This window comes from Condylura cristata, unplaced genomic scaffold (genome assembly GCF_000260355.1).
Source record: "Condylura cristata isolate star-nosed mole 26May11 unplaced genomic scaffold, ConCri1.0 scaffold00020, whole genome shotgun sequence".
NCBI lineage: Eukaryota > Metazoa > Chordata > Mammalia > Eulipotyphla > Talpidae > Condylura > Condylura cristata.
Genome location: NW_004567121.1, coordinates 2,686,970 through 2,758,413, shown reverse-complemented (window position 1 = coordinate 2,758,413; position 71,444 = coordinate 2,686,970). Strand labels below are relative to the sequence as shown.

Genomic DNA, 71,444 nt, shown 5'->3' with positions numbered 1-71,444 from the left:
AAGTGGCTTTAGCTTCTCAGTGCTGTGCTTTAGCCCGCTGCGCCACCAGGGAGGGCCGGGTGAGACACTTTTAATGTTATTTTTCTTTTATTCATTTAGTAAATTTTGTTTGAATTAATTTATTTTAGGCACTTTTTAAATTCCATTTAAGACAGAGTCACAGAGAAGTTCACAACTTCCCAGGAGGCCACACTCAGCCAGTCTCCTGGAACAGGGACCTCCCAGACTCTGGAGACAGGCAGGCTGCTTTCTAATCCCTGGGCCTGCCCTTGGGCCCGTTATTATCTCTAACCCCTGATTTTCCCTCAGGTAAAAGGCGCTTCCCAGTACCTACCTTACAAGATGACTGTGAGGGATGGAAGAAACATTGGCCTTCAACAAACGGCAGTTTTGTTGCTGGTGGAGTAATGTGATAGCAGCCACCTAGAAAGCAGATTCTGTATGCTTCGAAGGCTATGGAAGACACGAGGATTAAGTAAATTAAATAAAGCTCTCAGCCAACTCGTAGCACAACTGACTTCCACACTGCTGGCCACTCTGCAAGCTTTGTCTTCTGTCCACCCCAGGCGAGGCCCCCAGAATCTACTTTGGTGACCTGAGGTAGGTCCTGAGACTCCCTACTCTGTCAAGCTGTCCAGGTTTTCAGCAGTAACTTCAAGGTTCTGTGGTCCCTGGTGGAGCTTTAGGTTCTGGCAGGGATACTGGGGTGTCACGAGTAATTGTGGGTGAGGTGATTTCATCACCAACCTAAGTTGATTCCCTTATACCTTTAGGACTAGGAGTTGAATTTTCTTGCAGGAGGAGGGACTGTTCTAATTCCTGTTCCCCAAGTGAGTTAATGGGACTCTAAAGATATCAAAACTAAAGCTTACAGGCTTGGAGTTCTTGGAGGCCCATGTCTGCAAGAACTCAAGCTCCCTTAGAAGTTTTATATTTTCCCTGCACCTCAGCCCACACCCAATGCCATATCTAGAAGCCAGGTCTCTGCTCTCTTCACCTTGGTATTATTCACCTTGCCATTGCAGCAGGTGGGCCTGCTCTCTTTCCTGATATGCCACAATGTTTGAAATGGCACTTGGCAGGGAGAATCCAAGGAAAACTCAGGTCTAATAGTCCTGACTACAACCCTAACTGCTGGCAACAGAGAATGTGAGTTTTCCCCACACCCACTGTACCGATGTCTGTTCCTGCATACCATGAGTATGTGTGTAAACCTGTGGACACACACTTGTGTAAACTTGCACATGCAGCCATAGCTCATGATCGGAACACAGCCACATACCTGTGCACTCTACAGTCGTGGAGAGCCCAGAAGCTCCTGCGGTTTTCTTCTCCAACCTGGAGCACTACCTTACCTACCTTGGGTACACCGAAGGGGACTGACAGTGGTCCCTCTCGCCTGGTATCCCCCTCCCATCTGGGCCATGGAGCTGATTTAAGGGCTTTGCTCAGTGACAACTACCTTCTCTCCCTCTCTTGGCCTCAGCAGGTGCTTTCAGACCTGCCATAGCTGAAGGCAGACAGCTGTAGGCAAACAACTTTTCTGGGTGTGGGACTTAGGGTAAGGATAGCCTCGGGCATGGTGGTAGCTTAGTGTCCACCTCTCCCTGGCAAATCCAGCATTACAGCCACACTGGGAGGACTGTCTTCCAAATGCCCCATGTTCTGTGCTGCTTTCTGTTCTGTTGAGCTTTTGCAGGTATGGTTCCCTTTGTGCTTGACTGCCCTTCCCCAGCCTGGTAGCTACTGCCACATCATCTTCCTAGGAACTTCTACTCATCCTTCAAGATGCCACCAAATGTGGCATCCACATCCCCAGTACACCCCCAGCATATACCTTGCCTAGAACATGTGCCACTTTGGTACTGGCCGTGTCCATGCAACCTCTCTGGCCTAGTAGGAATGTTCCTTCCTGCTACTGATGGAGCCACAGCACCCAGACCATTGATTGTCCAGAAATTGAGGTTCAGAGACAGCGGGGACTTGTCCAAGGTACCACAGCAGGTCCAGGAGGTCCTAGAGTTGGCAAATGAAGGAACTGAGGAAGGAGGGAGGAAGTGAGAGGCATCAAAGGGTGGTTCATCATAGCAGGTGCTCAGTGACGGTCCATAGACAGAGGAAGCAGGACAGCTAGGAGAGCAAAAGGAAGACAGGGCAGGACATCATTTCCATGTCGCCGCATAGCCTCCCCCATTACCACATGCCATTTAGCCCTCCCAGGGCAGCATGCCATAGCCCTATTATTTTTTTAATGAATAATATAATAGTTTATTTTTACATCATTTTGTGCAATTTTCCATCTCAGTTGTGATGATCCATTTGTGATGGATCATTTTGTGATCCCCCTGGGTTTCCCATCACCGAATCACCCATGTGCCATCACCATAGTCCAGTGCATTTCCCTTCCCCCACTTTTTTTGATCCCATTCCCCATTCCACCCCCATAAAATGTCTCTGGTATATCGTTGTTCATTATTATTTTCTCGCCTGGTTCCGTTATACTCCTGCTATGAGTGAAACCATCTGGTATTTTTCCTTTTCTTTTTGGCTTATTTCACTAAGCATGATCTTTTCCAGCTCCATCCACGTTGCTGCAAAAAGCATGTGTTTATTTTTTTGGTTGCTGAGTAATATTCCATTGTGTATATGGACCACATCTTGTTAATGCAGTCATCCACTTTTGAGCATGCCCTAGTTTTTAAGGGCTGGATATGCTACCACCTTTTGGTCTTGAGGCCACATATGCCACTTCTTCCTGGATTCCCAGGAGTAAGTAACTCTGCAAGTGTGGGGATCACACTATTCCTCTGGCCCCATGCTGGTGGAGGAATATCCCCTCCACTGGATATTCCTGCTGCTGCTGAACCCGAGGTCAGGTGAGCGGCAGGACCTGAGGCCTTGGTCTTCCTTCAGAGCAGTGTATTCTTTTTTTTTTTTTTTTTTTATTACAAAAGTTTATTTTTACATCATTTTGCACATTTTTTTTCCCATCTCGATTGTAATCCCCGCGGGTTTCCCATCAAAGAGCAGTGTATTCTTAATCCCCGTGTGGATTCAGAGTCTCCAGCTCCTGTCGTTCAGCAAGCTGAAGGTTCCAGGCAGCCAGTAGCCTCACTCCAGTGAGACTGAGGCCTGTTTGTAACAGAGCAGGATCTGCAACAGATTAACTACTTCTTTTCTTTTTTTTAAGATTTATTTATTTATACATGCAGAACTGGGGTACAGGCCTGAAGTATGGGGAGACAAAGTGGGGAGCAAAACAGGGAGATAGACTGAAATACACTGCTGAGGGGAGCAGCGGGTGGGTCAGGAGAGGTCTGCTGGGCCATGTGGGTCACCTCCGGGGGAGGGGAGATCAAACTCATGCTGCAGTGGCAATGATAGTTTCACAGTGCTACAGTGCTGTGCTTTAACCCATTGCACCACCAGGGAGGGCCCTTAACTACTTATTAAGAGATTCAAACTGTGCCAGGCAGAAGGAGGCTCACCACAAATATTAGCTCTTATCCACAGACCTGGGCAAAGCAGAAGACTCGCAGAGAGCCAGAGCTCAAGGGGAAGACAGGAAACTGGGTACAGGTCCAGTCCCAACACTGCAGAAAAGCCTTTTTGCTTCTGGAAGACCCCTGCCCCCGCCCCCATCTCTCCTGTTAGTATGTGTCATATATTATTGCCTTTTGGGTTTTTATTCTTTAATAAACAAGGGTTGCATGAAACCCCTAATATTCTGGTTAAGTTTTGAAACAGCTCAGAAATCCCCTCCACCCTTTGTGAGTCAGTGGCAGGAGCAATACCAGAACTGCTAGAGAAATTCTGCAAAATAACAGCTGGGCAGCTGTATGGCCCCAGGGATTTGAAACGGGGCCTTGAAAATACTAGGGTGTGCTACAGAGGCACTGAGGGTCTAGGGGAGGGGGGGTAGAGGGAGAGGAGGGACACTAAATCCTGAAAAAAGATCACGATGCCCACACCCCTCGGTAATCTTAAAAACAACTTTTAACAGTTAAATTGGAGTAAGGAAGTCCCACAAGACTTTGACATTTCCCGGAACGGCAATTTCGATGCTTGTTTGGAAACAGTGAATTCTTTCCAAGCATTTTCTTTTTCTATTTTTGTGCCTTAAGCACGTGCTTTGCCCGCCAAGCTCCCGCCCTGTCCTCCAGGACCTGGGGGCGCGCCGCGGGGGAGCGCCGGGTCCAGCCGCCTGCTCCTAGCGAGCGCTGCTCGGGCCCCAGGGCGCTGCTGCCCGGCCGCGCGGGCTTCTGCGGGCGCAGTGGGAGCCGCCCCTGGCGGACGGGGAGTCCTGAACTCCCGGAGGGCTGGGGAGAGCGCGACTCCGAGCGGCTCCAGCCGGCGCGGGCGCTGCACCCCCAACCCTGTGCCTCTGCCTTTCGCTACTAGGCGAGGACGGGGCGGGGCTTTCGGAAAGCGCTTTCTTTGCTGGGCCGGATCTGAGTCAAAAAGGGGAGCTGGTTCAAAACGAAAGAATAATTCGGTTAGCCAAGGCCGCCAATATTTCTCTAGGGCCTAAATTACTGCCTGGCAAGGCGCTCCTGGACCGGAGCATCGCTGGCCCCTCGGGCTTCGTTGAAACCCCCGCGCCCCCACATAGTTCCTCTTTTCCCCCGCCCCCGGAAAGTGGGGCCAGGAAGGGCTCAGGGCAGAAAGGGCTGAGTGAGGGGGAGAACGCCTCGTTAGGCCCCCACCGGCTTTTCTGGAGCCTATGGTCTCCCTGGCCTTCCTGGTGGCTCAGGTGACTGAGCCTGTCTGGTATAGGTGGCAGAGGCCTTCGGCCACCTCCAGCAGTTCCGCCTGTCCCCACCTTTGTGGTCCCTCTGGCCTCTGTGCATTTTTTTGTTTTCTGTTCCTCCTCCACCAACTTGCAAATTCCTAGGCACCCTCCTGGGGCTAAAGGTGCGAAGCTGTTCAGACTCTTGTGGAAGTCATATTAATACTCCTGGGCTCTCTGCCTGTTCTCAGAACAGGCCTGGCTTCCCATGATAGAGGCTAGCTGAAACCAACTTGAGAAAGAGCCACTTAAAACATCCTTTTGCCTCATCACTTCCAGGCCCCTCAGACTGGCAGGGCTTTGCCCTCTGGCCAACATCCCAGTGGACATAGTGACGCCCAACATAGCAGGTTTATTTGAATTGACACTTAACCCAGGGAAGAAACCTGCTCTCTAGGTAGTAGTTAATCATATCTTTCAGGTTGGACTGCCAGGAGGGAGTGGGTCAGGGTTTACAGGGCAGTCCCCTCACCAGCTTGTTCAGGCTGACACCTGTGTAGATTTTGACCCCTGGGGGCCCCAACTCAGCAGAAGGCTGTCCCTCTGTCTTTCTCAGTCACAAAACCTCTCTGGCTCTGGGGACCTTTCTGGACTCAAGTTTGTTCTGACCTCAGAACAGGTGTGGCAAAGAGATGCTGATGGTTCATCTTCCTGGGCCATGAGAACACCTGGCCTGGCCTACAGCACTGCCGCCTTGGTCCAGCTTGTAGACTCAGCACTGAATTTGCCCGGTAAGCAGGGACATTGTGAGCTCCCAGGCAGGATCCGGGACACAGCTGCTTTCATGCAGAAGAGTCCTAAAGACAGTGAGATGGCAGTGGCATAGAGGTTCTGATTGATGCATGTGCATACAAGGACAAGCATACAACAGAGGCCAAGGTCAGGTGCATGGAGGATCATCTGCACATGTGGGGAGGAGACACACACACACACACACACACACACACACACACACACACCCTTCATTGACAGTGCTGTTGAGTGTGGCTGGCAGGGCTAGGTCAGCATGGCTGCTGACTATCAGATGCTTTGGGATATCCTCCTGGGCTCTCCATGTTGTGCCCAAGTCTGGGTGGGGGGAAGGCATTAAGGTGGCCAGGTAGTGGGGGCCACTCTAGGAGCTTGAGGTGGTGGGAGTAGCTAATCCTGACGTTGAGGTATTTCAGTATTATAAGTGGTTAAGAAGAGGGGCAGTGACTGCTAATCTTGAGGGGTGAAGGGAGTCCCTGGATTTTGGGACAAAGCTGGGAGCATCTCCTTTTTCAGGAACCAGACAAGAACTTGGAGTTAGAATGGGGAGCAGAGGTTGTTCTGTCTTATTCTGTTACATTCTGGAATATTCTCTGGTCTGGTTTCCAAACATGACTGTCATTGATGAAGGGGGTGGGGGTACAGGGCAGGGGCTGCCTGGCCCTGGCTCTGGGTGGTCCACAGGGGTCCCAGCTGTTCCCCTCTCAAATGTCAATGGTTCAGCAAGAGACATACTTTTCTCCTACTTGTCAAGCCACACGCATTCCCTCATGAGCTACCTGGGCTCATCTCCTTGCTGAAGAAGGAGCAAGCACCTTTCCTCTCTGTTTGGCATTTTCCCTGTTGTGGAGATGCTGATGGAGAGAAGATGGAAGGGAAGTGGAGAGACCAGTGGCAGCTGACGATACCGGGCTGTTTGCCCATTTGCTGGGGCTGGGGCTGCCCAGCCCCCAGCCCAGGGAACCTGATGGAAGGCAGAGAGTCCTCCTGGATTGTGCCCCAGGGAGGCTCCCACTTAGGGCTCCAGGGGCCATGTAGGGTCCCCTGGGGGAGGAGTTTCTTAAAGGGGGATCACCACCTAACTCTGAGGGACCTCCCTTCTATCTGGAGGATTGGGTAGATCAGACTGCTCAGCAGATATGGCCCCTTGCAGTTTTCTCTTCAAGCCTCCAACAGTTCAGTTTTGTTTTGAAATAGTCTGATTGTCAACATTAAAAAATGGGAAGTAGGCCTCCCTGATGGAGCCAGGGGTTGTCTCAGCACTGTGAAGCTACCCACAGCTGCTGCAGCATGAGCTCAATCCCTAGCTAGGGAGCTGACCCACACGGTGCAGCAGACCTCTCCGGTCTCACCCGCTGCTCCCCTCAGTAGCATATTTCAATCCATCTGTCTGTTCAGCTCTCTATTCTGTCTGTGGTGAATCCTCTCACTCCACTCCTGTATGTTTGGCCTCCACCCCAGCTCTTAAATGCATAACTTTTTTTTTTTTTAAAGATTTATTTATGCATACAGAACTGGGGTACAGGCCAGAGGCTCAGGGGCGGTGAGAGGCTTCACCAGAGACAGAGTGGGGAGTAGAACAGGCAGATCTATGAAATACACTGCTGAGGGGAGCAGCGGGCGGGTCAGGAGAGGTCTGGCTCGCCATGTGGTCTCCTCCGGGGCAGGCAGCAGGCGGGAATCGAACTCATGCGGAAGTGGCTTCAGATTCTCAGTGCTGTGCTTTAACCCGCTGCGCCACCAGGGAGGGCCCTAAATGCATAACTTTTAAAAAATCTTAATAAAACAGGGAAGTGCTGCATAACATTCTAGATTTCTAACCTCTCTCCTCCATACCTCACCTGATGCACATACCCCAGAAGGAGCTGAGCAGCAGATGTCCCTTCACTGGGCAGGTGGATCCTGGCAGCTCCCACAGCCCCCAGGTTGTCTCCCTACGTGGGAGGGTTCTGTCATTGGTCTCTGCTCAGTGTTCATACCTGCCAGGCCCCAAGGGATGTGAGTTCGATCACGCCCTGGACTTGTCCATCATCTCACAGAGAACTTAACTTGTTTTGTTTCTAAAAAGTGATTGACTGATATCTGGCAGGAGAGATGCCATGATCACGAAGGTGGTTTTGCCAGGGTGAGGCTCACCCATTGCACTCGGGATGTGCTGACCCATGTGATGTCCCTGTATGTGGGAAACTCGACTGCGTGATTTGTGGTAGTGGGGGACTGTGTTCACGCTCTCCCCTGTTTAAAAAAAAAGTGATTGATTGAGGGAGGGGGACACTCTAATCCTGACAGGTGATGGGAATCCTTGCTCACAAAGAAGGCTGGCAGCATCTCTATTTTTCTCCTGAAGTTTTTATTGAAATAACATTGGCTTTTAACATTAAATAATTTTCAGGAATACAACATTTTGAATCAACTTCTATATACAGCATCTCCATTTGAAGAAGCTCAAAGAGAATTTGAAAGTAGGATGTGGAGCAGCGGTGGGTCTTATTCTGGAACATTCTTGAAAGTCTATCAGTCCTGGTGCCATCATTATAGGGCTTTATATTTAAGGACTGTAAAAACAAAACAAAACAAAGAATATGTAACGGAGATCTTAAACTTAAAACTTTTGACTCATAACCCTTTCCAGAAAGAAGTCATTGATTCCTGACCAAACAGTGGGAAAATTAAGCTCCAGAGAAGGAAAGAAAATAAAGGCCTCGTGACAGTTTGGTGGACCTCATATCTGGTGCAGACCAATCTCTTGCTTCCCCAAACCCCCACTGCAGAAAATAGATGGAGGTGGCCTGTCAACACTGGGTTACCGGTTGGGACAGAAGGGATGAGGGAGGGAAGCCAGGTGGATGTCTGGGTCCCTTCTGGTGCTGGCTGCCTCAGACCCTGGGCTGCCACTCGCTCTGCAGGAGGTAGTTTTGCCACTTTTTACCTGGGGATCTCCAAGTACACAGTGGAATTCAGAGAATATAGTTGCTGGTTTCTGTACATCTCCCCCCCACCCCCCGCCACAGTGATCTGGCCTGTTTGTCAAGAGCTCTGCTAATCTGAAGATTTATGGGCAAATATGCACATTTGCACATGTGTGTAGGGCATTCTGGGGAAGTGACTTTTCCGGGTAATTGAGGGTTAACTGGAAACCTGTGTTCATGCCTTATTGAGAATTTCTCTACAAATGATGAGCATTTCTCCAGCTTAGTATTTTGAAAAGTTCCACTTTCTAAATATGTGACCTTGGTCAAGTTACTTAACCTCAGTAACCTCAGTTTCCTTATCTGTAGCATGCACAAAGCGATACCTCTCTGGGTTGTGAAAGGCACTAGAAAGAGGAGCTGTATGCTCTAGACGTGGAGCCACCACCACCGTTATGTTCTTAATCATGTCAGAGGAACTGATCATTGTCTGAGGCTCTTTGCAGGGATTTAGGATTTAAGGTTTGGCCACTGTGGCATGCCCCTTCCACATTGCTATGGAGAGAGGCAGACCTGACATCAACTTGGAGTTTCTGTTCCAATGTAGTCTTCCCAAGGAGATAGTTTTCTTATGATTTGCTGCTTTCTCATAAAAGCCATGCAGGTGGGGCTGCATACAACCAACTGAGGACTCTTTACTTAAGTCCACCATCTCTTTATTTTTGTTTGTCACACCTCTTCTGGAAAAAGGCAGGGCTTGGGTTCTTCCTTGCTATCACTCCATGTACCTCCACCCTGTCCCATCCTCCCTATCTATAACCCCTGCTCCATCGCCATGCTAGAGTTAGGGTAGGGGTCCTCTGCAGGCCACTGAGAAGGCAGGCAGGACTGAGGGTGGAGGGCACCCTCGTCCAGGGGGAAACCTAGGCGGGCTCTGCATTCCCAGCAAGTGTAGGGAGACTGAGGAAGACAAGAGGGCTTGACATGGGCTTGGCCTAGTGCATCATGGGAAACTTTCTTTGCCCTCCAGATTGAGGAATAGAGGAATCTGCCCTGAAGTAGGACACTGAGCTCCATGGAATGGAGCCTGCTGACTGTGAAGGGGGTGGAGGCAGCCCTGGACCAAGAGCTTGGCAACCAGGCACCACACTGCAGCTCCCTCCACCCTCAGGCCTGATGCCCACTGCTGCTTGAGCTGCCCGCCCACTCAGAATGGGGCTGAGGACCTGCTGTTGTCTGAGTCCATCCTCAGAGTACCCATCCTCAGAAAGGGAACAGACTCAGAGATCAACTCCCAGTCTTGCCCTGTGTTGGGCAGGCCAGTTCTCCTCTGGGCCTCATTCTCCTTAGCTGTACGGGACATGCACCTCGAGGTGTTCTGTGAAGACAGCGAGATTTATGTGTGACAAATCCACCTGGTGTGTGTCACCAGGCTTACACCTTACATCTTGCCCTCTTCTCAGAGCCAACCAGAGTTACAGAGGACCCAGGGTGGGCAGGATCTTACAGACCAGGGAAGAGCACTATAAACTTTGATTTCTGAGCTCAGAAGCAAAAATTTTCTCACCTGGGTCAGTCCCCCTTACTTCCCTCTGTCTCTCCCCCTCCCCATAGCCCAGCCTAGGGCCCCCCTTTTATATAGAGCCCTCTAGACAAAGATGATAGGAACGTCAGAAAGTACCGGGGACACCTTAGACTGACTTTTCTCCAAATGGAAAGGGCATCCCCAGGCTCAGAGAATGAGGCCCAGACGCACAGGGGCTGAGAGGATTCACCAGAGACAGAGTAGAGAGCAGAACAGGCAGATCTACTGAGATACACTGCTGAGGGGAGCAGCAGGAGAGGCCTGCTGCGCCATGTGGGTTAACAACCCAGCCAGGGGTTGAACTCATGCAGCAGAGATTGATGATAGCTTGATAGTGCTGACACTTTAACCCCTGTGCCATCAGGGAGGTCCAATCTAGGACTTCTTGTTCTTCCAACAAAATTAATTCCTTTGTGGCCAACCCACTGTGCCAGGTTTCTGTTATAGGAAGCTCAACCCAGTTCCAAATGGAATCAGAGGACAGGTTCTAGCGCTCACAGTCGCTGCACTACCTCCCAGGCTCTGAGAAAACTCTCGCTGGGTCTGTTTCTTCTATGTGAGCCAGACTTTGGATGAGATAATGTTTCTGTTTTTTTAAGCACTCTCCTTTGCTAATTTAAAATTACAGAACAGGGAAGAGCACTATACACACACACACACACACACACATCCAATACACATCCAAGTGCTTGTGACTGTGTTTGGGAGTATGATTTAGTTTACAAAACTTAGATCATTGCAATGCAGTGTCTTAAGAAACAGGCCTTTCCTCATTGTGTAGTAGATGGTCCTGTAGGTGTAAAGAAAATTTATTCAGGCCAGACTGAGGCTCATGCATTTGTGACAGAACAGAAAATGACTATTTTTTTTAACTCTCCCACCCCGACAATGGCTATTTTAAGAAAAACACCTGAGTATGTACATTTCTATTGTCAAATATGTGCAGTTACTCACTGATTGTGATGAGAAATTTCTGGACTGCTTCCTCCCTCCGTTTACAAATAGTGAAGGGTGAAGAAAGTAAATCTAGATTGGATCATGTGAAAGGAAACATTTCTGTTGATGGTGAGGGAAGTCTGGAGTCCACAGTGTTTTGTATAAAATCGCATACTAACATTATGACTTTGCCACAATCCCTAATGATGTGTAAGCCAATAAATACTTGCTGTATATATTTTGAAGTTATTAGGGGTGCTCAGGTTCCAGATCATTTTATCCTTTTGGTGAGTTACTCCATTAATCCTTATGTGGTTGCTTCTTTGAACATCATTTCTTTATATTGATGGAAAAGAAAAACAATGTCAGTCGACAAAGAACTTGAACATTCAAGGGCCAGCTGTCCCATGTATTTGCTTAAAGTCGCTGTTTCTAAGACCCTATTAAAGACTTTAAGTGAGGCCTTATGTGATGACTTTCACTTTCATATCTATTTTGCCTGACATAAATATTGCTACACCATCCTTTTTTTAGTATTTGCTTAGTAGAGAATTCTTTCCAGTATTTGTGTTATTGTACTTAATTATCTTTCTTACAGGTAGAACATAGCTATAGAGTTTTGAAAATGTAATCTGAGCATCTCAGTTATTTAAATGACAAGTGGACCCTCAAAGCGACTGGGGAGCTTATGGTCAGGAAGGAAGTGGGTAGGAAGGAGATGGAGTACCCAGAGACAAAGGTGTGTGGGCAGCAGGTCTAGGGTGCTGGGAGCCTTTGTGGTCCTATTTCCGTCCCGGTTATTAGGTCCACAGCAGTTCTATTTTTCACCACCTGGCGGCAGTGTTAGCTAAATCCATTGTTGGGCAGGGCAGGATTTTCTGGTTTGTTCATAAGCTCCCTCAGAATCCGTTTTAGGGCTGAGACACTTCCTAATATGTAGCAAGGTACCACTGACATGATCTGAGGGTCCAGATGAAGAAGTATACACACACACCCCCGATAGTTAGAGGACTGTATCCCTTGATTACCTTCTCTGTCATGAGCTCCCAGAGGTGAGCTCCATCCTGACTTCTCTCACCACAGATGAATTTAGACTGCTCTGAAGTCCTCTAAACGGAAGCACGTGGTCCGTGGCATTTGAATCTTCTCTTACATCCACAAGCTTCTCCACCGGGTTGTGGATAGCAGGAAGTTCTTTTTTTAAAACCATCATGAGCATTTCATGGTATGATGCAAGGCAGTTTTTCCATTCTCTTGTTGATGGGTGTGGGAGGTTGGGTTCCCGGGAGTAACCTCAGAGACAGATTAGTGATAGGGTTTATTAGGGAATGTTCTCAGGATCGATGCCTGTAGAAACAGGAGTGGACAAAAGAGGAGCAGACTGCAGAGAAGCTGCCACAAAAGCCTCAGCTGACCCCATAACGACAGCATTCCCACTTCCTGGGGCAAGTCCTTTACTGTGAAGCAAGATCTGAGCAGCCATCAGCATCAGGCAGGGTGGATAATTGTCTCTTGTCTGGGTTGTCATGAATAATGCTGCTCTGTGAACAGCTGCAGCTGAGTGGATACTCAGAGGAGTGGGGTCCTGGCTCACAAGTTAGGCAGATGGGCAGCTTTTAGAGATGTCTCCTTATTGCACTATCTGGCACTGAGAACTCCTTGGAAATGGCCTACTGTGTTCATGGTCCTGATTACTCTGGGTGCTGCTTTCCAGGCACCTCAGCCCCCGTTTCCCAGGGAGCTGAGGACAGGCAGGACTAATACAGGAGGAGTCTCAGGGCCACCTGGCAGGAGACACAGGTTGGGCTGGGTATCCTCTGAGTTCCCTCTGCAGGCTGGTTTGAACCCTGGGTAAGCCCTCAGCTCCCTCATCTGTAAGGAGATTGTTCCATGGTTTCTAGCAGTGCTGGAGGCATTTTAGGAGATGACTCTATGTAAGCCTCTGTAAAGACGGGGCCCCTTCAAAGTGAGGGTCGATCTCCAGTTAGGGGGCCCTAAGGAGGAAGGACTGTGGCAGGGTGGGGTGGGGCTAGAGAGAGATGCACAGGCCTCTAAAGCCTCAGCTCCCTCTCCCCTGAGAGCTGCCCCTCACCTGGTGCCTTGAGGATGCCCAGCTTCAGAGCATCCTGCAGTACCAAGTACAGCCAGCAGGAGCCACCTCATTCACTGGGCCAGGCTGGGTTCCTTTCAAAGGCAGTCAGTTCTCTCTTGGAACAAACATTTACCACAATCTTGAGTGTGGTCTTGAGGGGAGAGAAGGACACAGCTTCCATCATGGGGCAGCCTCCACCTCACACGCTGGTGATTGGCCATTAAAGATCCATAAAGCTCCTCCTATGGGTTACCACATGTCTTCAAATGGGAAGACATGAATAACAGCTAAATGGTGTTATTCAGAATGGTGTAAAGTGGTCTTGTTAGCACTGAGACCGAAGAGCGCTCTGGGACCCATGAACTTGCACACTCTATGGGTTCTGACCCCTGCTGCATAAAGGTAAAGCACATTCTTGGTGTATAAGACCTTTGATAGAAAAGAACCTTAATAGAATTAGTGTGCCTGGCATAGAGAGAAAGTAAAGAAAGGATATAGTTTCCCAACAAAACACTCAAAGTTACCCACCCCCTCATGTGGGTAAATGTCAAACTAGGTTGGCCCAAAGTGGGGTCTCTGAGGTTGAAAACCTGCTCATGTCTAAGGCACCTTTTGGTGAGGACCCATAGAGGAAAGGGCAGAAGGAGCCAAACAAGTCTGAAAGGAAAAGAACAAAATCAAAATACAAGTCCAGATAGTCTGCCATTGTCAGCCTCCCATGTCCCAGGTCCCTGGTGCAAGTCCGCGGCCGAGAAGCAAGCCTTCACATGTCTTCACCTGTCTGTCTACTGCACATGCTCCATATCTTCTTTCCCAAGTCCTTTTTAGCTTCTCCTCGCCTGAGGTCCTACAGATGGGGACAAACCAGCTCAGCCTGCAGGCACAGGGCAGCCTTGTGTCTACAGTGCCAGTAATTTTCCAGACAAGCTGACAATCAAGACTTTATTTCCCTGATATGATTTCATGCTTATCTCTTAGCAGTATGTGATTAATCAACAAGGTGCCCTTGACTCCAGGCCCTGGGTACCACCAAGGCAGCAGCACTACAGATAGAGAGAGGGCTGGGCAGGAAGGAGAAGGAGAGACCTCTGGACCCCAGTACTGCCCTGGGCTTTCCCTGAACTTGGATCTCTCAGTCAAGGCAAGCTGATCCATACCTTGGGAACTTTGTCACAGGCTGGTCCAGCTGGAACCATGAACCTTGAAGTCATGGTCATTCTTGTTGAGTAGTGACAGTCACCAGCTTGTTTGTGGTCTCTAGAAGTGTACTTATAAAGGAGAAAACATGGACACAGTGTGGCAAGGTCCAGGGTGGCAGCAGCATCTTCAGAAATCATTCAGGGTCAGGTAGCTATAACCTCCCTGTCCAGGTAAAAGCTGCCATCCTGGCTTCTGGTTTTGCACACGGGGTCACCCAACCCCTCATCCTTCCACCAGCCAACCTCCCCAGCCCAGTCAACAACCACTAATCACAGCCCCCCTCAGGCCATACACAGAAAATGTCCACCCAGTTAGCTGGGTCCAGAGTGGTCACTGATCATGACCTTGATCATGGGCCTTGGGAAGGGCTTAGGCCGGATGTAGAAGACCAGAGTACCCACAGGTCTCCAAACTAACACAGGCTATCACTACCTAAAGTGTGACCCGCAGGACTATCCTGTTAGAAAGGCAGAATCCCAGACACACTCCTAAAACTCCTGAATCAATCTACTTTTGAATAAGATCCCAGAGACTCATGTGCAAATTGCACAGAGAAGCACTAGCGTAAACCTGTTTCCTGTCACCAGGCTCAGTTTCCCTAACAGAAATGGAGGGGCCAGAAGATGTCTGACTTCTTAGCCACATCTAAAACACTAGGATCTCCTGCAGGGCTATTTATGTGTTGTGGTGGAATCTGAGGGTACAGTCAACACCTCCCTCAATCTGTGCTTAGTACTTTTGTCCATAGGAGACCCAGAGCTGGGGAAAATTCACAGTTCTGGGGTGCAGGTCATTTAATTCAGTCAGCAACATTGATTATGCATCTTCTCTGTGCCAGGATCTGTAAATCTCTACCCTGCCTCTGTATTAGAATCTTCTGGGGGTGATTTTAAAAAGTACAGATGCCACATGCCACCAGGATTACTGGAACTGTGGTCTGTAGGGGCAGGTCCGGGGGTAGGTACTCATTAACCTTTGCTTTGAGGTTGAGAAAACTCATCAGAAGTAAGAGAAAAGTCGACCCTAAATCCCACTCAGGCCCTCACTCCAGTTCCTGCTTCCCTTAGGCTAGCTCACTGTGGGAAGGCTGCTGCAAGCCAGGATATAGCATGGGGAAATTCCCATTAGCATAATTAATCATCAACCCAGTAACTTGACCCCAGCTCTTGAGCAGAGGATCTGCTGAGTCTTGGGAGACCTGTCCACTAGACTTCCTCAGACAATTCCTTCTGGACTCAGGGACCTGTGCTTGAGGATTCAGACTGATGGGAGCCAAGCTCTGCTCCCCAGCTGGTAAGTGGGTGCCTAGCCTTGGTCACTGGGCTGGTGCCAGGAGCAGAGGGGGGTCTGTCGTTGCTGGGGTAGATGTTCTAGGAGGCAGAGGGGTGGTTGGTGTAAACACTGCTCAGAATTAGCTGCCTCTGCGGGCCAGGCTGCCCTAGCTAATGAGCTCCAGCAGGGAGCTTCTCTGTTCCTGTACAAATCCAGCACGGAAAGACTCAGGCCCTGCCCTGCCTCCCTGCAGCGATGCAATGACCTACCTGCGCTCAGCTCCTGTTGTGCAGAGGGAAGACTGCCTGGGGTGGGGAACAGTGTAGAGTTAGGGGACTTGGTGAGACACAAAGGAGCTCAGCTCTGCCAAGTTGAGTTGTAGGGACTTGGGCAAGTCATTTGTCCCAAGGCCTCAGTTTCCTCATCTGCAGGCCAGAGCCAATTCAACCCAATCTGTTGGCTGACAGCTCACACAAACCAAAAATTTTGCCAGGCGGGAAAGTTTTCTATAGGGCCTCAGCCGAGGCTACAGTGTTCCCTACATGGGCGGGATGGGAGATTGAAGGGCTTGAGTTTTTAATCCAGATGGGCATTTAATCCAGTGGGGGATGTCTCCTCCGTTCCGGACAGTCTTGAGTCTTTGCTCTTAGCCCGGAGGCTCACACACCTGCAGCAGGCAGCACCCAGAGTCTGGGCCATGTCGTGCTGAGGCCTCACTATGTTTGGAGTCCAGGCCATGGCAATGCCATGGAGACAGCACTGGCAGCGTGGTGAGCGCTGGGGTTTTCCCACTTTGGGCTGTAAGACCTCTCCAAGTTCAGTTCCCTCTGGAAGCTTCCCTCGGCTTGTGGGGAGGGATAAAACAGGCTGGAAAGTACATGTGGGCCAAGGGCAAAGGCTTGAGACTGTCTGGAAAGGAGGAGACATCCCCACACACCCATCTGAATTAAAAACTCAAGCTCTTCATCTCCCATCCTGGCACCCAGAGAGGCTTGAGGGCCAAAGGGGTGGGGATGACGATGACGAAGAGTCCTGGGAGTCCTCCCTGACCCGGGGGCTGACCATCAGTCCCTTAGATTCTGAGAACGTCATTGAGAAGATTGTCTAGAATTCTCTAGAGTCCACCTGTTGGGGGCGGAGGGGAGAGACATCCAAAAGGCCATGGCTTGTAGTCCCTGAAGCGAGTAGGGCTTTGTTGTCAAGCCCAGCACGCAGGCTGGCTGCTGCAGCTGAGCGTGAGAGGGGGCAGGCGGAATGATTGTGGCCGAGGCCCTTTGTGGGAGTCACTCTGCTTATCTAGCCTTGGGGTCCTGCCTGAAAATGGGGTTAATACTAGGAACAGGCTGCTCAGAGAGCCACACAGGGCTCTGTTCCTGGTTTGCAAAACGGGAATGAAGAGGCAGCCTTTGGGGCTGATGGAGGGTTGAGTGGGTGAAGGTTTAGCCCTTCAGCTAGAGGCAGTGAAGTAGTGAGTGGGCGTGTGGGAGAAGGGTGCTCAAGTCCACCGGCCGCCGGGTGACACAGACAGAGCTCCCGAGGCAGGAATATGGTGAGCTTTCCAGACTGTCGAATTCCTGCTCTGCCGGAACCCCAGGATCCTGCTGCCCGCGAGGCACTCATGCACCCACATCCCCAGGTCTTCTTCCTCCCCCCATACTGTGGGCAGTCCCCTCGCTCCTCTGCCTCTCCTCAGTCCCCGCTCTCATGGAGCCAGTCCTACCTGAGTTGGGCTCTGCCAGGGCTGCTGCTCAGGGCATGGGAGCAAACCCCACACAGGATCCTTTCCCAAGGGAGAGCAAGAGGTGCCCGGTCAGAATGGGCTCGACTCTGCAGGTTACTGTCCAGGCCCAAGAGCGTGCTGGGTCTCCCATTCTCCTGAACCAAGGGTGGGCCCTGTCCCCACAGGGGCTGCCGTGGGTGAAGCGGAGGCAGGGTAAAGCCAGTTTGAACCCCAGCTCTGCCCCTTCTTGTTGTGGGCACACGCTGCTCGCCCACTGTCGGGGGCGGGGTTATCTCTCCTTCCCAGTGGTGGCAGATGGGCCCTGCTGGTGTGTGGAGGACAATGTGCTGACCCTACCCTCACCAAGCCCCCTCCTATGCCCGTGCCAGGGATGGGCGGTGCCCAGTCAAGTGAGGGGAAGTGTTCTACCTCCTTGGGGTGTTCTTGGCTGGTTACCCTGGGAAGCTCCAATCCCCACCCCTGGTGCCCCAGACCCAAAGCCTGCCTAGGTGGGCCGTTAACCCCTCGAGTTAAGGACCTTGTTTTTAAAAAGATTTATTTATTTATGCATACATGAACTGAGGTGTAGGCCAGAGGCGTGGTGGGTGAAGGATTCACCAGAAACAGAGTGGGGAGCCGAACAGGCAGATGTACTGAAATACACTGCTGAGGGGAGCAGCAGGCAGGTCAGGAGAGGTGTCTGTTGTGCCATGGGTGGCCAGAGATAGAACTCACGCTGCAGTGGCTCTCCATAGCCTGATAATGCTGAGACTTTAGCCCTTATGCCACCAGGGAGGCCTATTGTTAAGGACCTAACTAAGACAGGTACCTAGTGAAGCCAGGCACTGGCTGGCCAGTTCTAGCATTCCATTGTGGGTAAGGAGGCCTATGCCTAGAGGTGCAGGGCCTGCCTCACTGCCCTCGGCAGAAGAGCTGAGACTAGACTTGGGGTGTTGTATATGGCTGCCCTTTATGAGCCCCTGGGTGCCAGTCAGCAATGTCCATCCAGCGTCAGGCTCATGGATTCAGTTCCTGGTTGCCATTTCTCCCACCTTGGGGCCTCACTCTTGCTTGAGGCATGACATCTAGGAGCAGGGAATCCTGGTTTGACCCTTTAGGAAAGGAAGGAGGAGGGATGGCAGTTTAGGTGGGAACATGGGTGAGGGCCGATGAGCTTGGATAGCAGGACTCTGCGAGGACAGGCGCAAAGGTCCTCAGGCCAGGTCAGCCCTCATGTCGTGGCATGGGCTACATACCTCTCACTCATGAGGTCAGGGGTAGAGTCTCTGTGACTTAGTGACTCGGGGTGTCACTAGTGCCGGACCAGATTGAAAGTCCCCTCTAGGGCCTGCTGGAATCTTGCAGGCATGCACATAGTCAGAGAAGGGGTCCAGGAGAACCTGAAGGGGGCGGGAGAGAAGGAGCCAGAGCCTGGCTCTGACTGAATTCACTCCTTTTTAGATTCAACAGTCAACTCATCTCTACCCAGAAAGAGGAGAAGGAGCAAGGGGGAGAGGCTTGACACAAGGCCTGGGGAGTTGGCTAAGAGCAGTTCAGGGGTAGGAAGCTCTCCCAACTTGTCCCAGGTCTCAGGGCTGAGAGAAAGGGCTGATGGAGAAAGGGCTGCCATGTGGAGTCACGTCAGGCAGTCCCCTGATTGCCAAGCCCACCTCAGGCCTTTGCTGGGCCAAGTCCTTGATTCTGAGAGGTTCTCTCCAACCCGTGTCCCCCAACCCACGGGGAGCTACTGGACCCCTAGCTCTCCCAAAATTAGGAAGTCAGACTCACTGGGACCCTGGCCTTCACAGGCAATATAGGTTCTCTGAGGCAGACAAGCAAGGAGGAAAACACAGTGCTAATGCCGGGCCCATCTGCCAAGGCCCACAACAGCTGGCAGGTCCAGCCCCTTCAGGTTTAGATACAACAGGTTGTTTCAGGTTGTTTAGACCCGTGTGTGTGAATACAGGTACATGTACCTCTCTCTCTCTCTCTCTGTGTGTGTATAACATATATGTGCATGTGTGTAATAAGCATGTTGAACACACCGAGGATCATGTTATAGCCACTGTTCTACAACCAGCTGCTTCTATGTAAAGGCAATCATAGCCATTGCAGGTGTGGAGAGTGCTGGTATCAGGTCCTTGAACTTGTATACCCTCCCTTCTGGAGGAGAACTGAGGCTTAGGGAGGTTCATTGTGGAAACTCACACCTGAGCAGTCCGAGCGCGTTCCCCACCTTTCGATGAGCACACCTTCCACCTTTGGTGCGCACACTCAGGGGAGGGGGGAGAGCAGTGCCCCCAGGGCCACGGTGAGAGTGGCCCCAAGTGCTGATAGCTGAGTGTCCGGGAAAAGCCCGTGGGCCTGGGGCTTGTACTGATGCCCTCCCATGCTCCCTACAGATGACCAGGCACCCCAAGGGAGACTTCTTTTCCACGCTGATGCCAAGGGCACACAAGTGTGTCTGGAGAAGGGGCAGAGCACTGCCCGCCGGAAAGCTACGTTCCACGATGGCATCGTGTTCAGCTCACGGCCGGTGCAGCCTTGCGAGCGGGTGGTGCTGCGCATCCTGTGTCACGAGAGCCACTGGCACGGTGGGCTCCGCGTGGGCTTCACTCGCCTGGACCCCACGCGCGTGTGGGGGCCCTGCCTGCCGCCCTTCCTGTGCCCAGACCTGGAGCAGCAGAGCCCAACGTGGGCGGCGGTGCTGCCCAACCACTGCGTGCTTCCCGGGAACGTGGTGTGCTTCTGGGTGAACTCCCGCGGCCGGCTCTTCCTTCAGGTCAACTCCAACTGCCCCATCCGCTTGCGAAAAAATGTGCCGCTGGGCCACCCACTGTGGGCTGTGATGGACGTGTACGGGACCACCAAGGCCATCGAACTACTGGGTGAGGCAATGAGTGGGCGCCTCTGGGGGCAGTGGGAGCTGCGGTGGAACCCCGCATTCATTCATAGTCAGTTTTTCCATCAGCTCAGGATGGGGTTTGAAAAACCTCTCATAGGGAGGGCAGTCTTATCCCTAGAGAATGATAAGACGGTATGCCCAGCACCCTAGACACCAGTTAAATAGCTGGCCACCTGTCACAAGGGCCAGACTTTGCAGTCTAAGTAGGCGTTCACTGGGGGCAGCAGTAACTGGGGGTCAGAGGTGAGCGAGAAGACCGCTGGTGGGACGAAGTCCAGACATTCACTCAGTGACAGGGCAACGAGAGCCATCCAGCTGCCTGAAAGGAGGGGGGATGTCAGTGACTCAAGTAGATAAAGGGGCAGCCACAAAGTATTGGCACTGCTGTGCTGGTGATCCGAGCCCTGCACTGGCAGCCTGTTCTCCCCAAGCTGCTTTGTTTTTCAAATACCTTGTCACCACTGCTGGAGCTTCACCCTGGTGCCCCTAATTTGGTAGGTCTGGGGTGGGGCCCACGCACCTGTTTTCTCTGCCTCTGCGGGGATTTTAAAGCCTTGGGTAAGGCCCAGGTTCTGCTCTCAGGTGGCAGGAGGCCAAAAAGGAACTGCCTGAAGAAGATCAGGAAAACGAATCTGCAGTTCTATAAATTTGTGCTGGATTAAACTGGGAAAGTGATGGCTAGAACGGGGCCATAAGGTTAGTGGGAAGTGCCAGCGTGGTACCCCAGAAAGGAAAGCAGATGGATACTGTCTGAAGGGCTGCAGGGTAAGAGCACCCTGGCTTTGCTTTCCCTGGGCCCTGAGTTTCTCTGTCTGCCTCAGATCCCACAGCCAGCGCCCGCCCCACAGCCGTGCCCAAGGTTGTCCGACATGACTTTCAGCTTACAGGTGAGTGGCTCCCCAAGCACCAGGTACTCGGGGTATCAGCAACAGGCAAACTGGGGGAGGCTGGGGACCCTGCAGTACAGGGGAGTCTTTCCAAGTCCTAGCAAGTCTCCTCAGGCATTAGACCAAAAGATTGCTCTCTGCCTACAGGAAAGCTAAGAGTCACTTCACAGCTCTGCCTTCTAGAACATCAGCTAACTTTACAAGCTACAAGAGCACGTTCATGTCCAGATAAGTTATATTAGTTATATTGTCCCTGCTTTAAAAAAGCAATCCATATCCATAGTATTTGCCAGGTTGGAGTGAAATAAATATTTAAGGATAAAGAAGGAAGTAAAAGATTAAAAAAAAAAAAAACATCCATTACCTGTTAAGTGGATTTCCTCCCCGTATTTTTATTTTATAGTCATATGTCTATAGGGAATTGTTTATGCTTTGTTTTCTTTTTTTTATTATTATAATTTTATGGAACTCTGTTTATGCCCACTGTAGTTTTCCCCTCATTTTTCACTTGATTACATGGTGAACATTTGCTCATGACGTCGTGTTCTTCGGGGTACGAGCTACCGTTGTCTTCCCTGTGGTTACAGTGTGAGTAGGCTGCCTGCTCTTTGCCCTCATGTGCCTCTAGCCAGTATTGTCCCTTTTCAACACCACAGCAGAAGAGGAGTGTGTCATCTGCTACCACCATGCCGCCAACACTTGCCTTGTCCCCTGTGGCCACTCACTCTTCTGTCACCATTGCGCCTGGCAAGTCCTCAGGGACACGGCCATGTGTCCCCTGTGTCGCTGTGAGATCAAGGCCATGGCTCAGTGCAGGGCACTCCTGCTCCAAGGACAAGAGAGAGCCCTGCAGCCGGACTGGTGCATGGGTCCAGACTGGACCTAGGGCAGCCCCCGCGAGGAGAGCAGATACTGCCCCACTTTCTCTGGAGAAGAATCCGAAAGACCTGTCAGCCACAGGTGTAGCAGAAAGAAGAAAGCAAAAGGGGACTGGTTCTTCCTCCCTCCCCAACACTTTGGGGCCAGTGGAGCAAGGAAGAGCCCTCCTTTCTGCCCTCTCCAGAGCTGTTACCGCGGGGAGTCGTCGCAGAGAGATGTTCCCCAGTGTGCCAGCTAACACTGCACACGTGCTCAGCTCCTCGTTCGTGTGTACCCAGAGCCTGCCAAGGCTTTTGTGTGACTGCCTGGTACAGTTCCCATGGGCATAGAGAGATCTGATGCACAGAAGTCCCAAGAGCCCAGTGCGTTGGTGAGAAGATTTGCTCAGAAAGGGATGCCCTGACTGCTGTTATATAGCTCAGGAAGTTAAGCACTGCCCATGTCTGGTGGAAGCCCTGCCCGCCCCTGGGTCCTGAGGAGCCCGGGCTGGTGCACGAGGCATCCGCGCAGAGTATCGAAGCCCAGTGTAGAAGCTGGGACTCCTCTGACAACATCCTCTGTAACGAGAGTCTCAGTTACTCACCCTGCCTGCCTGGAAGGGTGGTTGCACAGTCCCACTGAGATTGTGCATCTGAAGATGCTCCAGCACATGAGAGAGCACTGTTTTTGCGCTACTTCTCTTGTCAGTTTCTGAGATCAACCTAAAGTGTTGTCTTTTATGAATGATTTTGAAATGAGTTGAGTCAGAGGGAGTGTGTGGAGCTGTAGATCGGGCAGGATGCCGTGGCATTTGGGGACTTCCTTCCTGTCCTCACAGACACTGTGGGCACGCAGTGAGCTAAATGAACGTGAGCTGTGGGCTCCTTTCTGGTGGGCGCATAAAGGGGAACAGGCCTACATTCCCCACACGGAAGTCACAACCAGGCTTCCTTCCTGCCTCCCTTGATGTAGGGGAACCACCTGGAAACTGTCTCCTGATGAAGGGACAGACTGGGAGCTCACCTCAGCAGGTATTTGTTGAGGGGAAGGGGGACAAGCTATTAGAGAAACAGTGAGGAGGAAATGACAAGCCAGCGGAGACACTCAGAGTGTAGGTGGGCCTTTCCAGGGTCCACCCGTCTCTGAACCATGGAGAGCTCAGGCTCTAAGCATTACAACTCCCAACATAAGCCTTCCTGAAAGTGGGGGTCGTGGGGCGGGGGGGCTGCGAGGAGGAACCAGGGGAAGAGCAGAGTAGCCATGCTGCTCTCAAGGAGAATGAGTCTGTGGATGCGACTTCTTTCACTTTTCTGGCTTTGGCTTGCACCCTGGTCTCAGACGGTGCCACCTATGGGCCTTTCTCACTGTCTCCTCCCTTTTCTTACTCCCCTAGTGAATAAACTATTTTTTTAATATTTATTTATTTATGAATACAAAAACTGAGCTGCAGGCCAAGAAAGGGGGGAGGGTGAGAGGATTCACCCGAGACAGAATGGGGAGCAGGACAGGCAGATCACCTGAAGTCAGGAGAGGTCTGCTGTGCCAGGGCCATGGGGTCATAGCTTCATAGTGCTGAAACTTAACCCCTCATGCCACCAGGGAGGTCCCCTAAATACACCTTTTTAAAGTATTTTTCTGGTGTCTGATTTGGGGTCTTACGATGTGGGATGTGGGTGAGGACTCACAACCTGGGGCACCCTGTTTCCCCCACCCCTGTCACAAGTCGCTCCTGTGCTTTGCTGTTGCTCAGTTTCATGACGGGCGGGGAGTTGTCTTTCAGATGAAATGGTGAAAAAGGAGGTTCCAACCTCTGGTGCTCAAAATTGTACTGGGCACCTCCATGGTGTCTTCCTACCCACACTGTAGCCAGCAGAGGGTGGGGATGTTGGCTCTGAAGACACTGGGGCAGCTCTCATGCAAAGTGGAGTCCCCTCACCGCCATCCAGAGTGTGCTAGCATTCTAAGTGACTTAGACTGCTGAGAAACTGTTTCTCTGTGTAAAGAGGAAATAAGATTTTTGTTCTGCTGGCAAGTTGTGAGGCTGAGTATGACTCTTGTAGATTAGAGGAGGTACTCAAATACGCCAGCTCTCTTCCCCTGGAAAAGGCACCCCCCCCACCCTTGGGGATACAGCCAAGAGAGTGGGGCAGGTTAAGTTTTGGGACCTGGGTATGAGCCCTGGCACCTGCTGACTTTCGACTAAGACTACCCCAATATTTTGGAATGGCTCCTATGGATCCTAAAGGAAATTTTTCCATCTTGAAAATGCCTTAAGAAACCCAGGTGCCTCCAGGGTTAGGGCAGTACTTTAATCCTATTTCCAGTGGATACCTTTTTATCAGTTTTCCCCTAAGCAAGGCAGATCTTAGAAATGATCTCTCACCAGAGGTGGGACTTCTGGTATAGTGGAATAAGCCTATAAGACATTCCTCCATAATGGCCACAAATACTGGCGTGTTTATCAATTATAATTTATATAATAAATTCAAAATTTAGTGGAAACTAACCAAAGGCTAACAATAATCTGAAGAGTGTTTATTCAAAGGAAATTACTCAACTTTGGAAAGAGCATTGGGCTTTGTGGGATTTGAACTTGGCCAGGCCCCTCCCCTCTGGTCCATGCTTCTTAGTAACCTTGAAAACCTGCAGCCTTGCAGCCCCAAAAGGGGACAAACTAGGTCAAGGTCTCCTCAGAGAGCTCTATCACACCTGGAAAAATTTCATTTAGAGTGCAGTTATTCTTTAACTTGGACTCTGTGGGAAACCCTTTTCCTCCAGGGATTATCTAATGCTATTCAGGCCTCAATGGTAAGATCCTTATCCTCTGTGTAATTGTGATGACAGACGGAAGTAAACAAGAGCCCAGATAAAAGTTAACAGTTGAGAAATTAGATAATCATAGAGGACTTGGAAAAACTGAATGTGCAGACCTCTCTCTCAGGAGAGACCTGAAAGGGGCTAGATGTCTCTTTTCTGGCTGACCTCATGGTCTTGTGCAAGAAGGAAGTGAAGGCTAAACAGACTTGGAAACTTTGTGAGAGTTAAAGGCAACCTCAGCCCACTGCACACGACTCCTTGGCAAAGGGTGGAAGATTTTCTAGCTCAAGGCATTTAAAGAAATCTGGGTCCACTCTTTCCCTAACCATTAGACTAACGGAGAAAGACATAGGTGACTGCACAAGAAATACAGACTTTATGGAATTCATTTAGGCAAATCATTAAGCAAACACAAGGCAGCAACAGCAAGCCTTGGCGGTGGGGTGGGCTGGGGGAGGGGTTTCATATCACACTGTCTGAAAGACCCATTAAAAAAAATTATGACACCCACAAAGAAACAGAGAAAGATGACCCAAGTGAAGGAAGAAATGAGTCATTAGAAACTGTCCTTAAGGCAGCCAAATGTTGGAATTACCAGACAGGCTTTAAATCACCTAGTTTATAAATATGTTCAAAGTACTGAAGGAAACCATGTATGTCATCAATGTCTCACTAAATAGAGACTATTGATAAAGAGAAATTATAAAAATAACCAAATAAAATTCTGGAATTGAAAAACACAAAACTTTTTTTTTTTAAGAGATTTATTTATTTACACATACAAGAACTGGGGTATGGGCCAGAGGTGCAGGGAGTGAGAGATTTCACCAGAGACGGAGTGGGGAGCTGAATAGGCAGATGTACCAAAACACTGTCCCACTGAGGGGAGCAGCCGGGAGGCCAAGAGAGATCCGCCACACCATGTTGGTCACTAGAGGGGCTTAATAGAGGATTTGAACTTCAAGAGGAAAAATTAATAAACTTGAAGATAAATTAACATAGATTAACTTGAAGATTAACTCCTGCTAATATAATAGGATTACCTACTCTAGAAATCACTCAAGTGAATGAGGTGGCAAAGAAGGCATTAAGAAAATGAATGGAGGGGCCCTCCCTGGTGGTGAAATGGGTTAAAGTGCAGCAATGTGAAGCTCACCACAGCCGCATGAGTTCGATCCTCCACATGGCGTGGCAGACCTCTCCTGACCCGCCCACTGCTCCCCTCAGCAGTGTACTTCATCAGGCAGCCTGTTCTGCTCCCCACTCTGTCTCTGGTGAATCCTCTCACCCCCTGCACTTCTGGTCTGTATCCCAGTTCTGTGTGCACAAATAAGTAAATCTTAAAAAAAAAAAAGAATATGAATCGAGTGTATTACTGAGTATGTGCAAAGCTGCTCCTTGTAGTACACGTGTGACAACTTAGAAGAAAACTTGGAATCACATCTTATACATCACCAATAGGTAAATGGTTATATCAACCAAGGCTTGTGCTTATGTGGACCACCACGTTGTGGATCCAAAAAACAAAGTTATCAGTATATTTCTGACATGCAGAATGCAAAATATGGTAAAACTCATGTATGTAAAAAATATAAAATATCGTGTGTGTGTGTTGGTGTTCAAGACATAGCTCCACTAAAGGGAGGCACCCTTTCCCCTCCCCCACTGATACATGCTGCCTTAGGTGACAAGTCCCAGCATTCCATCCAACAGATGTCTCGAGCAGGGAGCCACTGGGATCCAGGGGCATAGCTGAGCAGCCTTTCTTGAACAATAAAGGCAGGCAGGCCTAGCTCTCTTTGGCTTTTGTGACCCAACTTATACCCTGGCACTTCTTGGAAGATGACATGGAGGACAGACATGTAGGGACTTGGAAGAGACGTGTGTGAGAGACACGCAGGGAGGCTGTCGGTGGCAGAGATGACGGCAGCCGTGATATTTATTGTCATTTTGTGCCTCTTCCTCCGTCCCAGACCTACCCGTTCTTGTTCCTCACCAGAAGGTGCCTACTCTGTGGCAAGTTTTCAGGCCTCCGTGGCCCTGCTTTGGGTCAACCCAGTTAGGCTAGATATTTGCCTATGGTGGGGTGGGGTGAGTAATTGGGGGGCTTTGTTGGGAAACTAGCATTGTAGTTTGAAGTATGAAGATTCTCTGCACACATGAATTTTATTAAAGATCTTTCACATTAAGAGTTGGCTTCCATTGCCTTTGTGCCCATGGGTGTCCAACTCTCTTTCAGGGTGTACACCCCTCAATAATTTGGGATCTCTGGGCAGTTCTTGGTTGCCTGCTGACTTTGGTAAATGCATAATAGCAGCTGGGAGAAAACAGAGGTTACATAGGGAAAAAGACAAGCATAGCAGAAATGTAATTGAGTAAATTTAAATTTAACTGAAATGTTTGAGCTTTTATTTTACAATCAAAATGGGTTAAAAATAAAAGCCAAAAATATTTGTCTACGAATAGTCTGATGGTTCCTCAAAAAACTAAGCAAACTGATAAAAAGTCTATATATACACAAAAATTTATACATGAATTGTTCATAGCAGAATTAGTCATACTTGCCCCAAAGTGGAATACAACAATTCACTGATGAATGGATAAAGAAAATATAGTATGCGTATATAATATTGGGCCATAAAAATGCAATGACGTTTTGATTCATGCTACAACATGAATGAATTTTGGAACCATGTTAAGAGAAGAAACTTAGTCATAGAAGGCCACAATCTATGTGATTCTATTCATGTGAAATAACCAGAGCAGGCAAATCTATTGAGGTAAGAAGTACCAGGAGCTGGGAGCTGGGAGCTGGAGGAATGGAAAATGATAATTCAGGGGCATAGCATGAGGAAAATGTTCTAACATTGATTGTGCTGATGGTTGCACAACTTTGTAAATATATACTAAAGACCAGTAAACTGCATGCTTTATAGGAATAGATTTTATAGGATGTAATTATTTCTCAAGTTGAAAATTACGCAAGAAAATCCCACCCCAAAATAGACATAGACAGGCTAGTGGGAGAAAAGAGAAAGGCAACATTAGTCCTGGGAGCAGGAGAAACTTGGAAGAATAAGTGACATTTCAACTGGTCTCCTAGGGGACGTGGGTGGAAAAATTGGCCTTCCACATGGTGTGCAGGACACACGAAAAGACAGAGCAGTGCAGGACGTGCGGGGGGAGGCCGCGTGGCTGAAGCAAAGGAGCCCCCGCAGCCCCTAAAGCGCAGGCTGGCCGTGGGGCGGCCACAGAAACCCCCACTGTCCAAGTTGGCCACAGGAGCGCTGATCCACCTGCCGGCCGCCATCAGTTGTCTTGTCTCCCACCCCAGCCCTGCATGTCAGGCAGAGCAGGAGAGAAACAGGCTTTTATTAAGTTTCACTTTCCTAGAAGTCCAAGATTTATAGATTTGGGGGAAGAAATTTCATTGCATCAAAGCGAACAGGATGTATTTAATGAATCATGGTCACGAGGATAACAGAGTAAAAGGAAAGTAAAAGTGCAACCAGAGCTGGTCAGTGATTGCCATGAGCAGGAAACCAGCCTCCATTAAGTCTGGGGATAGATCTGGGGCTTTCCTGGAGACTAGAGAAATTCCCTTGTGCAGGTGACTTTCAGTTGAGACTTCCTGTCACACTGAGTATAACTCCACACCTCCGTCTGGGAAATAACAAACCTTCCTCCCTCCCAGCAGCTAGGTACACACACACACACACACACACACACACACACACACACACACACACACACGGCTCAGCTTGCTGTCCTCAGTAGAGCCTCTTCCAGCATTATGGCTGAATTAAACCCCTACGCCCCCTCACTCCCACCCGCTGCCCAGCCCTGCCTGCAGAGGCCTGCTGCCTGCTGCTAAGCTGTGGACGATATTCTACTTGGAAGAGGCCACAAGCAAGGGCTGGGGCAGGTGGTGGAGAGTAGTCCTGAGCCTGGTGACGGCGTGAAGAGCAGGAGCGGCTGTCCCACCCTCCCTCTTTCTCTGACAGGTCTGCACGAAGTCAGTGGGCCATAGCAGATGGTAACATTCCCATTTTACAGCAGTAAAAGTGAAGCCCAGAAACTGTGTCTAACTTGCCCCAGGCCACTCGGTGGTGGTGATGTTGTCAGAAGCAGACCCCGAGGCCCAGTATCCCAGTCCAGGGACTCTTCAGCCTCCTGTTGTGTCCTCTGTGGTCACCTGATTGAAATGACCTCCCCTCCCACTACCTCCAAAGTACCCAACAAAAAAAGAGTCAGTTCAGGCATCAACAGTGATGGGGGTGGAAGGAGAGCTCTTCCCAGTCTCCCTCCCAGGCCCCTGCCATCTTTCTGGCTTCCTCTTCAGGGCCCTGCCCCCACCCACGGCTGCTCCTGAATCTTGGTGGCTAAAGAGAGGATCAAATCTCAGATACATTTCCACTCCTTGACTGCTCCCTCAAAGTGTGTGTCATCCTGGGGTTGACACCCCCAAAAGCTACTCGTAAAAGGAAGAATCTAAATGTTATATTGTAAAAAGTAGACTGTCCCTTTACTTTTTCACACCAAGCCTGTAAAGGACACAATCCTTTGCTAAAACAGAGAAAACAGACCTTCGGGTTACTTGAGAGTACAATGCTGTTATAATCCTTCCAAGGAAGAGACGTTTATATTTAGAGCGCCACTCTGGATGAATATAGGTCCTGCATCTAATGACTGTTATCTTTATAGCACAGAAGACAACTGTGTGAAGATGGTGTTCAAACTCATTAGTAACAGCAGAAGGCAAGTTGAAACAACAGGGGATCATACCTACAAGCTAGCATAAATCGGCTGGACAATGGGATCTTTGTTGGGACTGTGGGGATATAGGAACTCTCAGGCGTTTCTCGGGGTGGGCAGGGGGTGTAGACAGTGCCATTCTGGAGACCACCGCAGCCTTTAGTATACCACAAGGCCTAGCAATTCTTCTCCTTAGTACTTTTGCAAAGATATTTTCAAGCAGGTCCAGAGAACATGTGAGGATGCTTACTGCAGCCGGGGCCGGCTCCAGGGTCACAACCGAGGCTCTGGGTTTGGCCTGAGTTGCCATTGTGAAATTCTTGATCATTTTAAATAAGAGACCTTGCATTTCATTTTGCTCTGGGCCCTGCAGATGATGTTGCTGCTGCTGACTATCACGTAATTGATGCTGGTTGGAAGTTGATGGCAAGCTGGGGTCACACCCTCGGAAGAATGATGGGTAAACTGGTGGGGCAAACCACGCAGTCCTTTAGAGCTGTCAGAAGCAGCAGGCTGGCTGTATGCAGAGCTACATAAAGGGGTCTTAGAAACATACTACTGTGGGAAAAGAGTAAGGAGAAGGGTTAAATATTTAATGCAGCATTTATTTTATTTTTTAAAGATTTTTTTATGGATACAAGAACTAAGCCAGAGGTACGGGGGTAAGAGGATTCACCAGAGACAGAGTGGGGAAGAGAACAAGTAGATCTTCTGAAACACACACCTGGTGCCTGCTGCACCATGTAGGTCACCTCGTGCTGCAGTGGCTGTGGATAGCTGTGCAGTGATGGGCTTTAATTGGTTGTGCCACCAGGATGGGCCCTAATGCAGCAATACAAAAAAATTATTAAATTATGTATATAAGAACTGGGGTGTAGACCAGAAATTAGGGGGTGAAAGGATTCACCAGAGTGTGGAGCAAAACAGGCAGATGGACTGAAACACACTGCTGAGAACAGCAGGTGAGACAGGAGCAGTCTGCTGTGCCACGGGAGTCAGCTCCCTGGCCAGGGTTTGAACTCAGGCTGCAGTGGCTGCCAATAGCTTGATAGTGCTTTTTTGAACCCCTGTGCCACCAGGGAGTTCCAATGCAGCATTTTTTATGTAAATTAAAAATCATGCACAGAAAATACTTTGGTGAAAACACATGCAAGTGAATGTACATTAAACAGAGCGAAGAGAATGGAAATGAGAGTTGGGCATTAAGTGTGAACATAACAGGATATAGTCTTCACGGAACCCACAATGGTACATCTATTGTTACATTTCTTTCTTTTTTTTTTTTTTTTAAGATTTATTTATTTATTCATACAGAACTGGGGTGTAGGCCAGAGGTGTAGGGGCAGTGAGAGTCTTCACCAGAGCCAGAGTGGGGAGCAGAACAGGCAGATGGATGAAGTGCACTGCTGAGGGGAGCAGTGGGTGGGTCAGGAGAGGTCTGCCACGCCATGTGGGTCAGCTCTGGGACGGGTATCAAACTCATGCTGAAGTGGCTACTGGTCTTTAACTCGCTATGCCACCAGGGAGGGCCACATTTCTTTTTTTTTTTTAAATGTCAGCATGTTTTTAATAGATCATTGCAAAAGCAATTATACACAAAAGACCAAACTTACATATGCAATTCTGGACAATTTATATTTTACACTTATATCTGAATGAATCATGATTTGTATCACATTTCATACTAATTTAAACTGAATTAGGATTTCTTAAAAACAACTTAAAAGGATAATTCCTAATATATTTTTTCTCCTTTTCATCTATTTTTTTTATTACAAAGTTTATTTTTACATCATTTTGCACATTTTTTTTTCCATCTCGATCCACATTTCTTTTTTTTAATATAACTTTTTATTGAAGTTGCGCTGGCTTCTAACAATATATGTCTCCTGTGTATGGCATTATAATTCAGTATCTATATACTGTGCATTGTGATCACCACCAGAGGTTTAGTTTCTGTCCATCACTGTATAGTTAACCCCCTTTACCCACTTCACCTGCCAGCCCCTCTGTTCCCCAACCTGTTTTCTGTATGTTTCTGTTTCTATTTCTTTCTGTTTCTGTTTTGTTTTGTTCATTTCCTTTGTTGTGTTTTTTTTTTTTTTTCATTTCCTTTGTTTTTATTTTGAGGGGTTTTTTGTGTGTGTGTGTTTGCTCTGTTTCTTAATATTCTACATATGAGTAATAACATACATCCAACCATGTTAATATCCAAAATACATAAAGAAGTCCTACAAGTCAACCACAACAAGAACAAACAATATGATTTAAAAAATGGGCAGAGAGTTTCTGCGATTGCTGCTACTCAGACCGGACGATGTTTGCTCTCAAGCCTTGTGTTGCTTTCTCGCTGTGGTGGCAGACAGAGCTGATACCGCTGAGATTGCGAAACGCAGTAAGCCGAACAAAGGGAGACAGAAACGCAGGAGAAAAATTGACTGTGTTTCAAGGAGACCACTGAGCAGGAGAAGCAGCAGGCAAATTGTGTAGGAGCCATGCTGTGAGGTGCAAGCCTTCTTACATCACTTCTTTTATTTTTGAAGAATTATTTATATATACAAGAATTGGGGTACAGCCCAGAGGTGCAAGGGATTGAGGGGATTCACAAGAGCAGAACAAGCAGATTGACTGAAGCACACTGCTGAGGGGATCAGCGGGGAGACAGGAGAGGCCTGCCGTGCCATGTGGGTCACCTCCCTGGCCCAGGATTGAAATCGTGCCTTGGATAGCTTCATAGTGCTGCACTTTAGCCCACTGTGCCACCTGGGGGGCCCTGTCACTTCTTTTAGCTGTTTAACTTTACAAGATGCAAAGAGGTTAATATGATTCTGCTGTCCCTTTTCACCTCACAGAGTAGAGAACTACTGCCAAAGGCAGCCATATCTGCCCCTCCCACCTGTCTGCCTGGCTGTCAGGGAAGAAAAAGAGCTGATAGGTTGGTAAAGAAATAAGCTAGGGTGACACCGAAACCTGGAGCAGCCACCATGCTGACGCAAGGCTGCAGGCTATAAAATGAAATGTAATCAAAGTACCATTTTTTTTGTTCAAATAATTCTCATTATTGGAATGCACCTTATTTTAGCTATGCAGATGAAAACTTTTTAAACCTGGGGGAGAAGTGGCAGAGAAGCTGAATTGACACTTCTCCAGACAAGATGTAGAGATGGTCAACAGGCACATTAAACTATGTTCACCATCACCATTACTGAAGAAGTACAACACGACAAGTTTCCTCTTAAGTTATTAAATGTAACCCTTAACCCAAGACTAATTTCATTGTGTTTTACAATGTAGGTTTATTATCTCCATTGCCACTGGTTAATATGTAATAGAAAGTTGTTTTTACATGTAGTAGTTAAAATGGTTGTCATAGCTCCTAATATTTATAACCCCTCATTAATATCACTGGCTTGGGTATTGTCGATCTGACCAATATAGAAGCTGGGTACAACCTCCAGGAATAAGCAAAATATGACTGCCTTGCAGAAGCTTATGCAAATTTAAAAGATAAATGCTTGGAGCTAAGACAGTTTCAAGACAGTGCCAAAGGTGGAATACAGGTCAGTCGTGGGTTCTCACCCACATGCTAACAATTGCCAGGTCGCACACTCACGGTACAATACAGCAGGGTTTATTTAACAGGAGATTGGGGAAACAAAAGTTTCTGAGGCCACAGGTGACAGCCGTCTCATCCTTGACAGTGTGCAGTAGTCCTGAAGGTTGCTTGTGCCAGGTGGTGCCATCTTATCATTGAGGTCCTGGAGCGAGGGCATGGACCAGGAAGCATGGGCCAGCATCCAGCTCATGGTGCCAGCTGGAGACACTCACAGGTGGGGCTATGAGGTGACACAGCAGCAGCCCATGCCACGGTCTGAAGGTCAGGATGAATAGCTTTGGACGCTGGAGGCCACAGCGCAGGATGTGGTCCCAGGTCACCGGAAGTGGTGGGCAGTTCTCAAAGGTGGCCAGACACAGTGCTGGTCACTAGTCAGTAATGTCAGTCAGCACAGTCACCAGGAGACAGTGTCAGAGACACCAGGTTACAGCTCTTTGTGAGCTAGTGGTATGAACCCACAACCCACAGCTCTTTGAGACACCAGGCCGAGGCTCCTTACAAACAATGTCACTCTGTCTGGCCATCTTTGAGAACTGCCCACCACTTCCGGTGACCTGGGACCACATCCTGCGCTGTGGCCTCCAGCGTCCAAAGCTATTCATCCTGACCTTCAGATCGTGGCATGGGCTGCTGCTGTGTCACCTCATAGCCCCACCTGTGAGTGTCTCCAGCTGGCACCATGAGCTGGATGCTGGCCCATGCCACCAGCTCCAGGACCTCAGGCAGGGCTGGAAGCAGGTGCAGTGCCCAGGTCTCTGAGAAGGTCTACAGAGATGGGGAACAGGGGGAGCCAATGATGCCCAGTGGCCTGCACAGGCCGGGATCTTGTTTCAAACCCACAATGCAAACTTCTTCTCATAATAATACTAAGACACAGTTCAGGGAAAAGGCAAAACAAGTGTTTTGGGGTTTTTTTGTTGTTGTTAGTAGTTTTTATTTAAATGGTTTTTAACCATAAAAAAACAAAAACACGTAACGGTCTCCCTGGTGGTGCAAGGGGTTAAGTCTCAGCTCTATAAAGCTATCAGCAGCCACTGCACCATGAGTTGGATCTCCTGCCAGGGAGTTAGCAGCAGACCGCTCCTATCTGGCCTGCTGCTCCCCTCAGCAGTGTATTTCAGTACATCTGCCTGCGCAACGGGTTAAAACGCAGCACTAAGAAGCTAAAGCCACTGCAGCATGAGTTCGATCCCCGCCTGCCCTGGAGGTGACCACATGGCGTGGCAGACCTCTCCTGGCCCGCCCGCTGCTCCCCTCAGCAGTGTAGTTCATCCATCTGCCTGTTCTGCTCCCGACTCTGTCTCTGGTGAAGACTCTCACTGCCCCTGCACCTCTGGCCTGTACCCCAGTTCTGTATGCACAAATAAATAAATCTTAAAAAAAAACACATAACAAAATTTACCATTTGAATTATATTGCATTCATACTGCTAAGCACCATCACAATTTATCTTCAGAACTTTTTCATTCCAGATAGAAACTATACCCATTAATTAATAACTCTCCATTCCCACCTCCTCCCATCCCCTGGCAACCTCCATTCTAATTTGCCTGTCTAGCTATTTTACATAAGTGGAGTTATACTTGTCCCTCAGTGTCTAGTTTATTTCACTTACCTTAATGTTCTCAAGATTCACCCATGTTTTAGTATGTGTCATATTTTTTTCCTTTTTAAAAATAGAATTATATGCTTGTGTGTTATCCAGCATATCCATTTGTCAATGGACATTTGGGTTGTTTCCACTTTTTGGCTATTGTGTTTAATGCTGATACAAATATCTGTTCAAATCCCTGCTTCTCTCTTTTTTTTTTGCAACCAAAAGTGAAATTGCTGGATCATATGAAAATCACATGTGAAACTATACTTCACCTCACTCTAGAGGAATGAAAAATAAAACTTTAAAGGAAGAAGCTGTCATCTCTAAGACTGACAAAAAGTCAGAAAGGCTGTTAACTACTCTTTACGAAGGTGTGCTAGGATGGGAGAGGGTTGAGCCTCGCTTGTCTATTTCCTTTTGATTATATTTTGCTTATCAATGCACTCTGTGGTCTTGACTTTAGCTGCCTGGCTAGAGAAATCAGCAGTGCTTTTTGGGTGCAGGCCATGACCCTGGGTCCTTGGATGCCTCAGTGATTGAAGCTGGGAGGACTTCGACTTCCTGGCTGTGGTCTCTGGGGTACTAGGGTGGAGCATGTTCAACAGGCGCTCCCAGGCCCTCACTGACCTCCTGCAGTCAGGTGCTAGGAATCAAGATACAGGGCTGCCATGGGGCAGGGAGATGGCAGGGGCCAGGGGGCTGGTCCCTGACTCGCCTTGGCCTGGAGGGCCCTGGTATACCCTCTTCCTAGCAGTCTGTGACTGCTAAGCCCAAGACTGGGTGGCCACAGAGATGGTCCTCTGTACTGCCCCCTATACTGGTAGGTCACTCCCTTTCTCCTGTTGACCTGGGGCAGGGGTATTGAGAGGGTGCATCAATAAATAACATCTCTTAAAACTAAGGAGTTCCTGGGAATGCAGCTAGAGAACAGCTTCCTTCTCTTCAGGAGGTTGTGGTCACTGTAGCAGCCCATTCCAGTGTGCCGTAGCTGAATTTTTTTCAGGAAGGTGGGGCAAAAGCACAGAAGGAAGCCCCTGAATCAGAGTCCTCACAACACTTTGAAGGCCAAGAAAGCAATGCCAAAAAGGCATCCACAGCCACACACCAAATAGAGGACCCACCTTCTGAAGATCCCGTGTTTGGGTCTGATGCCTTGTGAAAGAATTTAACAAGAAAGCAAGACAGTCAGCAACTAGACAAGCTTTATAACTTATGTTCTACCCAGGGAGAACAGCATTGAAAAGGGAAAAAGAAGTTTCTATGCTGAATCTCAGGGGGAGTCCTAGGAAACCTTTTAAAGGGATCTTCCTAACAGACCCACATAGAGGGGAGTAGTCCCCTAACATGTCTTAAGCCAGGCTATCCTAAAGCACACGTGGAAGAGTTACACGCTTCTTCGTATTTCTCATGTTTCCTCATCGTCTCAGGTCTCCACTGGGCTGGGTATCCTAGTTGCTAATGAGACCCCGTCATTTCTGGGTCAGAGCCTTTGCTACTACACATGTGGGCCTGTAGTCACCCCCTGTTTCCAGGGCATGGCAGACAATTAGTGCAAAATATGCGGTCAAGATTTTGCACCTGGATGGGGCACCATACATCACAATGTTGCCATTTGTTAAACTGGTGGGCATGTCAGGGTTATTAAAGCAAAGTGTTATATAGCCCATTTGTTTGAAGCTGGATCCCAGATCTCCTCTGCCAACTGTGGCTTCCAAGCAAAAGGTCCGGTAACTCCTCTGGGTGTGTTAGAACAAATGCAGCTTCCTTAGGCAGGTTGTTAAAACAAGGGTGAGGCAGCTTCCTCCCAGCCCTACAATTTAAGCAGGTTATCTTTACTAAGTCACTGCGGCTGGTCTGGAAAGCAGTCCAAATCCTCGAAGAGCACCCCAGGAGAAATATACCTGAGCCCTATGCCCCTCTCACTCCTGAGTCAGCCAAGAAGACAGGAGACAATGCTTTCATGTTCACGGTGGCTGTCAAGCCAACAAGCTCCAGCCCAAACAGCCATGAAGAAGCTCTGTGACACTGGCGTGGCCAAGGTCAACCCCTGACCGGACCTGCTGGAGAGAAAAAGGCATAGGTCCACCTGGCCCCTGACTAGAATGCTCTGTATGTTGCCAACAAAACTGGGATCTAAACTGGGTCCAGCGGACTAATCTAAATAGAAAATGATTCACCATTACATTCAACCAAACAGAAGAAAAACATGGCAGAGACTCCACAGTCAGCACTCATCTCTGGGTCAAGAGGAGGCCCTGGAGGCTTTCTCTGCCTTTTGTCCTTGGCCACAAAACCTTTACAAAGCAGATCTGGGACTTGAACCCCAAACTTCTCCCTCTCCACCCAAAATGGGATTCCACCCAGACCAGGAGAAAATGCTCCCATTTGACACATCCCCCCTAGAATGGTGGCTTTTGTCATCAGTATATAGAAAATTTCTGATCCAATTCTCAATGAACATTTTCAGTAAAAATTTTAATAGAAACACTTTAAGTTATCTAAGTGATTTACAATCATAGTTAAAAAATAAAATATGCACCTAGTTTTCTGCCTGTAGATAATAAGGGATCCCAAGCAGAGCACAGCAGTCTTAGTGAGGAAACTGAGACACACACACACACACACACACACACGCACGCACGCATGCACGCACGCACGCACGCACACACGGCCAGTGCCCCCTCCTGGCAGCTCTCCCAGCAGCTGTGGAACAAGTCCTTTGAAGGGAGACCAGGCAGTGCGTGGGAGTGTCCACCACAGAGCCTGTCCTTGTGAGATGACTAAAACGTGAAAATGAGTCTTTTATCTTGTACTTAATCAACTGAAATTACATGTTTTAGCAATGTATCAGTTCTTTAGAAATAAAGAATAAGTCAAAAAACTGTATGTATGTTAGCAAAATTCTTTCAACGGAATTATATACCAGCATGACATAGTATTTGTGTTTTACTTGGGCAGTGGTGTTTTATTTATCTTCATCACAATCCCTCAACATTCAAACCTCTTGTTGAAAAGAGCCATGCCAGCTCCTCCTCGTTAATTTTCCTGACCCTAATAGATCTCATGTGTAGGTTGCTCTGTGCTGGTTCAGATAGTCCTCTCATGTCACTCTCCATGAGTTTCTAGCATCTTTTGCAGAATTTCCAATTTCATTTTATAATTATTTGCATTATTTTTTTACGGCATCCCAACATCCAATCACCAGTGAGTCTAGCCATTAAAACATTAGGAGCACAGGCTGCACAGAGACTTCTTTTGGGGTTCTCAGGAGAGGAGCACAGGGGTCAGTTCCTCAGTGATTGACTTTGCTGATGACTGTTGCTACTCACACATACTCATAACAGGAAGAACTCACGACCAGCACTGGGTTGGAACACTGCCCGCCCCTCTCACTGGGGAAACCAGCATTTACTGCATCCCATTGTAGCATTGTTCTCAACCTTAACTGCACATTGAAACAAACTTGGGACTTTCAAACACTCATATGCCGGGGCCCCTCCCGAGAGTCTAACAATTAGTCTGGAGTTGAGCCCAGAACATTCCAGATGATTCTAACATACCTCCAGTAGTGAGAATCACTGGTGGAAGACCCTCAGGCAGAAAGCATAGCACCTCATCTTTGCTGTGCCCCCACTGATCCAGCATGTAGCTCCCTGAATACAACTGAATTATATGCATTGAAGGCCAGAAGAAGGAGGCATGAACCTGGGTGCCATCAAGGTAACTATCTGAGTTGTGCCACACGGAAATCAACATTTGGGCAAGCAGCGACCATCTCCATATCACCCGCCTGCTGGCTGCCCACCAACTAGGAGACTATGTTTGCTTCACCTTCCCCAGCTGGACATGTCACTTGTCAGAAAGGGGTGGTATGCAATCTGGCAAAAGAGAAAAGCTAAAGGTACCACACTTCTGATTTCAAACTTTATCACAAAGTGCTATTAATCAACAGTTTATTACCGGCATAAAGTACTATGGATAGAGAATACGTGAAATAGATAGTTGATAGACAAGTGGATACATAAGTAGGTATAGAGGTAGAGAAACAATTTATACACACACAATGAGATATTCAACTACGAGAAAGAATGGCAACATGGATGGAACTTAAGAGCATTATACTAAGTGAAATTTGTGAGAGGATGACAAATACAGGAAGATCTGTTATATGTGAAATCTGAAAAAACTAAACTTACAGAAAGAGAGAGTAGAATGGTGTCTATCAGGGATGGAGAAGTGGGGAAATTGAGAAGTTGTTGGTCAAAGAGCACAAACTTCCAGTTATAAGATGAGTAATATATAGCATAGGGGTTATAGTTAGTAATACTGTATTGTACATTTAAAAGTCACTAAGAGAACAGATCTTAATAGTGTCACCACAAAAAAAGAAATGGTAATTACGTGGCATGATACAGTGTTAGCTAATTCTAGAGTAGTAATCATTATGGAATAAAAACGTATATCAAATCAACAATATACCTTAATTTCCATAATATTATATATCAATTATATCTCAGAAAAACTGGAGAAGGGAGATTAAAACCTCCAAAGGGAGAAACAAAAGAGCTAATGAAAGCTTGGATGGAATGGCAGATCAATTCTATTGGTTCTCATCACTCTCTATTAAAGTGCCCCATAAATTTATTATTTTCTTGTCCTTGGGCGAAACCTTATTTTTTTAAAATTTTTTTTTATATAGTTTATTTTTACATCATTTTGTGCCTTTTTCCATCTCAGTTGTAATCCCTGTGGGCTTCCCATCACCAAATCACCCTGTGCCATCACCATAGTCCAGTGCACTTCCCGCTTTCCACACCATTTTTTATCCCATTCACCATTCCACCCCTGTAAAATGTCTCATTATTATTATTTCTCCCCTGGTCTTTTATACTACTGCTATGAGTGAAACCATCCAGTATTTTTCCTTTTCTTTCTGGCTTATTTCACTAAGCATGATCCCATCCAGCTCCATCCATGTTGCTGCAAAAGGCATGTGTTTATCTTTTTTGATTGCTAAGTAATATTCCGTTGTGTACATGCACCACATCTTTTTAATCCAATCATCTACTTTGGGCACTTGGGCTGTTACCATGTCTTTCCTGTTGTAAATAAAGCAGCAATAAACATGGAGGTGCAGGTATCTTTTTGAATCAGTGTTTTTGGGTAGATACCTAGGAGTGGGATTGTTGGGTCATAAGGAAGTTCCATTTTTAGTAGTTTGAGAAACCTCCAGTTTTCCATAGTGGTTGTACTAGTTTGCATTCCCACCAGAAGTGCAGAAGAGTTCCTTTTTCTCCCCATCCTCACCAACATTTGTTGTTGCTAGTTGTTTTAAAATGTGCCATTCTCACTGGTGTGAGGTTGAAACCTTATTTTTAACTATATCTATTTTGAATACTTTGTTTTTAATTGCAGGATTTTGCCTCATGTGCTTTTTACATATTATTTACTTATTGGCATAGAAGAACTGGGGTGTGTGTATGCCAGAGGTGCATGGGATAGAAGATTCACCAGAGTGGGGAGCAGAACAGGTGGACTTACTGAAATATACAGCTGAGGGGAGTAGCAGATGAGACAGGAAAGGTCTGCTGCACCATGTTGGTTAGCTCCCTGGCCAGGGTTTGAACTGAGGCCTTAACAGTGATAGTGCTGAGACTTAACCTGTAGGCCACCAGAAAGGTCATATTTTCATCTTTTAGGAAATAAACAAATATAATATTTCTGCAGAAAAGGAACTCAATGATATTATCATCTATCACTGCTATAAAAACAGTACAACTAACCAAATCAAAATGGTGTTATCATAGGAATTTCCATCTCTGGTTTGTACCACAGTTCTTGTATGCATAAATAAATAAATCTTAAAAAAAAAAAAAAAAAGACTAGGATCCAACCCTTATGGTCTCATTTTACCTTTCTTATCTCTTAACAATGCTGCTTCTATTTACTGTCACATTGGGACTTAGGGCTTCAACAGATTAATTTGGGAGAGATTCAATTCAGTTTTTAGCTATAAATATACATCTGAAAACTTATCTGAAAATTTGGGATTTTTTGGATCTTTCAAAGGAAAAATAGTGAATGCACCAATATTTCCTAACACCCAAATCAAGGAAAGGGAAGAGCTCTATAATCAAACAACATGAAATTTCAGCCACAAATTTGGTAAACAAGGACTATAAACAGCCCCTCTTCACTTCAGGTTCTGCCTCCAATGACTTCTGATTCTCAGAACTTTTATTTATTACTAATGAAGTTTTTTTTCTGAGTTAATTTTTTTAAATGTATACATATTTTACATCATTGTTCATTTTTAAACAATGTTTACTTCCCCCTCCTCAGGTGTAGGCCTGTCATTTTCTATTCTCATAATGCCCTCATATGCTTTGAAGATCTAGGTTATAATAATCTTATGAAATGAATACAAAAGTGTTACTTACTTATCTGTTGTGACCACCACCAGCTAAAGATGTGCAGTGTTATGGGGACCCTCTTGGTGTTAACCTGTACTACAAACTATGTTAGAAACCTCTCCTGAGCATCAATGAGTAGAAAAGAAATAGTAGGGAGGTAGACTTACACCAGCCTCTAGAAGAGTCACAGTAAATGTTGTAGTCTAAAAATCCCAATTAAAAACCAGAGATTCCTGGGCCCTCCCTGGTGGCGCAGCGGATTAAAGCACAGCACTAAGAAGCTAAAGCCACTTCCGCATGAGTTTGATTCCCAGCTGCCCCGGAGGTGACCTCATGGTGTGGCAGACCTCTCCTGACCCGCCCGCTGCTCCCCTCAGCAGTGTACTTCATCGATCTGCCTGTTCTGCTCCCCACTCTGTCCCTGGTGAATCCTCTCACCCTCCACATCTCTGGCCTGTACTCCGGTTCCATATGAATAAATAAATCTTAAAAAAAAAAAAAAGAGATTGCTGTATTGAATAAACAAGATTCAACTATATGCTGCCTATGAGAAATTTGCCTTAAATATAAAAGTCCAAATAGGTTAAGAACAAAAGAATGGGGAAATGTGCCATATTGAAAGTAATCAAGGGCCTCCCTGAGTGTGTAGGGGTTAAGTCTCAGCACAATCAAGCTATAGGCCAGCCACTGCTGGCCTAACCTACCCCCACAAAGAGCTGACCCATAGGCTGGAGCAGACCTCTCCTGCCTGCCAATTGCTCCCCCCAGCAGTCTATTTTAGTCCATCTGCCTGTTCTGCTTCCCACTCTGTCTCTGGTGAATCCTCTCACACACACATAGCTCCACACCTCTGGCCTACAACCTAGTTCTTATATACAAATATAAATAAAAATAAAACCTTTTAAAAACTAATTAAATAAACTAATCAAAAGTAAGCTGGAATGGATAACATGGATTACAGAGCAAATATTACTAGGAGCAGTTATTTTGTAACATTGTGAACAGTACTTTTGAAGTTATTTTAAAAACATAATAACTAGACATTTAGGCACCCGATCACAATGGTTTCAAAATCCATGAAGCAAACACTAATAGAACTGGAAGAATAAGCAAACCTATAATTATAATTATACCCCCTCTCTTGATAACTGACAGAAGTAGGCAGAAAATAGAATGTCAAAACTTGAAAAAACTATTAACCAACTTTACCTGTTTGACATTTATAGAGTACTCACGTTTTTATAAAATATATATGTGTGCAAATTAAGCTTTGTCAACATTAAGAACCTCTGCTCTTTAAAAGACAAGATGAAAAAAACAAGCTGCAGACCAGAAGAAAATGTCTACAAATCACGTATCTGATAAAGGTCCCATGTCCAGAATAGAAAAAAGACTCCCAAATGGTAAGAAAACCAATGATTCAGTTTTTTAAAATGAGCAAAAGACCATTACTTCTTTACCAAAGAAGACATATGACTATCAGAAGTAGCACATGAAAAGTCACTCAATGCTAGTCATCTTTTGAAAATGACAGATTAAAACCACAAAATACCACTGCATGTGGATTAGAATGTCTAGAATTCCAAACACTTAACACGCAAAGTGTTGGTCAGTATGTGGTAGAGCAAAGAGTCTCTTGCTGGTGGTGAGAATGTACAACAGCGCATCCACTTTGTAAAACAGTTTGACAGTTTCTTAAAAAGTTAGACATACACCTACCAGCCACTCCCCCTGGTTTTCAAAGGCAGGAAAGCAGGTGCCCACAGGAAAACTAGCCCACAAACACTCACAAAGCTTTACTTGGAATTGCCCCCAACTGGAAATAACCCAAATGTTCATCAACAGAGGTGAGCAAATGTGGTACATCCCGAAACAGACCTGGTAGTAGGCAATGAAAGGAAACAAACAAAAAAAAACTATTATAAGCAACAACATGGATGAATCTTGAAATAGTTGTGGTAAATGAAAGAAGACAAAAGACAAAAGTGTCCAGAAAATGCAAGGAATCCACTGGGGGAGGAGTGGCAGGAGGCTGGGAGTGGTTGTTGGGTTCGCAATCTTGACTGCAGTAATAGGTTCATGGCGTACACATATATTCAAACTGTACGATTTAAACACATCTATTTAGCTGTACATTAATTATAGTGCAAAGCTATTTAAAAAATTCAGTGAGCAAGTTTCCTCATCTGTTCTGTGCAGGCACCGACATGGAGCTCCTGGTCGTTTGCTGAGCCTGCCAGGTCATTGCCTGCACTGTACTGCCACCCTCTGGCAAGGGCTGCCCCTCTGTGCTGGGAAGGCAGAGGCCAGGCCCAAGGGTGCCTCCCCAGGGATCTTAGCTGTTGCTACCAGGGCCCAGGAACAGCAGCAAACTCAGACACCAGAAAGGCCTGGTGGGCTGTGCTGTTGATTGAGGCTGTCAGGAGAGTAGCTGGGATGTGGGGGAGGAAGGTGCCTGGGTGCAGGGCTCATAGCCACTGACCACTGCCCAGGGGGATGGGCTGTCCCAGTCAGTGTAGAGAGCAGTGCACAAGCTTTGTAAGGCCTATGGGCAGGGCCCCAATGTCAGGACCTGCTTCGTAGCCACACCGTAGGCAGGAAAGCAGAGAAGGGTCTCTCATTCCAGGATTATGTATCTCATGATAACTAGCTAAGGCTTGAGATGGACAGGAAGCAGGGGTCTGGTCAGCCAAACTGTAGGTGCTGATGTTAGAGGTGTGACATTGGTGTCCCTGGGGCTGGCTGGAACAGTGGGGTCATTGTTTTCAACAGATGAAAAACCTGCCAGCTGGAAGAGGCCCATTCACCCAGTGTTTACACATGAGGAACCAAGGCCTAGAGGGACAGGAAGTGACTTGCCCAGGTCCCAGAAGGAAATGATGGCAGAGACCCAGCATTCAGTGGATCTCAGCCCACGGTCCTGCCACAATGGGTCAAGTTCCCTCCACAGCAGGTCAAGGTAATTTTCAGTGTGGCTGTCCAAATGGGACTCTGAGGTTGCTTCCACCTTCTGGCTATTGTGGATGACACTGTAATGAACATGGATGTACAAACATCTCTTAAGACCTTGCTTTCAATTTCTGGGTAGATGCTCTGAGTGGACTTGCTGGATCATACTTTATTTTTAGTGTTTTGAGCATCTGCCATGTTGTCTTCACTGCCACTGCTCCACTTCACACTCCTACCAGTTGTGCAGAGTTCCTGTTTCTCTACATTCTTGACAACAGTTATGTTTTGTCGTTTTGTTTTTGGTAGCACAGCCATTCTAATGGGTACATAATAGGTCCCTTTTTATAAAGACACCAGTCATTTTGGATGAGGACCCACCCTTAAAACCAAACCTAAATATTACTTTGACCTTAAGAACAAAAAGGAGTCTTGCTTTTACAGATACAGCAAAGGCTGAAGGTTTGTCAACTAAACTGTCAACTTCTGGGTAGATACCCAGAGTGGAATTGCTGGATTGTATAATAATTTTATTTTATTTTTTAAAAGATTTTATTTATTTATGCATACAGACTAGGGTACAGGTCAGAGGTGTGGAGGTAGGTGAGGAGGAGAGTATTCACCAGACAGAGCAGGGAGCAGAACAGGCAGATCAATGAAGTACACTGCTGAGGGGAGCAGCAGGCGAGACAGAAGTCTGCCGCGCCATGTGGGTCATCTTCCTGGCTGGGGATCGAACTTGTGCTGCAGTGGCTGGGACAACTTCATAGTGCTGTGCTTTAACCAGTTGGGCCACCAGGGAGGGCCCATTATTTTTAGTGTTTTGAGCATCTGCTAAATTGTCTTCACAGCCACTGCACCATTCAAAGGCCAGATGGAGACTGAGATTACATAGAGGAGGGGATTGCCCAGAGATGGGGTGCTCCTACAGAAACCCAAAACTCCAGACACCTGAAGAAAAGACGCTTTATACTTCCTCTGTAAGTGTCCTGTGAACTTATAGTGACAGATGGGCATCATGTCTTGCAATTAAGACTACATATCCTTTCCAGGTAAGGACCAGATTAATACTTCTATAGAGAGTACTCAAATATTTTGCCAGCAGATTATTCAGAATGATTTTATTTTTAAGCATTATATATATATATATATATACACACACACACACACACACACACACACACACACATTTCAAGTGCACATATACGTATGTACATGGATTTGGTAGTTGTTAAAGGATAAGTATCCACTAGGAAATGATTTTCTATAAGAGCCAAATGTGGAAAATAACACAGATCAACTTAGGAGGCTAAACTATACATGGATACAAAAAACAGCTCCTCACCCTGGGGCCCATTCCTGGGTGGTCACCACAGGCCAACGACCTGAATCAAGAAGAACATTTCAGGGTGCTGCTTCCCAGCTCTGAGGGACTACATCGAAAACCCAGAGGGGAAACGTGCTGGTCAATGAAGAAGTGAGGAACCCCTGGCTGCTAATCTCAGGCAACTTAATCCCCTTGCCTCACAAGGACATCGGAAAGATCCTCAGTTCCTTCTAGCTTGAGATTCTGAAAAAGATCAAACACATGTGAACTTTGGTATCCCGAGACTACGAGGGTCATAAAACAAATCCTAACTGAGGTAACAAGGCGGCGACAACAAATAAGGGCTAAACCATGATAGTAAGTAATGTCACAGCAAACATAACTTGTACGATAAAGCTGGTTCCAAGTCACAAAGACAGAGGATGCCAACCACAGGCCACAAAGCCAAAGGCAATCATTTCCAGCTTCCTGCAGCAATCATCCTCTGCAGAGAGCCCAACAGTAAACTACTGGCCCTGGAAGGAGCTGAGCAAACGGATGGGAGGCCACCAGGAGCTGCAACAAGCATTCATTAATTCCATCCACCAAAGTCTTCCGACCCCCCACCCCTCTCTACATAGGTCTTTCCCTGCCTCTCAACTCTTTCCACACCTAGCACTCTGCCACCCCATGAATTCTCCACCAACCTCAGGCAGCTGCTCTCTCAATACTAATGGATAGTCAGAAGCCTTTCCGTCCCTCCCTCATCTGGCCCTGGAAGCAAGCGTGTTTGCCGACTCACTCGTGCACGCTGGGGCCACACTGCCACTTGGGCAACTGAGTGAAATCAGTAGTCAGTGTTTAACTTTGGATTCAAGAGACTCTGGGCTTTGGGTACACCCCACACTTTTGGAGAACACACTCAGTGGAAGAGGTCACAGCACTTATTCCCTTAAAGGTCCCCCAGGACTGCTCGACAGTGAGACTCTCACACCTTCCCAGTAGGCAACCCCGCTGACTCCGTCTACGAAGTGTCTCTCTGCTCCCAGACTCTTCGCAGCTTCTGGTGGCCACTGCCTCCGCATGTTACTAGCTACTCCCCCCATACCTTCCTCCCTTTTACCCTTATCTCTTTTCTCTGCTGTAGCCATGGGTCTGTGACTTTGGCACTTGCAGATTTTGACCTTTAAAGCCTTGACACACCCAAGGATATAAAATTGACTTTCTCAAGTTGGGAACTGCCATTACAATTTCAGTATCTAAAATCTCCCCCATTTGGGTCCTCAGTGTTTTCACTGTTAATCACAACTGATAGCCTTTACCAAGTTGTTTCTCAAGGCCTGCTTAATCCTCTGGGTTAAAGGCAGTGCGTCCGTCACTGTATTTAAGAGGTCTCACGAGAGCTAACAAAACCTTCTAAGAGGCTGAAGTAGAGAACACTCCTTTGCTTACCAGCTTTACCTACCTTTTCATTGGCTAAATGTAGAAGACAGGCAAAGGCCAGAGGAATAGAAAGGTTTTGAGCCATGAGGGGAGGCAGGCTGTGAAACAAAGAGGCAAGCACTTAGCTAGGACATTGTGATTCTAGGGAAAAAATGCTCTTTCAAGTATGATAATACACATCCAGTGAACAATGAGAAACTGACAAATATTTCAGATGCATTTTATAAGCTGGCTTTTCTAGTTTCTTATTTGGAGATAAAATATCTCTTATTCCATTTCAGGCACTAGAGCAAAATCCCTTTTTAAAGTTGGTCTATAGTAGCTCACTTATGGAAGTAAAAAGAAAGAAAAGTGCAATCATCTGTGCTGTGAGCCGACCCACTAAGCGTGGGGGCCAATGCACTGCCCACTGGGCTCTATGAGGCCGCGAGCGGGCCTGGCCAGCACGCACCTCTTCCGCAGGTCCTTGGTGAGCCCGCTCAACATCTTCTCATCAGCCACCTCTTCGGAGGCCCCTCCTTTTCCAGTTTCACTGTGATTTGCCTAACAGAAGACATTTGCAGATCAGACATTTAGGGCCACATCACTTTTGAGAAAGTAACATAAATCTATAAAATTGTATCTCCAAAAAGAAACATCTACATCTAAATGAAACCAAACAACTTCTTACAACATTTGGAGGGAAAGGATCAATAAGGCGGCCCAGTGCCTCAGCCCTGGGTGATGACACGACATTTATGAGGTACAGTAAATGGCTATCAACGCTGGTATAATCCCAGGCTGCAAATATCATAACTCTAACTCACTTTCCACTTAAAACCCCCACACAGATAGGGACTGCCTCCTTGCCGAACACTGAAGAAACTCCAAATGCATCTATGGGACGTGGGGGAGGGACAGGACTGGGCGACAGCACAGCCAAAGCACTCCTTATACTACTCTTTTTTCGCTATGTAATTTCATATTCGAATATTTTCGCATTACAAGTTTAAAAGAAAAATACACCTTTAGTTAATCAGAATCCCTGGAGGACTGGGTATTACTATAAGTTATTTAAATTCTACAATAAACAGAAATTCCTTCCTACTTTTTTTTTATTATTACAAAAGTTTATTTTTACATCATTTTGTACATTTTTTTTCCATCTCAATTGTAATCCCTGCGGTTTTCCCATCACCAAGTCACCCATGTGCCATCACCATAATCCCGTGCATTTCCCTCCCCCACCCCATTTTTGATCCCATTCCCCACTCCACCCCCACACCTTCCTACTTTTAAAATGTGCATTTTCCTTACACTCTGTTTTAGTTGACAACGTCTTATGAACGGACTGAAACTTCATCTGATATCCAAGACAACACACTTTAGGGTCCTCAATTAAATCATGACTTTCCCCTTTTGGTCCAGCAGGTGAGATAATGGGTTTGAGTTTGGAAAGTTCAGAACACTCCCTGAGCAGAAGAGGTTCAGAAGACGAGATGGAAGGATTCTAGTAAGCTAAGAACTCCAATTATTTGGCACGAGTGAAACAAGGTCTTACCTTGCTCTGATGGAGAAAGAGACACTGTGACAGCGTAATTTCTTTTTCACTATTTCCAACTTAGAATACATTTCCCAAAGCAGAATTATTATGTCAAAGGGCTTAAACATTTTATGGTACTGAGAAGTTAGAACTTGCTTTCTAAAAGAAAATTATCAACTTCTAAATTGCACCATTAGTGAAGAAGTACTCCAATTTTTCCTCTACTCCATACTGAAAAACATTGTCTTACAGTTAAAAATTGTTACTGTAAAGCAACATAGAGAGCATTCTTTATATATTTTTTGTTACCATGCACTAGAGTTACCATCTGTATCACCTCTTGTGAGACCTGCCTGTTCACACACTTGAATCATTTCTCCTTCAGAGGTGTAACATCACTCTTCCTTTTATTTCTGAATGAATGCTTTATGCATTAGTGCAAATGACTGTGGAGCTGTAGACATCAGTCACTCTCTTCCTATAGCTAGGCACTCAAACATAAGTGGAACACATTACCTCCGTGTCGGTTTGCTTGGAAAATTCTGTCAGCAAACTCCACATGTTCTGCTTCAACTTTTTCATGTCCATCTTTTTGGCTGTCTTGGCATAATGAATTTCAATTTTATTTACCTGAAATAGGTATGTGACAAAATAAAGCTAAGCAGAAGAAAGAACATTTGCTATCAACTCACTGTAAAATCAAAAGCCAGAATCTAGTTAAAACCAAGGAGTTATAGAACTTTCTTTGGATACACTAAAATAGAATCCCTCATTTCAATCTAATTCCTAGTGCAATCTACATCACGACTAACGTGGACTGCAAGCGAGAGATAAGTGTTTTAGATATGTATGAAAGCACCAGGTCTGTTAACTGATACAGAATAAGATGATTTTTAAGGCCTAACAATTTAGCTTGGGCAAGAGTTGAGGGCCAAAATGCCAGCCTCATCTAATTGGCTTTGAACCCACGTTCTCTGCCTGCAGTCCTCATCACATACTTCACTAGTGTAACTGATAAACTCAGTCATATGGTTATGACTAGTTCCTTTGGCAAGATGATTAGTTCCATACAAACATAATTCACATCAGCTCATTCCCTATATGCTTATTTGAGAACCAGCCATTTAAAGAGCAACAGCTTAAAATCAAAATGAAAAACAAAAACAAACACAAGCATCCAGACCAACTTGACATGCATATGGAGACAAAAGAAAAAGGCTCTCAAGCAAACAATATTAAAATATAATTCTTAGCTTCTCCCTACCTTTTGAGGCTCAGTTACCAGATTTGACTCCCCGTAAGTGGTGATGTCTAGTCTTTGGGCTTCAGGTGCATCATCATCCTCCTGTGTTGTCTTAGGTGGATTGCAAGAATTAGATGTAAGGTCAAAGTCCCCAGCTGGTCCCACGAATAAGTCATCTGATTCTTCATAATCACTGTCAGCAGCCTGGGCAAGAAAATAGCTTTTCAAGTTTGGCAGTGGCTGAGAGGCTTAGAAGTACCATTGAAACAGAATCCTTATTTTCACAGCAAGAGCAAAGCACCTAAGAGTTCCTTAGGTCAAACCCAGGGTTTGGCCTAGGTCAATTCCTGGGTCAAACCCAGGATGGACTCTGTCTTCCCACTGCACCTCCTGGGGGAGGATCATTAACTAAGACCTCTGCAGTGACAGTTGAAAGGAATTCATAATCTTAGTTGCTACAATATCTCTTTTGGCTTTTCCCTCTCCTGTTACTTGCATCTACCACCTCATTATTACCAATAACTTACAGAAGGGATATTAGGATTAGTATAAACTAAGATCTGAAGACAGGGAATGACATGTACACATTCAGTGAGAACCAAAATCAGAAATACAAACCTGGCACCCTGAGGTGCACCACAGAGACTGTTCCCCAGTTTGGTCACGCCTCCTTCATATGTCTATGTATTTTGCTTCTTGAGGTAAGGCAGGCTGAAGTTTTGGCTGTTTCCTGAACTCTGCTTAGTTCCCTAATGTCTATGGCAGGTGAGCATCCACAAACCCCACCCGACTCAGAATTTTCTACAGGTTTCAGCCATACAGGCAAGGGGCAGACGGCAGGCAGAAAAATACAATCTTGGCAGAAGAGAAGACAAAGCTCTTCTCTCTACCTACCTGTAGTCCAGGGCAAAAGTTAGAGGTGTCGTTCGGGTTGTTGTAATCATAGTTTTCAATTTGTTCATAATGCTCTGTGCTTGCCCTCTGGCCTGGGGACATCCTTCGTAACTAGAATGAAGAAAAGAACAAGAACAGGGAAGCAATTTCTAGAAAACTAGCACTAAGTTGGAGAAGTCATCTAAGTTCTTATCATAGAGTTTATGATTCTATAAACTATATGTTATAGTTCAAAATTTTAGAGTTACAAAGGCCCTGAGAAGACATCTTATCTAATCAGTTTTCACTGTGCAACTCTGTCCTAGAGCAAGCGCAGCAGTTTCTATCCATCCCGAAGAAACCAGAAAGGCTGATTAACAACTAGGTCCGCATACATTATTATCTGAAAAACGGTTGCTTCACCAAAATCAAAACTACCTATAGCCATCTGAAGAGAAGTCAATTTGGTACTGCAAGAACATTCTTAGAGAAAACTCACTGACTAATTTATAGGCAGCCTGTCCCACTGCTGGGGCAATCACTCTCCCCCACACAACCACAGGGAGAAGCATTCCTTCTTCCTGTCATGACAGCCAGGTCCTTTCTCTGCCTTCCAGCAAGAACAAGTCAGCCTCCTCTTTAGGGACTGCTGCAACCACAGTCCTTTGGCTATTTGATGCCCCCAAAACTGAAGTGTTTAGCTTTGATGTGAAATAAATGGGGTTGGAGGTGTGTATAGTTTACAAAACCATATTGAATATTTCAATACAATTGTATACCCCAAAAATAGTCAAAAAGAACTCACAATGTTTTTGCAATGCAAATCCAGAAGTAATGTTAAATAGCAGGGACTTATTGAATTAAGACACACCCACTTCCACTGTTTCTGAGATGCCACAATTTTTAAGTCCCCATTCATTTAGGATACTCTCTTTTGGGCACACGTGAAATTATCCATATTCTACAAGAAATGTTTCAGAAGTGGACATGTCCTCTCCCTCCTCGTAATGACTAACTCATATAGAAACACTGACATTCAACTGGACGGGTGGATGATCTCTATAGTCCTCACCCAAATAGTGTGCACCAGTCTAGTTTTTAATTTCCAAAGCTTCCAGTCATTACCCAGTGAACCCTGTTGCCTGGCTGCCTTATGGTACACCGTGAAATTTGTTCCTGAGGATAGTTCCTTCCTCCATAAGAAATAATAAGAACCAACAAAGAGCAAAGAAACAACTGGAGTGTAATGAGCCAATTACTTTGTTCTACCATCTTCATACCTGAACATGCAAATCACTACCTAGGTTACATTCTCCAAATGATCAAAATAAGGGCTTGAGGGAAAGAAACCTGACTCGACCACTGAAAGTAGCTGGAGGCCATGCAAGGCTCGGTGAAGTGTCCACCCATGTTCCTGGTGCTGCTCCTTCTGCCCTAAAGAGTGCTATTTCTGATCACAGTGAGGTGCTGATGGTGTCACAGTTACTACGATGGCCACAACTTCATTTCTCTTTCTACATTTTAAAGAGTATTTCTATTAAGTAAACCATATTGATTAGAAAATTTAGTTGTTAGAAATATTCAGTTGGTTTATAAGAACAGAATACAAAACAGGCAAAATGAGGAAGAGGAAATAGTGGGCTATACACTTGATACCAGAGACTAGAACCACAGGAATGCAAATAAGCAGAAGGTCCATATAAAATGGAACTTGGCATCTATCGCTGCTGAGCTACCCTGGCAACAGGGACAGTCACTTGCTACTAGCAGCACAGGAAAGTCACAGGGAAATGAACAGTGATCAAGCTCAGCAGCAAGTGGTCTAGAACACTTAGCAGGTCTAGAGGGAGCCCAGAAGACCATGCAGAGGTGGGGAGCTTCCTGGCCTCTACAGTCAGACCATCCATCACTCAAGCATCACTGTGTGCTCACATCGACGCCTTGCTCTGATGGAGGCGATGTGGGCAGGACATTGCATATGGCTAATAACCCACAGTTTCAACTAGAAAGTGAGAATCAAGAAACACCTACCATTTTTGTAAATACTTCAATGAAGATGCATTTCAACATGTCAGCTCCTGTGTCTAGCGTTCTAACCAAATGAGTTGTTTCTGAGTTTTTAGTGAGCATCTACTCTGTAAGCTTTAGCTCAGCCTTTCCCTTTCCATCGCCCAGTAACTTCCCAGATGAGCACACAATCCTCAAGTACACCGTCTGATGGCCAGGCTACCAGCCACTGGAGCTCCCAGGCCACAGACAGGTTCAACAGCAGCAGCCTCCGGTAACAGCCTTACCCTGGCACCTGGTTTGAGATGCAGCTGGACAAGATTATCAGTCTCGTAGTGGAAATCCGTGGGAAGAGTAGTAGCTCGCCAATTCTGGTTCTCCAGAGTAGACTTGGTCAGAACAGTGGCAGCCTGTTAATTTTTAAAAAGAGAAGTGTTTTTGGAATCTTTAATAAAAAAGCTCATATCTTATTTGGGGGGAGATGGGAGAAGCTTGAGGTTTGGACAGCAGCAATCAAAGATCAGAGTTCCCAGTTCTATGTAAAAGAGTGATTTGCTAGTCACTATTCATATTATAAAAGTAATTTTTCTCTGCCACTGAGTTTGGAACTATTTCTCAATTCCTTTAGGGACTGAGGGAGAATGAAGCCATTCATTGACTCTAAAATTAAATTTATAATGAATTTTTAAAAACCCACATCTGAAAGGGAAAGAGAAATATAAAGAGTAACTGTGGAAAGCATGTGTCCATAAATCTGTCCAAACCTTTGTTTTTCGGAAGTATGTATCAAAGTCAACATCATCATCAAAGTCAATTTCAAAATCTTTCTTTGTGTTCTTCTTTCTGTTCTCTGATTGTGAGGCAGCTTCTTCTGCAGAAATTAAAACAGATGTCAACACTGTTTCACCTTTAGCCAAAGTTATTAATGCATCTCACAAAATCCATGGGCCGCCTTATCAGTCACAAGACAGCATGTCTGATAACATAACAGAACTAGGAAAAGCAAATCATCCATTTCACCCTTCTTTTGTGTGTGTGTGCTATTAAAATACACAATTTCTTCTTTTCAAAGGCCAAATCAAAAACTGTAAAGGCACAGCATTTCAGAGTGCCGCCTCTGGTACTAACTCATGCAGACCCTCCAGGGCCCATGGTCATCCCACCAGCAGCCACTGTTTGAAGTCACATGGATACTAGCAGGTAGTAGAGGTCATGGGCCCAATTCCCTTGACTCCAAGTATTCTTTTCACTCAGAGCCCTCAAACTGACCCCTCAACCCAGGTCAGGCCAACTGGAGACGAGCTTATCGTATGCTTCTTCAGCTTATCAGGACAGCACAGTGGCTAAACTGTAACTGGACTGTCATTTACACTCCTCTCAAGTTCCATCAAGAGGTACATACGTTTGTGTCGGGGTCTAAAGCGCCAGTGATCAGGTCCAGCCCACATCGACATAGTGCGGGGGCTAAAGTAGGAATATTCCCCAGGTTTCATGGATAGAAGGGGGCACATGGTCTTGATATCTCCATCTCCAAGGGGGATCATTTCTTCCCTGTAACACATATGAAATCATGTTTTTACATATAAATGAAGACTCCACCTACCCACTTCCACACAACTGAGATACATTTGTTAAGTCCAATAATCCCTTTGTTTTTACTTAGTGCTTTTGCATCTTAGTTTTATATGACCACATCTATACAAGTACTTCTGATATCTCAAAGTACTCCATAAGACATGTTTGCCCATTTAATAGAGAAAAAAACAGTGGTAGAGAGAAAAATTTTAAGTTAAGACTACACAGCTAGCAAACTGCCAAAGCTGAGGGTTAGGTATCATCCCCTGGACCCCAGCTATAGTTCTTGCACACAAGGCTTTCTGCCACACGAGAAGACTACACATCTACTCTTTACCACCCTTCCACCCTTCCATAAATGAAGGCTCCAATGAACGCAGCTATGCCTCCACTAAAACTGGAAACTATGTCATTCTAATTTATATCCCCCAGGTGACTGGGGGCCCCTCAATATAATGTGAAGCAATTCAGCTTTATTCTTTGTGGTGTGTTAAGTGTCTAACTGGGCAGTCCAATGTGGCAGATTTGGTTTGGTCCTTTAGCGTTTCTGCAAATTACCAGACTATCTGAAGTAGCTTTCTTCTCACAGGCTTCGGACACACCTGAAAGTAAGTGCTGCTATACTGCCCTCTAAGGGGAAATGTAACGGGAAACTTGAGACAACCAGGGAATTTTGGCCTGTATTGAGCCATGTGTATAAATTCCATTCACATCAAGCCCTACAGAATAAGCCAAAAAAGCTTTAAAAGAGGACTTTGTCTGGCCCTCCCTGGTGGTGCAGCGGGTTAAAGCACTGCACTGAGAAGCTAAAGCCACTTCCGCATGGGTTTGACTCCCGCCGGCCCTGGAGGTGACCACATGGTACGGCAGACCTCTCCTGACCCGCCCACTGCTCCCCTCAGCAGTGTACTTCGTGGATCTGCCTGTTCTGCTCCCCACTCTGTCTCTGGTGAATCCTCTCACCCTCCGCATCTCTGGCCTGTACCCCAGTTCTGTATGAACAAATAAATAAATCTTTAAAAAAAAAAAAAAAAAAAAGAGGACTTTGCCTTTACCTGAGAATGTTAAAAAAAAAAAGGAAATTATATTTGTATGTTTATCATGTAACTGAAACTTAAAAATTAAAATACATGAAAAAATTTCACTCTGAGTCTGAAAGACCTAGTGCTGTAACAGAGCCTGACAACTAGTCTCCCTTTTCGAGGTCTGCCTCTTCCAAAACTTCTGTACTTCCCTGTGCAGGAGCTCTATTTCTTCTACTCGGCCCCCACCTTCAGCTTAGCGCATTTTGGTCACATCGTACTAGTACCTGCAGGTAAAAACTGGCTGGGAGCACATTACCCAGTGTGCAGGCTGACGCTTCACTGCAAACACGGAGCAGGCTGTGGTCTGTGCCTGAACCACTGGCTAGGTCTTTAACTACAGTCAGCACCTTACAAAGACAGGCACATCTGCACCCCAGACAAATCCCCTAGATAACACACGGCCCCTGCTACAGGAAGAGGAGGCACACCCAAGCTGCCCTCAGACGTAAACATTTCCTCAGACGTGTCCCTGCTGATGTACACAGTTGTCAAAGTGTTGCCATGTAGGGGATGGATAAGAGGGATCCCATACAACACTGGGGTCTGTAATTCAGCACTGCCCCTACCTACCCTAAACTAGACAAGCCTTTTAGCAGTGTACAGTGTTTTCAAGCCTAAGTATACAGTATAATTATCTAGAGAAATTCTGGGGAAAAAGTGACACAACACCTAGTCTTAGAGCTTCAGTTAAATGGTCTGAGGTGGAGTTTGTCATTCAAAGATCATCACATGCAGCTCCCGCCAATCACTCACTATGTAATGTATCTGAGTCTGCTTCCTCACCTATAAAATGGGGATAACAGAACCTAATCACAGGGTTGTTGCAAGGATAAAGTAATGAACCTGTCATAGTGTCAGAATAAGAGCTCAATGAATATCAGACAGTACTATTTTCATCTAGTTTCAATCCTTTGTTTTTCAGCTGAGAAAGCAAAGACCCCAAAAGGTGATGCCACGTGTCCTACAACTCAGTTATCCATGGGGTGGTCAGGTCCAGTGTGCAGTTCACTTCCTGGGGAAGGTCAGCACCACGCCAAGGGCAAGTAGGAGGTTTCAAAAAGGACAAGACTCTAGCCTGGAACCTAAGCTCAGTTCTGGACTCTGGAGTCTAAGATTTTGATCTGTTTGGAACTAGAAAAAGAAATGGAGACATTTGTTAACAACAACTATCTTCCAAAAATAAAATGGAAATGACTAAAGCCCTCTGCTACTTACTGTCAGTTCCTCAGATATCACTTTCTGTTCAGGAAAAGTGACAGCGCCTCTGACATTTTGAACATATTATATCTCATCCTATTTACCTGGTCATTATTACTCACTGAGAACATAGCCCAGGACAAGGGGCAAAATCACAGTATTGCCAGTGTAAATCAGGAGAGGAGAGCGCTAAAGGGCCTAACTGGTAAATCTGGGCTTCAGATCCCAACTGTTTAGCCCTGTGATTTCTGCTCAGATATGAAGAGACAATTTCAGTCGAACATTTCCCACACGGGCAAGCTGAGTTTAAAAAAACAATCTACTATCCTGGGGACATTCAAACAAAGCTCCTGAAGAGATTTTGGCCGTGGTGGGAAATTACAATAGGCAACTTCCAAGCTTTTTTTCCTGTACTAATCCAGCTTCAGGTTGGCCAAACTGCTGTGATGGAAGCAGGAGTTATCAGAGGGTCTGTCTGTTTTAATCTTAAGATCTTTAGAGGCCCTCACACTAAAGGGCTGTGGGACCCTACTTCCAAATCATTGAAAATTGAAACAGTACTAACAAATTAAGTATATAAAGTTATGATTTTCTTTTTATGATGCTTATTCATCAAAAAGGTAGTACAGGCCAATTCTACCACCTTTCCTACCCCAGTCCAATATGCTGAATTTTATTGCTTATTTCATTTTCAATTTTGCTCAGTACTGATTTAACTCTCTGGCAACACAACACTGCCCTGTCCCCTCTTTGTCTGACCCTTAACAGGGCCACTACTTCTGCCCATAACCATATGGGATGATTTAGCCAAAAGTTCAATACAGGCATTGCATAGAGGGAGAGTGCTCCATACTACCAAAAGGCAAGTGGTAACAGGAGCTACCACATCCCAGGCACTTTTCAGCACTTCTTAGAGTTTAAGTTCTATCCTTACAAGCTCAGCAGCGTCAGTTTATACCCAGTAATTGGCTGAGCCGACGTTCCACTGAGTCAGGAAGGCTCAGTCAGTGTGGACAACACAGCACACCTGCCCAGCCAGTTCAGAGGCGAAATGAGATTGCCCCAGCAGGGACTCTATTATGAACTGGTTGATGCTCCCACGGGAACATCCTCCATGGGCCACTAAGCCTTACTGGCAACTGTCAACATGGCAGGACTTCTTCCAGCTCCCGAACTCTGTCTGATCCCCAGCTGCAGTGTGATCAGGTTCATCATTGGCATCATCGTTGGCATCGAAGTCGTCCTCCAGAGGCCCGTTGGGGAAGTCCCCGCAGTCACTCTCCTCTACCTCAGCGTTGATGTCAAATACCTGATCATTCTTCTTAAACTTGTCCACCAAGGCCGACACAGACTGGAGGGGACAAAGAGGATTCATTTCCCCTATTCCTGTAACCACCCAATTACTGTTGGGAGATGTGCCTTCTCCCCTCAAAATTCCAGTTTCCAGCCTTCTATCCCCTCCTTCCCCCAGGGTCAATGTCCTCATCATAGTAAAGCATTGAGGAAGTTTATATTCTGCAGCCCCGAATGAGCTGCTTTGTTGCTAGGCTCACTTTGTAAAATAGGAATTGGTGTCCACTAACTACATGTTTAGAGAAAATAGTTTTCCATGGAGACCATTTATTTTGGAAACTGCAATAAGTAGGCTAAAGGGGGCCATGCTAAAAATAAACAGAGGAAAGCTCTACATATGACAACATCTCAGGAAACTCTGTGCCAAGGGACTCAACCCTAAAGACAGGAAATTCCTCAAGCTTGACAGCAGTCTAAAATACCAGCAGCCACTGAGAGACCATGTTTAATAGTAAATTTGGTTGAAAAGGGGCACCCAGGAATAGCAGAGCAAGAGGGGACACAAAGCTGATCCCAGAATTCCTTTAGCTGTCTGATGTTTCTGCTGGAGTTCACGGTACATTCCCACAGCCCTTCACCACCCACCCCCCGAGGTTTTAGGCCCTAGAGAAGGGCCAAAGGAAATATTTTCTGTACTCCTGGCTAAATAAAAATGATGCCACAGTTTTGGTTCCCACTGGGCAGAACTAATTTTAGACCACTACACTGAAACCATAGCTGTTGGAGAAATGCCCAAAGTCCCAAAGCTGACCGCACCTCATTGTGTGTTTCACTGTCCCATTTAGTGAACTGGAACCCAGCCAGGGAAGGGCAGATCTGGCGATCTTCCACACACTGCTGCAAGGGTGCTGGAGACAGGAAGAACACAAAGCGGGCTCAGAGGCAGGAGCGCACACTCCGCGCCTCCTCAGGGCACTGGTCTCACAGACTGCTCTCCCAGAGGGCAGACACTCAGACACGCAACCACACTGGAAGTAGTCTCCATGCTGGCATCTGAAGAATTAATAAAAACATTAGAGCAGAAACCTGAAGCAGTGATTTGACTCTGAAAGGGGCTCCATGCCCTGTGCTGTTAGTTGAGAAATCGAAATCCCTTCCTCAAAGTATACTAAGTGACAAGCAATAATCCAATGTTACTTATTTTAGTCCCAAATTAAACCAGCTACGGAACACCCACCTCAAGACTAGAACCCCAGTTTGAGAGCAGAAGCTTGGTGGCTGGACTTCATGCCTACCTGAGCCTGCATAAAGTCATCAGGTAGAGGCTCACCCCTGGGGGCAGGTACGGAGGCACAGGAGCGGACGGGTATTAAAAACCCTTGCCAAGTCAGTACGGAGGACTGACAACAGAAAGGGTCCATTCTCAGGCCACCACAGGGGAGTCTGAAAACAACTCACAATGTGCTCTTCTCTTTGGGAGCCCCTGGGCAAATAAAAATAAGGTCCCTCTTGTTTGATAAGGTCCCCCCTCCCTGAGTCCAAACTCTGATACTCCAGTGTGCACCCAGGCCTCTAAGATGTGACTGTGAGATCTGTAGCTAACAGAGACACTTGAGGAATTAGCTACTATTAGCATTAGCTACTATGACTTTGAGACCCATGCTGCAGAAAGTAGAAAAGTTAGCTTCTCCCAAAAAGATGCCTACCTTGGCAATGCAGAAGCACCTTCTGGGCAATTTAAACAAGCAACATAGACCATGATGGGCTTACTTACGTACATCCCACAGTAATACAGAACCATTGCAACCACTGAAATGCTCTGCTAAAAGGCACCGCGTGGACTTACCTTTTAAATCTGTCATTTCTACCCAACCTAAATCTGGCAACTCCAGGGATTCTCCAGTGGAGAGTGTCTGGATGTCAGAAGGAAAAAGCAGCTCACTCCTGTAGTCACTGCAATGGAGGGTGGAGAGAAACACCCCTGCGGTGCTGCACTCATCAAACGAGGCCGCAGTCTTCTGAAACATGGGATCGATCTGATACAGGAATAAAGAGGAAGGAGGAGTGATCATATGTAGGCCAAAAATATATAAAATACATAACGCTTCACTCATTGGCTCCTGCGCATTCACACCTGCATAACTAAACTGAAGTGCCTCTGCATGTTGTCTAAAACAGAAATGAGGAAGAGGCTTCCAGATGATTAGGTAAAAACCCACCCCAGTGGATACCAGCTCAGAGGGAAGAGAGCATGTGGTCAGATGGCTACATGTACTCACATCAGGCACACAGTACATGGCCACAGGCTTGTACAATGTCATTGTGCTTGCTCACAATATACTGAACATGTATCCTTCTGCTATGGCTGGTGGAATGTTATCCCACCAACGTCTACTGTTTTTCTAAGCAGAAATATTTTCAAAGATTTGAAGAACAAGATTAAAAGATCCAGGCAAAGTACATGCACAGCTGTGTGGGTAAAACCTGAGAGAAGCTATAAGAAGGTTCCCAGAGCTGAGTGGGAGAGGAGCAGCATTTCTGGGCGACGCCAAGCCAAAGGCAACAAGGCGCCAAGTGTAAGAACAGGGACGAGGCAAGGCACGTGCATGTGTAGCAAGAGGCTAGAAGTTATGGATAGGTGGTCCTGAGACAGGAAATAGGCTGGGAGCTGAATCACAAATCTCCTGATGCCTGCGGCTATGAAGGGGAGAGAAGTCTGCAGTAGCATGTGGCTTGTGGCTCCCTAAGAACTAAGCCCAGCTCACCAGAACTGAGATTCTCTTCTCACCTTCCCAACAAGCCCCCTCACCACCTGCTTGTCCCAAGGAGCAGACACAGCCCTCATGTCCTTCCTGTCTCCTTATCCCTCATCCACTTAGCATGGACAAGGGGGTAGCATTTTCTTTCCAGGTGTCTCTGCTACATCACTTCCTTTCCAACTTCACTGTCATCGTGACAACCCTCACCTGCATGAACCCCATGTGCCTGGTCTCTCCCACCTCCTGTCTTAAAAATACCAGTGCTGGACTTGGATGGAGCTGGAAAAGGTCATGCTTAGTGAGATAAGCCAGAAAGAGAAAGAAAAATACCGGATGGTTTTGCTCATAGCAGGAGTATAATGGACCAGGAGAGAAAATAATAAGAATAATGAATAGCCATATACCCGAGACATTTTGTGGGAGTGGAGTGGAGAATGGAATTAAAAACAGGGGTGGGGGGGGGAGTGAAGTGCACGGGACTATGGTGATGGCACACTCGTGATGGAAAACTTGCGGGGATTACAACTGAGAAAAAAAAAATGTACAAAATGATGTAAAAATAAACTGTTATAATAAAAAAAAAAGAAAATACCAGTGGTGGGACTTCCATTCCTTTCCTCATGGAAGAATCTTGAGTAGCTAATGAATGAAATTCAGCATTTCAAAGTCAACATGGGACTTGTCTATTCGCCCACTTTAGAGTCCTCAGCCTGTCAGGCTCAGAGCACTGGATCTACCTGGTAAGAACAAATCTTGGAAAAGAGTTTCTAATCACACTGCTGCTAATAATTCCTGACTGAATTCATCCAGGTTCTGCAGAACGAGAAGGAAGCAAGAATGATAGTGAAATAAATATTCAAATTACCCAAGAAGGGAAAAAACAAGCAGTGGGACAGACAAGGGAAGCAAAGAGGATCCTGACCCCTCCTTGGATGTATACAACATCTTACAAAGCTCTGTACATCTGCTGTAAACCTTGCAGATGGTGTAAAGCACTTTGACAAAAGCTGACTCAGTAAGACATGTGGGTTACCTGTTTTGACGGTGTAACAAAGTAAGATTCAGAACCTATGCCCAGGCCATACAGCTAAAAGAGTAGAACCAGAATATAAACTTTAAAAACTGAAAAGCTCTACAGCTGGAATTCCCTGAGGTAAATGTGCCACTCTTGCCCCTCAGGCTCACCCACACTGTCCTCACAGGCTGGGGACCCCAGGCAGCCCAGAGCAGAAATGCCCACCCTGCTCAGGCCCTTCACCTAGCGGTCACAGGGCCCTCTAGACCAGGTATCAGCAAAATCTCCTGTACTGGCCACCTCTTCCCTAAGGGTCTCGTCACCTACTTGACCTAACTTGGTCATTCTCAATGAGGGCAATATCACGCTCAAAGGGGTGAAAGTTCTAGAAGAGTGAAAAAAATCTTAGATATTGTATGTTTTTTCAAACTTCAACCCTACCTGATAAAATCTCACTCCTTTGTAACTAATTTCAAGGGGGAAAGGTAGGACAAAATGTCTTACGAGGCTCTAAAGGACAGGGGGAGGGAGACAATGACAAAAGGCTGAGCAGCACTGTGCCAAGGAAGCCTGGTGTCCACGCAGGGACACTGCTGGCCTCGCGGACTTGTCTACTGGCGCCGCCCCCTCTCCCATAGCCAGCAAACCATGTGGCACAGACGATGTCGCTGTTGCTTCCAGGCTATGCTACGTCCTAATTCCTAAAACCCTCAGGTTTGACCAACAAACTTTACCACCTTCCATCTACCTATATTACAATCATCACCAGTCCCTGGTCACAGCCCTCACTACCCCTTTCTTAATTGGCTTAGTACTAGTCTCCTTTAACTACTGTTAACAGTTGTTGAAAATTTCAGTATCCGTATGTTGATCCTTCCAATACTCTGGCCTTCTGAAATCCTCTCATTCAACTGCCTTGGGTTCCATCCAAAGAACTCCAGGACTCTGAGACCCTTGCATGATCCCCACAATGGCTCAGATTTTCACTCCCTTGGAGTTGAACCATTAACCACGACTGTAATTTCCATATGCTCAAGACCAAGTGGCACCAAGTGCCCACTGCCCACCATCTCCTACTTTTCCAGCCTACCCCTTCTTGTCTCCAACACCTGTAAGGCTTTGGTTCCACCAGGTCTGCAACTTACCAATTATATGGCCTTGCACCATCTCTCCTTTCCCAGCTAAAATTCCACAAGCATTTACAATACCTTTGCAGATGCTGTTAACTCCAGGGTACCTTTCTAGTTGTGTTACCCTCACTCGGCTAAGCACAATCCAGCTTTCTGCCTTCTCCATACTTGTACTCACACCTCTAACCATGAGTGAAGAAAGACACAAAATCACGCAAATCAACCTCACTTGCCACCCACCTGCAGCTGCCACCAGACAGACCCACAGTGTTGTTATAGTTCTCTTGTCCTCTCACTTGCCTGCCCTCTCAGATGACCCCTTTTTCTCTCCTCAAAGCCCCAACACTCTGTCAGCTGAAAATCTGACTTCCCCTTTAATTGACAAGGGGAAGAGGGGGACTCCCTCCACAAAAATACCAAGAACGCTCCCATGAGTACACACTGAACACCATCTTCCATCAGCCACACTGCTCCTGAGCCAAGTGCATCTGGCCGTGCACGCCCTTTCCCTTCCTACCTGCTCAAGGACACTGCTCTAGTTCTCTTTTCTGCATCATCATCTCCTTCTTCACTAGATGATGTTATCAACAAATAAAAATGCTGTTCATTCTCCCACTTGAAACACAAAAGTCTGGATCTTGCTTTCCCATCCACTTGTTATCTTATCTCTATGCTCTAGTTTATATCAAAACTTCAGAAGAACTGTCTGGCAGAGTCTTCATTCCTCTCTTCCACTTGTTCCCCCTTCCCAACATACGAACCTACAGGAATGGTGAAGTAGCAATAAGAGCCTCTGCAGAACTTTTATCTAGATTCTCCAACAGGTAATATTTTGCAGATTTGCTTTCTCTCTCGGCCCTCAATGCCCAGAACAACTTTTAGGAAAATAATGTTACAACATTTGCTCTCCACCAGTTATTGAGCTCTAGTCCCTCAGCTCCAAGCCTGCTCTTCAATCCTCTGCTGTGATGCTGGCTGTGGGGCTTTATTTCCGCTTAGCTAGCAGCTCCATGTGGGCTCCACCAACAGGGGGCACTAAAGGGAGCCTGCAGGGCTGGAAAAAAGCCCAGCTCTTTTCTGTGGGCTTCCTGTTCCTGTGAGTGTCACCACCGTGCTTCTTAGCTACGGCAGGGCCTCCTGCGCAGCAGCTGAGTTCAATTTGTACTTTTCCCTCACACTCACAGAAACTACCCCACTGTGTGCCCTCAGGGGCCCCACCAGCAGGCAGCCTGCCCTCCTCAGCAGTCAGAGCCTAGACCCACAAGTCCCTGAGAAATACTGTATTTAGTAGTAAAATAAGTAAAAAATTGTAGTAATACCTATTTGCTTTAAATTAACTGTGCTATTAGTGAGGCCTCCAGTACCATTTCTTTAAGTTGATTCCTTAGAATTTGCTAGAGCATATAAGGTCATTTAGTACAAGGACTCTGGAGCCAATCAGTCCACTTAGTTTCAAATATCTGCTAAGTTACCTAACAGACTTGCATCTCAACTCCCTCTTCAGAAATTAACAAGGATATAGGGATTAAATCAGTTAGCACAGGCCACCATCTTAGGGCAGCACAGGGCATCTAGGAAACACACAATAAATGTCAACTCCTGTCACCACTGCCAGGAAAGGAAATTAATGTTTTATTCAATCAAATTTTCCAGTAATTTGTCATCTTTTCCTACCCAATCATTCTGAAATAATAAGGGGACTTACCCTTTCAATCTTCCCTCTAAAACTAAGATAGTAACACAGACAACAGCTGAATACTCCCTTGAGGCCTGATGAAGCACATACCAGCAAGGCAGGCTTAGCCCCACCATTTCAGTCCCTCATGCTCGGAATTAGTCAAAGACCACAATGCACACAGTTCCTCACCTCACACTTTCGATCTGCTTCAGAGACATTGAGGTTATTTATGTTCTGCTCAATGGTTTTGTATGAATGCTTCTTCTTAGGCTTTGGAATCTTTTTGGTTGTTCCCATTTCAGTAGCATTTCCATCTGAAAAAGGAATAAGACTGTATACAAGGATTGTTTTTGGAGAGTGTAACTTATTGATTCAAATTCCCCAAAACTCTAAAGCGGAATCGCAACTTAAATACATTCCACTCCCTCACAACAATTTAACTCGCAGTTGATGGAGCAACCACACTACTAGATTAAGTTTTTAGTTTATAAGACAAATTAATTTCTGAAGACCCTTAAATAAGAATTTCCCTCTTTGATAATACCTACTCAATCTTGCCTAAATAAAATCCAAAAGCTTCCATAAGCCCCTTCTCGTTTTCAAAGAAAAGCAATTCCAGTATTTGACTCCGTTATGTACAATGCTGCAAACATCCAAATTTTTAGTAGAATAATCAATTTCTTGTGGCTTCACCCCAATATACTGCTCAAATTACTACATGCTACACCCTTTTAAAAGCCCATTAAATCCAGACCCAATCCATGTACCTTCACCACTGATCTCGCCTTCTTCTGGAGAGGGCGCATCTTTGCCCAGCCCCCCCAGGACTCTGTAGACATCCGCATGGACAGCATCAACGCGCACAGCATAAATTTTGGTGCTAGCATCCAGAGTGCCTGCAGCCACCTAGCCACACAAGCAGAACTGTTTTATGATCATGCCTAGAAAGGGCTTCTGAACAGGCAAAACACAGCAAGCTTCAGAGAATATTTATTTGCCCTTAAGGGAAAAAATGGCAAAGATTCCCTTAAGACACAACAGAAAAATATCTCCTCTACATTTCATCAGTTTAGGAAAGAAAAGTGATATGGGTAATAAAACATCTGAAGAAAGGCTCTCTTATATTTGTAAAGTTAGATATTACATAACAGTGTTGGAAATAATCATCAATTTGAATACAAAGAAAGTGGATTTTTCTTACTTTAAAGTTGGTCGGTTCAGTGTCTTTCTGTTTAAGAATCTCTAACATAAAATCAATCAAGTGCAAGCCAAAAGCATTCTTGGTAGTGATTTTCTGAAAACAGAAAATTGCACAAAGGTTTGGAATTTAGGTTCATGTAAATAATATTACCCTAGTAGAGAACATCAAGTTTTTATCATACTGGAACAGCCCACATTTCAACACCTAGTGACACCAATAAATCCATACATGCAATTCTTTCATACTGAAGGCATACAAAGACACACACAACTCTTGAGAGTTCACTGTTCACAAAGGGACTCAGTCACCTTCAAAGTGACTATGAGGCAAGTACTATTCTCATTCATATTTTACAAAGGACCCCACAACAGAGTGGTTAGGGGACTTGCCAAGGCCACACAGCTTACAAGTGGCAGAGACAGGTTTCCAACACAGCCTAGCTCTAGAATTCAACAAGTAGCTCACCACCCTACTATCTGTCTCTTTTTCTCTCTACTTCTAAAACTCACAAGTACCAATTATGATATGCAGCCTCTCTACAGTCACTGCAGCATGAGGCAAACAATCTGTCAGAAGGAGCACCAAAGGTATGTAAGAAACAGTAGCTTTAAGAGTTACTGGAGAACAGCACACAACTATTATCAATCATGCTCCCTTTCCAAAATCAAAGAAGGCTAGATTCCCCCTGCAATCGGGTTGTCAACTCTTTAATAATTAACCAGCAGATACTCACATTTTCAGTGGACAATTTGATACAGGTGGAATAATGTTCTGTGATCTGTGTGTTTGTAAATTTAGGAGTTGTAGATGAAACGTCAACAGTCCTAAATGAAAACAAAAAACTCTGCAAGGATCCATGATACAACTTTTCAAAATCCAGACCCAGAATCCACACGGAATTGTGGAAGCGTGAGGCCTGTGTAAGCCACAGCAAGGAGGTGGCTCCAGGGTGGCTGCTCAGAAACACTCACCTGCTGGAGGGGGAGGCTAGCAGATGGGGCGAGTCTGTGCTGAACTGCAGATCAAAGACCCGGGAGCGCCTCCGCTGCAGCCGCTCCTTTTCATCATCGTTCTGAGGAAAGTCTTCAAGGACCGGGGTGCCAGGAGTGCTAAGAGGGGCCTTCCTGGGCAGGGCCATGGAGAACACCCGTTCCGCAGGTGAAGAGGCACCAGGGGGATGTCCACGGGGCTCTGAAGAAGAGTTATTGATTATAGTTGACAGAGATGGAACAGAACACTTGCTCAAGAAGCCACCAACAGAACATGTCCTGGTTCTAAAGGGGTACTGTCACAGAGGGCAAATTCACTGTATATGGCCCACCAAAATCTTTTTCAACTCTAATATTCTATAGCTAGAATCTCTATAGTTTGGGTTTTGGGGTGGGGAAGGTGGGAGAGGGAGATCACTGACAGATGCTTCTGTGCCTATCAGGGACAAATACCCACCATGTAGCCATTGTGAACCTAAAGCATTGTGGCATATAAAGATGGGTAAGATAAGGCTGCTGGCCCTGAAAAGCTCTCAAACTAATAGAACAGATGCACCATAAGGCCAGGCAAGAGAGAGAGAAGATGCTAAGTCAAGGGTGAAGTATGGCTACCAGGTCAGACAAGCTAGATTCTTAACTAGGGGAGACAAACAACAGGCATAACTATAAAAAAAAAATATATCCAGAGAATCACCCACAATTACTTGCTAAATACAAAGGGAAAAATGTCTTACACAACAAAGTAGTCATCACTATGCTAACCAAGCAAGCAAATATAGCCTTGACAAAGGTGAGACCATTTGAAACTTTGTGTCATCTCCTAAAGGGAGGAAATATGAAATTCATAGCATCGCCCATATTTTTGCTAAAGATGCTTACTCCAAATTTAACTCAGACTTTAGCTCTACCTACCATTTTATAGAAAAACAATAAATAATGATACACACAAGGAAACATTCAGACAAATCTAAATGTGGAGCAGTTTACAAGGCAGCTGTCTCAGTCTCTTTAAAGTCAATGCCAAAAAATTTTTTTAAAGTAGGGGGATTTTCTGTATTAAAAGAAACCTGATTCAACATCACTCGTAATAAGGGAGATGCAAATTAAAACCACAATGAGATACCACCTCACCCCAGTGAGAATGGCACATCTTCAAAAAACTAGCAACAACAAATGTTGGCGAGGATGTGGTGAAAAAGGAACTCTCCTGCACTGCTGGTGGGAATGCAAACTAATACAACCACTATGGAAAACTGTTTGGAGGTTCCTCAAACTGCTAAACATGGAGTTTAGCAGCAATCCCACTCCTAGATATCTACCCAAAAGACACAAAAATACTGGTTGAAAAAGATACCTGTACCCCCATGTTTATTGCTGCTTTATTTACAATTGGAAAAACATGGAAGCAGCCCAGATGCCCAAAAGTAGATGAATGGATTAGAAAGATGTGGTACATATATACAATGGAATATTACTCAGCAACCAAAAAAGAGAAACACATGTCTTTTGCAGCAACTTGGATGGAACTGGAAAAGATCATGCTTAGTGAGATAAGCCAGAGAGAGAAAGAAAAATACAGGATGGTTTCACTCATAGCAGGAGTATAATGGACCAGGTGGAAAATAACAAAAATAATGAACAACCATATACCAGAGACATTTTGTGGGGGTGGAGTGGGGAATGGGATCAAAAACGGGGTGGGGGGAGGGAAATGCACGGGATTATGGTGATGGCACATGGGTGACTTGGTGATGGGAAACCTGTGGGGATTACAATTGAGATGGGAGAAAAAAATGTACAAAATGATGTAAAAATAAACTTTTGTAATAAAAAAAGAAAAGAAACCTGAATCATAAAATACAAAAATAATGCCTGAATTTTCAGTCAACCCTTGTCCAAGCAGCATACTGGGGATAACTAGGGATACAAGGAATATAGTCTTGATATTAGGTAACATTAAGGAACTGATTCTTACTTCCTTAGGTGTGACAAGAATATTATAGCAGGCAGAGAATATCCTCACTTTTAGGAAATGCATGAGGAACAACTAAGGATAATACGACATGTGTAACTTTCAATTGGATCAGTCAAAAATATACCCGTGAGGACTAAGATAAAGTAAATACAGCAGAATGTTAGTTAGCCACTGCTAGATCTGGTTATAAGGGTGATTATTTGTCTTGGACTTTCAATTTCCATGTATGTTTGAACATTTTCATAGGAAGCCAGAAAATATATGGCAAGTTAGATGGAGATAAAAGCTGTGGAGAAAAGTCAGTCACAGACGGAAAATGAGGGTTGGGGAATGGAGGTGCAGGTCATTTTAAATATAGTGGTCAGAGAAGACCCTACCAAGAAGAAAACATCAGAATCAAGACCAATGAGGCTATCAGGGGAAACAAAGGGAGTACCAAGTGCAGACATGGGAAAACACACCTGGTCTGGGTGAGGAGTCCAGTGCCGCCCAGGGGGTGAGTCCAAAGGGAGGAGAACAAAAGTGAAGAGGTAAGTGTGTCAGGCTCCCCTGGGTCTAACAGAGCAGAAAATCCAGTTAGAAGGAATAAGGAAAGATAGCTGGAAAGGGTATATGAACCTTAGTATGGGCCCACTGCAAGAACCTCCTTCATGTGGAGAGAGAAGAGAGGTGATTAGAGGGTGGTGAAAAGAGGAGTAAAGTGAGCTAATTTATGTTTCAAAAAGAACCCCCTGGTGTTATGCTGAAAACAGATGGGAAAAGGAACAAGAATTGACAGTCAGGCTTCAGAAAACTATTATTTAGCCTAGGCTGTTTTCAAATTTAAAGTTGCCAGTAGACCTTCAAGTATTTTTAGTGCTCTTCCCTCATTAGGAACGAGCAATTTCATCACTCAGAGAGACAGAAACTGCCAGCTTTTTCAACTAAAACAATCTGCTAATGTGTTCTTTAAACATCACTGTCAAACATAGCCTTCTTCCCCCCAAAACACACTGGCCATATAGCTGGCAGAAAAAAAGGGTAAACAAAGCCATAAGAAAACTCTAAGACGCTGTGCCTGGTTCCAAGGACACCCCAAGTCAGCACTGCTACAGTATTAGAAAGTTCTTATTCAGTCTGCTCTCTAGACAGCTCCGCACAGAAACATGCCACTGTTCAGTAGGGACCTTGAATAACTGATAAGTTTGGTCCTGCTTGTTAAGAGGGCTGGAGAAAAAACAAAAATGACATCTCTCCTGTTTTGGATATTCTTTAAGAGCTCAAACTAGTGCCTGTTTGGGTGAGTAAACAAGTAGTTCTATTAGTTTTGGATTTTAGGACAGTGGTAGGAAACTACAGTATACAGTAACCAAAAGTATTAAAGCTCAGATGCATTCCCTCCACTTTTTGGATTCAAGCTGCAGATGGTCCACGTTTGATTAAAATATGTTATTGGTCCTCCCTGGTGGCGTAGCAGGTTAAAGCACAGCACTAAGAAACTAAAGCCACTTCAGCATGAGTTTGATTCCCACCTGCCCGGGAGGTGATCCACATAACGCAGCAGACCTCTCCTGACCCACCCGCTGCTCCCTTCATCAGTAGGTCTATTCTGCTCCCCACTCTCTGGTGAATCCTCTCACCACCCCTGTACTCCAGTTCTGTATGCATAAATAAATACATCTTTAAAAAAAAAGTTATCAAAAAGCAATCACATTTTAAGTTATTTCAATTTCAATTGTCCCTGTTCAGTGAAACCACCGTGAGAATTCTCCCATTCTGCGTGCATGCTAATTGTGAGGAAGCCAGAACAAAAGGAGAAATACATTCTTTGAAGATCTGTCAAATGTTAAATATCTTCCAAATCCAACCACCACTCTTCCTACTTCCCACACAGAGTTTGCATTACATTATTTTTCTTGGAGAATTATGGGAAGGTCACAGACCACTTTAGACATAAAGTAACAGATCACAATTTATCTTTGTGTGTTTAGATATATGTGGAACACTTGTCTCCCTCAGTGGAAGTTATTTATTGTAGCGGCAGAGGAAAAGCAACATGACTGCATATGGACCCTTCACCACCAATGTCCAATCAACTACTCTTCCTGCTGCCTGAATCTCTCCACATAGCTAACTTTTAATATGTACATTTTCACATTCTATAAATGCATTTTTGTTTAGATTATATATATCATTACATCTGATATTCTTGTAACTACTCTGATCAGTAAGATTCCTGTAAGAAATTCTGCTTTTTATAAATATGAAAATGCCATGCTGAAAAGGGTGATTTACTCCATTTTAGAGGGCAGTCACTTTTTTTTTTTATAAGATCTTTAAAACAAGTACCTTTTTAACAGTGTGAATAAAGGTGGAGTTAAAAACTGTCCAAAAAAATGAGATGAGAAGATGGGTGGTGGTATTGAAAAGTGAGATAGGTAAGATGACAGAGTGGTGCAGCTATTGACAATGACAAGCTCTAGGATGTGACTGTGGTAGTGAAGGACGACGGCCTAGTAAGGCAAGAAACATGATCACTGGAAGAGAGACCAACTGAAAAACCTTGGGAGGAAATTTTCCAGATTTAAGAATCAGAAGGCTTGGCTTCAAACCCAACTCCATCATTAACTAGCTGGAGAACTTTTAAGCAAGTACACGCACTAACCACTTGTTTCTTTAACCTCCAAATGGGTATGAAAAAGTATATCTCAAATGATTCAGAATTGGTAATTAAAAAATGCACAACACCTATTTTTTAGGAACATATTAAAAACAAAGCAATATAGCATAAACACTAAATGGTTTCCCATGTGAAGAAAGGGAAGAGAAGTGAGTATGGCTAACAGAATTAATGTAAGAACTTCATATGTTCCCCTGATAACTTCCCACAAGCTGAAGAGTATGATTAACATACCTCTCAGCTGAGATCAAAACAAAAGAAAAAGTGAAAATAGAAAGGAAGGCAGCAAGAGACATCTCTAGAGATTGAACCAAGAGGACTTTTGAGTATTTTGGATGTTGACACTGCAAAGTAAGGAAGCAAGCTGGGTCTTCAGAGAAGAAACCTTAACAGAAACAGGAAGTTTAAGGAGGAAGCTGGCTAAGACAGGAACTCAAGAGGGAATTA

At 46.0% G+C, this 71,444-nt stretch overlaps 2 protein-coding genes across 3 annotated transcripts; one reads left to right on the top strand and one right to left on the bottom strand.

Moving 5' to 3' along the window:
• Positions 1-15,526: 15,526 nt before the first annotated feature.
• On the top strand, positions 15,527-22,011 carry NEURL3 (neuralized E3 ubiquitin protein ligase 3). The gene is given in 5 exon segments (XM_012727335.1): positions 15,527-15,554; positions 19,656-20,141; positions 20,980-21,045; positions 21,702-21,851; positions 21,854-22,011. Coding segments are annotated over 5 exon segments (888 nt in total).
• A 23,304-nt stretch (positions 22,012-45,315) lies between these two features.
• NCAPH (non-SMC condensin I complex, subunit H) lies at positions 45,316-65,452 on the bottom strand. Of its 2 annotated transcripts, none has more exons than XM_012727399.1 (15): positions 65,375-65,452; positions 64,947-65,079; positions 64,363-64,487; positions 59,438-59,627; positions 58,408-58,499; positions 57,432-57,649; positions 53,844-53,992; positions 53,206-53,312; positions 52,729-52,851; positions 50,456-50,566; positions 49,583-49,765; positions 48,835-48,948; positions 47,248-47,339; positions 46,819-46,894; positions 45,316-45,617 (listed from the first exon to the last, which is right to left on the bottom strand). In XM_012727399.1, exons 1-15 carry the CDS (start codon positions 65,420-65,422, stop codon positions 45,558-45,560), a joined length of 1,821 nt encoding a protein of 606 aa, XP_012582853.1. In that variant the 5' UTR covers positions 65,423-65,452; the 3' UTR covers positions 45,316-45,557. The 2 variants fall into 2 exon arrangements, with proteins under 2 accessions (XP_012582853.1, XP_012582852.1); XM_012727398.1 differs by having other exon boundaries at positions 64,941-65,079; positions 65,375-65,451.
• Between the last annotated feature and the right edge of the window lie 5,992 nt (positions 65,453-71,444).

What these genes read in the sequence shown, in the direction of transcription:
- NCAPH (XM_012727398.1), bottom strand. Translation starts at nt 65,422, where the DNA reads ATGTTAGAGATTCTTAAACAGAAAGACACTGAACCGACCAACTTTAAA. An exon ending in CTGAACCGACCAACTTTAAA is followed by an intron (nt 65,080 to 65,374) that starts GTAAGAAAAATC and finishes TTGTGTGGCTAG; the next exon opens with GTGGCTGCAGGCACTCTGGA. An exon ending in CATACTTCCGAAAAACAAAG is followed by an intron (nt 52,852 to 53,205) that starts GTTTGGACAGAT and finishes AAAAATTAACAG; the next exon opens with GCTGCCACTGTTCTGACCAA.